We start from the raw sequence: 71,680 nt of genomic DNA on the forward strand, positions 1-71,680 counted from the left end.
GACACCAGGAAAATATTATCATGCAGGTTTAGATGATAGTTTGAAAAAATCTATTCGTAAGCATTATTGTCGAAATAATTTACCATCTCAGATAAATATTAATGTGAATATAGATGGTCTTCCTTTAACAAAATCTTCTGGGAGTCAATTTTGGCCTATTTTAGGTAGTATAGTTGCAGATATTTACACCGAACCGTTTATAATTGGTGTTTATCATGGTTTTGAAAAGCCAAAATGTTGCAATACTTTTTTGAAATATTTTAAGGATGATTGTTTAGAAATTTTCCGAACTGGCATTGTAGAATACGGCAAAAAAATAACTGTGAAATTGAACGTATTTATCTGCGATGCTCCTGCAAAATCGTTTATCAAGGGAACTAAAGGACATAATGCGTATTTTGGATGCGGTAATTGTATTCAAGAGGGAGATTACATAGAAAATCGAGTAACGTACCCAGAAATTAATGCAATGTTAAGATCAGATGAATCTTTTAAATTAAGAAAACAAGAAGAACACCATAAAATCACTTCAAATCTTGAAGATTTAAACATTGGAATGGTTACTCAATTTCCTTTAGACTACATGCATCTCGTACTATTAGGAGTAATGAAAAAATTGTTGCAGTTTTGGATTAAAGGTAAACATAATGTTTGTATGGTTGCAACTCAGATAACTCTTGCTTCAACTTCTTTATTATCTATGTCATTATTCCTACCTAAGGAATTTGCTAGAAAGCCAAGGAAATTAGATGAGGTTGATCGCTTTAAAGCCACCGAATTAAGACAATTATTATTATATACTGGGCCAATAATCTTTTTTAAAAAATTATCACGTGATAAATATGTTCATTTTTTGAGTCTGAGCATAGCAATTCGAATTTTATGTAGCAAAGAATATTGCGTACAACTGCTTGATTATGCACACAGTTTATTATTGTATTTTGTTGAAAATTATTGCACATTATATGGTCGTCAATATTTATCATATAACGTTCATAATTTAATTCATTTGTGTTATTATGTAAAATTATGGGGAGTGTTAGATAAATTTAGTGCGTTTAAGTTCGAAAATTACATGCAAAAAATTAAATCAAGAATTAGATCTTCGAGTCGGCCATTAGAACAATTAGTCAATCGTTGTAAAGAAGAAGATAATTTTAATATAACAAATGTAGAAAAGAATTATCCAATACCAAAAGTACGTATTATAAATGGCAAAAAGATAATAAAATCAGTTCAATGTAAAGGTTTCTATCTAAGTACAAGAACTGCTGATAATTGTTGTCTTTTGTTAGATGGTACAACGATTTCACTTACGACAATTTATTTTAAAAATAAACAGATTTACATTATTGGCAAAAAGTATTTAAATATTAAATCATTTTTTCGCATTCCATGCAACTCTTTAAATATCGGAATTAAAAAAATTAACGAGTCACAGTATGAGTTAATTACTATTCCATTGTCTGATATTAAATTAAAATGTGTAAAACTGCCTTTATGTGACGAAGAAGCTGTGATCTTGCCTTTACTGCACCAACAAGATATATGTTTATGGCGAGTACTCATATTGATAGAATATATAATTGAAAACAATATTAAATTAATTAACAAGTTTTACTTTTTTACAGATTATTAATAATGGTAAAAAATTTCGCTGTCGTAACTTTTCCAAGCGATGGGAATAATGAAGAAGAGATCGTATCAGAAGTTCCATCTTTATGGCTTTCTTCCAATTTAACAGAATGCTGGTGGCCATCGGTAAAAAATATAAACATGTTTATTGTGAAACAAACTCCACCTGTTACTAATAATCCTAAATGGACACTTTATCCTATCAAATTTCATGGATATTATGGTAATTTATATTTTACTTCAGAATTTATGTAATTATTTTTTTAATATTTTAAAAAAATAATGTAATTTGTAAATTACGGTTTTGTCCTAATCAAGATTCATTAGATGAGGCTAGACAAAGAGCAACGAATTATTCTTCAAGCGATGAAAATAATACAAATCAAATAAAGAAGTCATGCACAAAACGGTCACTAAATACAGTTTATGATAATGAATCTGAATCTGATTCTGATGACTCACGTTCAATTATACCAAATCCACCATCAATCCACAATGTCTCACAATCAGCCAAAAATATTCAATCAATCTCAAATATTTTGGATTCAACAATTATTAATAATATTGATATGGAAATTCTTGATGGAACTATAGTACCTCACAAAAGTAATTTTTATTTTAATTCTTTTATTCCATTTTTATTATCTCTATAATAAAACGGTTTTTTTTTAAATTATAGTTATTGTTTATTATGAGTAATCTAATACTTTTTTAATATTTCTAGATATGCAGGATGTATATACGTTAGTGTCAGAAATGTCAGATAAAATGGAAGGTTTTGTATTTACTTTTTATCTTATAATTTTATTAATATCTCTTTATGGCATTGTTTACTCAATATTATTAATTTTTTAGATAATTTTGAAAAAATATGTACAGCTATAACTACAATTTCATTAGACATACAAACTATAGATATTCGTTTAAAAAACATAGAAACACAACATAACCAACATAAGTCTAAAGACTCTGCCAGGGATACATCAAATATACAAAAATCTTTTCCGTTTAAGAGTATAAATGAAATAATAGCTTTTGAAAAGAATTTATCAGAAAATGCAGATGAGTACAACAAATTTGTAAGTTTAATTAAGTTATTTAAATGCAAATTTTATTTAAATAGAATAATGTAAATTATATTATTGGTATGTTTTATTTCTAAAGATGCTGTATATATCTCGCATAGGCGGAGGGTCCGCTAAAGAAAATTTAATTCGTATATATCGAACTTTATTTTCTAATGAAGTTGCCAAGGTATCATCCTGGAAAGGACTACGTAATCATTTTAAAATAAGTAGTTTAAAGTCTATATTGACGGGAATACAAGGTAAAATATATTTTTATATTTATAAATAAATTTATAAAATATGCAATTTAATTTAATGTAAAATTTTTTTAATAATTCAGCAACAATTTTGACTCAACATCAATTCACAAAGAGTTTGAAGACATCACGAAAGAATGGTTTCGCCAAGGTGGTCAAAGGCTTAGCAGACAACAAAAAGACTCTGAAGAAGCAAATCCGCAAGTTATTTAAATGTCTCAAAAGCTTATTATTTTTTCATTATAATCTTTTTTCTTATTAGTCTATGAGCTTTCGGCTTATGATCTTTTTTTTATTGGCCTAGAGTCTTAATTAACATAAGAAATATTTTTTTTAACTAATGTTTTTTTTATATTGAATGATTTTAACACTAAACCTACCACGACTGGTTAAACAATCGGTCAAAACGTTATCAAAGTTTAAAAATTTCTGCATTTGGTATAAATAAGTTGTCGGTAGATTTAGTGTTAAATACTTAAGTTTTTAAATTTTTATGTTCTAAAATCTAAAATCATAGTCTGCACTCTTTTCATTTTGAGTTCTCAACGTCATTATTTGAGTTAAATACTTCTTTTAGGAGAATTAGTAGAATTAAAGTATGCATTATGTTGATACATTTAATAGTTTATCTAACAATCTTTTTAATTACAAAAAGTATAATTGCTTTATTGTTTTTCTTTCAAATGAAAATCGAATTGCGTTTCCATTTTTGTTTAAATTAGATTTATTCTAACGGTACACACTTATATTATTAACAAATGTGTTATAATTAACGAATCATACATGAATCTCAAAGATTTTGACAAGTGTGTTTATGAAAAGTTTATGGATGTAAAAATTATAGTTTTCATGTGGGGAGAAGCCTAAAAAACTCATTTCTTATTGATGTATAGCGTTAAAACAAAAAATAATATCGCGAATACTCGAGTGTACCGTGAAGTTTAAATTTATCATATTAATTACTATTATAATAAATTTATAATTTATAATATTTCTAAATTTAATTAATTTATAATATTATTAATTGTTATTAGTGTACTATATTTTGCAACAAAATTAGGAAATTATTGTACTTCGGCGTAAAAAGGCGTAGAAAGGATGAAATTCAAATTGATATACTTTTCGAAAAAATTATCACAGAATGATATTTAAAACAGATTTTAAAGCTAGAAAACATAACTTTCCAATGCTCTAACGGAGATTTTTCTAACGATTTTTCTTATACAGATTTTATTACAAGTGGTGCTACTTTAAAATGAGCTTTGTAATTGTAGAAAAAAACTTCAACTTTAATAGGCGAGTACGTAGAGAACAATTTTTTCATCAATTCTATTAATTGTAATAAAACTTAACATTTTCTCTTTAAAATGCTTTTTTTAAACAGTTCTACGACCATATGACATTTTTTTTGCAAAAATACGTGAATTTGATTCTTTTTAATTTTGTGATTCTAATTGTTTGCAAAGTATATTAATTAATACAATATAAGTGCAATTTGTTATTTAAGGTTGAAATTATTATTAGCTATTAGTATATTTAAAGTTTTCTCTTAAAAAAAATATCTAAAATTATGTAATATAATTTAAATTATCATTATAATTGTAATTTGAAACAAAAATTAATTTTATAAATATTAATAATATTTGTTAAAAGATTTATTCATAAATTTGTTACAAGATTCATTTATTTAACAATTTAGCATATGTGGAAATAAAGAGTTGTTCAAGAAATCAAGTTTTTATTGTTATATATATCCATATCTTTATATATACACGATTTTCTAAACATAAATAATATAAGTTAATTCTCTTAATTTTAATAAAAAAACAACCATTAGTAATTTTATCCAATCAATAATTTTGCGCTGTATATTCAACTATAGCAGAATAGTTTCTTCATTTTAATCATTGATAAATATATATGTATTATTAATATATATATTTATCAATGATTAGACTGAAAAAAGACTATTCTATTATAGTTACTTAATTTCATGTCTAAATTTTAGATATTTGTTATTTGTTATTATCATTTTGTTACATATTATATACAGCATAGTGTTGCTGTATATAATACGTGACATTTTGATCTAAATGTTACCTGTAAATTACATAATGGTTACTAGAACAGATAATATGTGTTCTGTAAATAATATATAAATATTACAGAACAGTGTGTACTAAATTCTATTATAATGACGTAATTTTATATCTAAATTTTATGTATCTATTACGTATTATATACAGGCATAATGTTGCTGATATTTTCATCTAAACATCATTTAAAAGTTGACATAATCGTTACCATATCTGTTCTCTCAATGTTACAGAACAGTGTTTACTATGTTCTGTTACAGTTACGTAATTTATATATATAAATTTTATGTATCTATTACGTTTTAAAAGTTGACATAATGGTTACCATATCTGTTCTGTCAATGTTATGTAAATGTTACAGAACAGTGTTTACTATGTTCTGTTATAGTTATGTAATTTCATATATAAATTTTATGTATCTATTACATTTTAATTTCATGTATCTATTATGTTTGATATACAAGAATAATGTTGCTGACATTTCCATCTAAACGTTACTTAATCGTGGACATAACGGTTACCACAACAGCGAACAGCTGTTTTGTAAATGTTCTGTAAAAGTTACAAAACAGTGTTTATTGGGAAGTTTAGGTCGTTCGGAACGTCTTAGTTACGTGTCAGTAAGTGAGATTAGTCGAAATTTCTTGTACAACATCAAGGAAATTGAGGAGAAACACTTTTCTGCGCACAGAGTTGAGATTGCTATGTACGCAAGTTTCGGTCGTCCGGAACGTCTTAGTTACGTGTCAGTAAGTGAGATTTGTCGAAAATTCTTGTACAAGAACAACGAAATTGAGGAGAAACGTTTTGCTGCGCACAGAGTTGAGATAGCTATGTACGCAAATTTCGTTCGCTCGAGACGTCTTAGTTACGTGTCAGTAAGTGAGATTAGTCGAAATTTCTTATACAACATCAAGGAAATTGAGTAGAAACGCTTTTCTGCGCACAGAGTTGAGATAGCTATGTATGAAAGTTTCGGTCGTTCAAAACGTCTTAGTTACGTGTCAGTAAGTGAGATTAGTCGAAATTTCTTGTACAACATCAAGGAAATTGAGGAGAAACGCTTTTCTGCGCACAGAGTTGAGATATCTGAGTACGCAAGTTTCGGTCGTCCGGAACGTCTTAGTTACGTGTCAGTAAGTGAGATTTGTCGAAAATTCTTGCACAACATCAAGGAAATTGAGGAGAAACGCTTTTCTGCGCACAGAGTTGAGATAGCTGAGTACGCAAGTTTCGGTCGTCCGGAACGTCTTAGTTACGTGTCAGTAAGTGAGATTTGTCTAAAATTCTTGTACAACATCAAGGAAATTGAGGAGAAACGGTTTTCTGCGCACCGAGTTGAAATAACTATGTACGCAAGTTTAGGTCGTTCGGAACGTCTTAGTTACGTGTCAGTAAGTGAGATTAGTCGAAATTTCTTGTACAACATCAAGGAAATTGAGGAGAAACACTTTTCTGCGCACAGAGTTGAGATAGCTATGTACGCAAGTTTCGGTCGTCCGGAACGTCTTAGTTACGTGTCAGTAAGTGAGATTTGTCGAAAATTCTTGTACAAGAACAACGAAATTGAGGAGAAACGTTTTGCTGCGCACAGAGTTGAGATAGCTATGTACGCAAATTTCGTTCGTCCGGAACGTCTTAGTTACGTGTCAGTAAGTGAGATTAGTCGAAAATTCTTGTACAAGAACAACGAAATTGAGGAGAAACGTTTTTCTGCGCACAGAGTTGAGATAGCTATGTACGCAAATTTCGTTCGCTCGAGACGTCTTAGTTACGTGTCAGTAAGTGAGATTTGTCGAAAATTCTTGTACAACATCAAGGAAATTGAGGAGAAACGGTTTTCTGCGCACAGAGTTGAAGTAGCTATGTACGCAAGTTTAGGTCGTTCGGAACGTCTTAGTTACTTGTCAGTAAGTGAGATTTGCAGAAAATTCTGGTACAACATCAAGGAAATTGTGGAGAAACGCTTTTCTGCGCACAGAGTTGAGATAGCTATGTACGCAAGTTTCGGTCGTCCGGAACGTCTTAGTTACGTGTCAGTAAGTGAGATTTGTCGAAAATTCTTGTACAAGAACAACGAAATTGAGGACAAACGTTTTGCTGCGCACAGAGTTGAGATAGCTATGTACGCAAATTTCGTTCGCTCGAGAAGTCTTAGTTACGTGTCAGTAAGTGAGATTAGTCGAAATTTCTTGTACAACATCATGGAAATTGAGGAGAAACGGTTTTCTGCGCACCGAGTTGAAATAGCTATGTACGCAAGTTTAGGTCGTTCGGAACATCTTAGTTACGTGTCAGTAAGTGAGATTTGTCGAAAATTCTTGTACAACATCAAGTAAATTGAGGAGAAACGCTTTTCTGCGCACAGAGTTGAGATAGCTATGTACGCAAGTTTCGTTCGCTCGGAACGTCTTAGATACGTTTCAGTAAGTGAGATTAGTCGAAATTTCTTGTACAACATCAAGGAAATTGAGGAGAAACGGTTTTGTTCGCACCGAGTTGAGATAGCTGAGTACGCAAGTTTCGGTCGTCCGGAACGTCTTAGTTACGTGTCAGTAAGTGAGATTTGTCTAAAATTCTTGTACAACATCAAGGAAATTGAGGAGAAACGCTTTTCTGCGCACAGAGTTGAGATAGCTGAGTACGCAAGTTTCGGTCGTCCGGAACGTCTCAGTTACGTGTCAGTAAGTGAGATTTGTCGAAAATTCTTGTACAACATCAAGTAAGTTGAGGAGAAACGCTTTTCTGCGGACAGAGTTGAGATAGCTATGTACGCAAGTTTCGGTCGTCCGGAACGTCTTAGTTACGTTTCAGTAAGTGAGATTTGTCGAAAATTCTTGTACAACATCAAGGAAATTGAGGAGAAACGGTTTTCTGCGCACCGAGTTGAAATAGCTATGTACGCAAGTTTAGGTCGTTCGGAACGTCTTAGTTACGTGTCAGTAAGTGAGATTAGTCGAAATTTCTTGTACAACATCAAGGAAATTGAGGAGAAACACTTTTCTGCGCACAGAGTTGAGATAGCTATGTACGCAAGTTTCGGTCGTCCGGAACGTCTTAGTTACGTGTCAGTAAGTGAGATTTGTCGAAAATTCTTGTACAAGAACAACGAAATTGAGGAGAAACGTTTTGCTGCGCACAGAGTTGAGATAGCTATGTACGCAAATTTCGTTCGCTCGAGACGTCTTAGTTACGTGTCAGTAAGTGAGATTAGTCGAAATTTCTTGTACAACATCAAGGAAATTGAGGAGAAACGCTTTTCTGCGCACAGAGTTGAGATAGCTATGTACGCAAGTTTCGGTCGTCCGGAACGTCTTAGTTACGTGTCAGTAAGTGAGATTTGTCGAAAATTCTTGTACAACATCAAGGAAATTGAGGAGAAACGCTTTTCTGCGCACAGAGTTGAGATAGCTATGTACGCAAGTTTCGGTCGTCCGGAACGTCTTAGTTACGTGTCAGTAAGTGAGATTTGTCGAAAATTCTTGTACAACATCAAGGAAATTGAGGAGAAACGCTTTTCTGCGCACAGAGTTGAGATAGCTATGTACGCAAGTTTCGTTCGCTCGGAACGTCTTAGATACGTTTCAGTAAGTGAGATTAGTCGAAATTTCTTGTACAACATCAAGGAAATTGTGGAGAAACGCTTTTCTGCGCACAGAGTTGAGATAGCTATGTACGCAAGTTTCGGTCGTCCGGAACGTCTTAGTTACGTGTCAGTAAGTGAGATTTGTCGAAAATTCTTGTACAACATCAAGTAAATTGAGGAGAAACGCTTTTCTGCGCACAGAGTTGAGATAGCTATGTACGTAAGTTTCGGTCGTTCAAAACGTCTTAGTTACGTGTCAGTAAGTGAGATTAGTCGAAATTTCTTGTACAACATCAAGGAAATTGAGGAGAAACGCTTTTCTGCGCACAGAGTTGAGATAGCTGAGTACGCAAGTTTCGGTCGTCCGGAACGTCTCAGTTACGTGTCAGTAAGTGAGATTTGTCGAAAATTCTTGTACAACATCAAGTAAATTGAGGAGAAACGCTTTTCTGCGGACAGAGTTGAGATAGCTGAGTACGCAAGTTTCGTTCGCTCGAGACGTCTTAGTTACGTGTCAGTAAGTGAGATTTGTCGACAATTCTTGTACAACATCAAGGAAATTGAGGAGAAACGCTTTTCTACGCACAGAGTTGAGATAGCTATGTACGCAAGTTTCGTTCGCTCGGAACGTCTTAGATACGTTTCAGTAAGTGAGATTAGTCGAAATTTCTTGTACAACATCAAGGAAATTGAGGAGAAACGCTTTTCTGCGCACAGAGTTGAGATAGCTGAGTACGCAAGTTTCGGTCGTCCGGAACGTCCTAGTTACGTGTCAGTAAGTGAGATTTGTCGAAAATCCTTGTACAACATCAAGGAAATTGAGGAGAAACGCTTTTTTGCGCACAGAGTTGAGATAGCTATGTACGCAAGTTTCGTTCGCTCGGAACGTCTTAGATACGTTTCAGTAAGTGAGATTAGTCGAAATTTCTTGTACAACATCAAGGAAATTGAGGAGAAACGCTTTTCTGCGCACAGAGTTGAGATAGCTACGTACGCAAGTTTCGTTCGCTCGAGACGTCTTAGTTACGTGTCAGTAAGTGAGATTTGCAGAAAATTCTGGTACAACATCAAGGAAATTGAGAAGAAACGGTTTTCTGCGCACAGAGTTGAAATAGTTATGTACGCAAGTTTCGGTCGTTCGGAACTTCTTAGTTACGTGTCAGTAAGTGAGATTAGTCGAAATTTCTTGTACAACATCAAGGAAATTGTGGAGAAACGCTTTTCTGCGCACCGAGTTCAGATAGCTATGTACGCAAGTTTCGGTCGTCCGGAACGTCTTAGTTACGTGTCAGTAAGTGAGATTTGTCGAAAATTCTTGTACAACATCAAGGAAATTGAGGAGAAATGCTTTTCTGCGCACAGAGTTGAGATAGCTATGTACGCAAGTTTCGTTCGCTCGGAAAGTCTTAGATACGTTTCAGTAATTGAGATTAGTCGAAATTTCTTGTACAACATCAAGGAAATTGAGGAGAAACGCTTTTCTGCGCACCGAGTTGAAATAGCTATGTACGCAAGTTTCGTTCGTCCGGAACGTCTTAGTTACGTGTCAGTAAGTGAGATTTGTCGAAAATTCTTGTACAACATCAAGGAAATTGAGGAGAAACGCTTTTCTGCGCACAGAGTTGAGATAGCTATGTACGCAAGTTTCGTTCGCTCGGAACGTCTTAGATACGTTTCAGTAAGTGAGATTAGTCGAAATTTCTTGTACAACATCAAGGAATTTGAGGAGAAACGCTTTTCTGCGCACAGAGTTGAGATAGCTGAGTACGCAAGTTTCGGTCGTTCGGAACGTCTTAGTTACGTGTCAGTAAGTGAGATTTGTCGAAAATTCTTGAACAAGAACAACGAAATTGAGGAGAAACGTTTTGCTGCGCATAGAGTTGAGATAGCTATGTACGCAAATTTCGTTCGCTCGAGACGTCTTAGTTACGTGTCAGTAAGTGAGATTAGTCGAAATTTCTTATACAACATCAAGGAAATTGAGTAGAAAAGCTTTTCTGCGCACAGAGTTGAGATAGCTATGTACGAAAGTTTCGGTCGTTCAAAACGTCTTAGTTACGTGTCAGTAAGTGAGATTAGTCGAAATTTCTTGTACAACATCAAGGAAATTGAGGAGAAACGCTTTTCTGCGCACAGAGTTGAGATAGCTGAGTACGCAAGTTTCGGTCGTCCGGAACGTCTCAGTTACGTGTCAGTAAGTGAGATTTGTCGAAAATTCTTGTACAACATCAAGGAAATTGAGGAGAAACGCTTTTCTGCGCACAGAGTTGAGATAGCTATGTACGCAAGTTTCGTTCGCTCGGAACGTCTTAGATACGTTTCAGTAAGTGAGATTAGTCGAAATTTCTTGTACAACATCAAGGAATTTGAGGAGAAACGCTTTTCTGCGCACAGAGTTGAGATAGCTGAGTACGCAAGTTTCGGTCGTTCGGAACGTCTTAGTTACGTGTCAGTAAGTGAGATTTGTCGAAAATTCTTGTACAACATCAAGGAAATTGAGGAGAAACGCTTTTCTGCGCACCGAGTTGAGATAGCTATGTACGCAAGTTTCGTTCGCTCGGAATGTCTTAGATACGTTTCAGTAAGTGAGATTAGTCGAAATTTCTTGTACAACATCAAGGAAATTGAGGAGAAACGCTTTTCTGCGCACAGGGTTGAGATAGCTATGTACGCAAGTTTCGGTCGTCCGGAACGTCTTAGTTACGTGTCAGTAAGTGAGATTTGCAGAAAATTCTGGTACAACATCAAGGAAATTGTGAAGAAACGGTTTTCTGCGCACCGAGTTGAAATAGCAATGTACGCAAGTTTAGGTCGTTCGGAACGTCTTAGTTACGTGTCAGTAAGTGAGATTAGTCGAAATTTCTTGTACAACATCAAGGAAATTGAGGAGAAACGCTTTTCTGCGCACAGAGTTGAGATAGCTATGTACGCAAGTTTCGGTCGTCCGGAACGTCTTAGTTACGTGTCAGTAAGTGAGATTTGTCGAAAATTCTTGTACAAGAACAACGAAATTGAGGAGAAACGCTTTTCTGCGCACAGAGTTGAGATAGCTATGTACGCAAGTTTCGTTCGCTCGGAACGTCTTAGATACGTTTCAGTAAGTGAGATTAGTCGAAATTTCTTGTACAACATCAAGGAATTTGAGGAGAATCGCTTTTCTGCGGACAGAGTTGAGATAGCTATGTACGCAAGTTTCGTTCGCTCGGAACGTCTTAGATACGTTTCAGTAAGTGAGATTAGTCGAAATTTCTTGTACAACATCAAGGAAATTGAGGAGAAACGGTTTTCTGCGCACAGAGTTGAATTAGCTATGTACGCAAGTTTAGGTCGTTCGGAACGTCTTAGTTACTTGTCAGTAAGTGAGATTTGCAGAAAATTCTGGTACAACATCAAGGAAATTGAGAAGAAACGGTTTTCTGCGCACCGAGATGAAATAGCTATGTACGCAAGTTTAGGTCGTTCGGAACGTCTTAGTTACGTGTCAATAAGTGAGATTAGTCGAAATTTCTTGTACAACATCAAGGAAATTGAGGAGAAACGCTTTTCTGCGCACAGAGTTGAGATAGCTATGTACGCAAGTTTCGGTCGTCCGGAACGTCTTAGTTACGTGTCAGTAAGTGAGATTTGTCGAAAATTCTTGTACAACATCAAGTAAATTGAGGAGAAACGCTTTTCTGCGCACAGAGTTGAGATAGCTATGTACGTAAGTTTCGGTCGTTCAAAACGTCTTAGTTACGTTTCAGTAAGTGAGATTAGTCGAAATTTCTTGTACAACATCAAGGAAATTGAGGAGAAACGCTTTTCTGCGCACAGAGTTGAGATAGCTGAGTACGCAAGTTTCGGTCGTCCGGAACGTCCTAGTTACGTGTCAGTAAGTGAGATTTGTCGAAAATTCTTGTACAACTTCAAGGAAATTGAGGAGAAACGCTTTTCTGCGCACAGAGTTGAGATAGCTATGTACGCAAGTTTCGTTCGCTCGGAACGTCTTAGATACGTTTCAGTAAGTGAGATTAGTCGAAATTTCTTATACAACATCAAGGAAATTGAGTAGAAACGCTTTTCTGCGCACAGAGTTGAGATAGCTATGTACGAAAGTTTCGGTCGTTCAAAACGTCTTAGTTACGTGTCAGTAAGTGAGATTAGTCGAAATTTCTTGTACAACATCAAGGAAATTGAGGAGAAACGCTTTTCTGCGCACAGAGTTGAGATATCTGAGTACGCAAGTTTCGGTCGTCCGGAACGTCTTAGTTACGTGTCAGTAAGTGAGATTTGTCGAAAATTCTTGTACAAGAACAACGAAATTGAGGAGAAACGTTCTGCTGCGCACAGAGTTGAGATAGCTATGTACGCAAGTTTCGGTCGTCCGGAACGTCTTAGTTACGTGTCAGTAAGTGAGATTTGTCGAAAATTCTTGTACAAGAACAACGAAATTGAGGAGAAACGTTTTTCTGCGCACAGAGTTGAGATAGCTATGTACGCAAATTTCGTTCGCTCGAGACGTCTTAGTTACGTGTCAGTAAGTGAGATTTGTCGAAAATTCTTGTACAACATCAAGGAAATTGAGGAGAAACGCTTTTCTGCGCACAGAGTTGAGATAGCTATGTACGCAAGTTTCGTTCGCTCGGAATGTCTTAGATACGTTTCAGCAAGTGAGATTAGTCGAAATTTCTTGTACAACATCAAGGAAATTGAGGAGAAACGCTTTTCTGCGCACAGGGTTGAGATAGCTATGTACGCAAGTTTCGGTTGTCCGGAACGTCTTAGTTACGTGTCAGTAAGTGAGATTTGCAGAAAATTCTGGTACAACATCAAGGAAATTGAGGAGAAACGCTTTTCTGCGCACAGGGTTGAGATAGCTATGTACGCAAGTTTAGGTCGTTCGGAACGTCTTAGTTACGTGTCAGTAAGTGAGATTAGTCGAAATTTCTTGTACAACATCAAGGAAATTGAGGAGAAACGCTTTTCTGCGCACAGAGTTGAGATAGCTGAGTACGCAAGTTTCGGTCGTTCGGAACGTCTTAGTTACGTGTCAGTAAGTGAGATTAGTCGAAATTTCTTGTACAACATCAAGGAAATTAAGGAGAAACGCTTCTCTGCGCACAGAGTTGAGATAGCTATGTACGCAAGTTTCGGTCGTCCGGAACGTCTTAGTTACGTGTCAGTAAGTGAGATTTGTCGAAAATTCTTGTACAAGAACAACGAAATTGAGGAGAAACGTTTTTCTGCGCACAGAGTTGAGATAGCTATGTACGCAAATTTCGTTCGCTCGAGACGTCTTAGTTACGTGTCAGTAAGTGAGATTTGTCGAAAATTCTTGTACAACTTCAAGGAAATTGAGGAGAAACGCTTTTCTGCGCACAGAGTTGAGATAGCTATGTACGCAAGTTTCGTTCGCCCGGAACGTCTTAGATACGTTTCAGTAAGTGAGATTAGTCGAAATTTCTTGTACAACATCAAGGAAATTGAGGAGAAACGCTTTTCTGCGCACAGAGTTGAGATAGCTGAGTACGCAAGTTTCGGTCGTTCGGAACGTCTTAGTTACGTGTCAGTAAGTGAGATTAGTCGAAATTTCTTGTACAACATCAAGGAAATTAAGGAGAAACGCTTCTCTGCGCACAGAGTTGAGATAGCTATGTACGCAAGTTTCGGTCGTCCGGAACGTCTTAGTTACGTGTCAGTAAGTGAGATTTGTCGAAAATTCTTGTACAAGAACAACGAAATTGAGGAGAAACGTTTTTCTGCGCACAGAGTTGAGATAGCTATGTACGCAAATTTCGTTCGCTCGAGACGTCTTAGTTACGTGTCAGTAAGTGAGATTTGTCGAAAATTCTTGTACAACTTCAAGGAAATTGAGGAGAAACGCTTTTCTGCGCACAGAGTTGAGATAGCTATGTACGCAAGTTTCGTTCGCCCGGAACGTCTTAGATACGTTTCAGTAAGTGAGATTAGTCGAAATTTCTTGTACAACATCAAAGAAATTAAGGAGAAACGCTTCTCTGCGCACAGAGTTGAGATAGCTATGTACGCAAGTTTCGGTCGTCCGGAACGTCTTAGTTACGTGTCAGTAAGTGAGATTTGTCGAAAATTCTTGTACAAGAACAACGAAATTGAGGAGAAACGTTTTTCTGCGCACAGAGTTGAGATAGCTATGTACGCAAATTTCGTTCGCTCGAGACGTCTTAGTTACGTGTCAGTAAGTGAGATTTGTCGAAAATTCTTGTACAACTTCAAGGAAATTGAGGAGAAACGCTTTTCTGCGCACAGAGTTGAGATAGCTATGTACGCAAGTTTCGTTCGCTCGGAACGTCTTAGATACGTTTCAGTAAGTGAGATTAGTCGAAATTTCTTATACAACATCAAGGAAATTGAGGAGAAACGCTTTTCTGCGCACAGAGTTGAGATAGCTGAGTACGCAAGTTTCGGTCGTCCGGAACGTCTTAGTTACGTGTCAGTAAGTGAGATTTGTCTAAAATTCTTGTACAACATCAAGGAAATTGAGGAGAAACGCTTTTCTGCGCACAGAGTTGAGATAGCTGAGTACGCAAGTTTCGTTCGCTCGAGACGTCTTAGTTACGTGTCAGTAAGTGAGATTTGTCGAAAATTCTTGTACAACATCAAGGAAATTGAGGAGAAACGCTTTTCTGCGCACAGAGTTGAGATAGCTATGTACGCATGTTTCGGTAGTCCGGAACGTCTTAGTTACGTGTCAGTAAGTGAGATTTGTCGAAAATTCTTGTACAAGAACAACGAAATTGAGGAGAAACGTTTTGCTGCGCACAGAGTTGAGATAGCTATGAACGCAAGTTTCGTTTGCCCGGAACGTCTTAGATACGTTTCAGTAAGTGAGATTAGTCGAAATTTCTTGTACAACATCAAGGAAATTGAGGAGAAACGCTTTTCTGCGCACAGAGTTGAGATAGCTATGTACGCAAGTTTCGGTCGTTCAAAACGTCTTAGTTACGTGTCAGTAAGTGAGATTAGTCGAAATTTCTTGTACAACATCAAGGAAATTGAGGAGAAACGCTTTTCTGCGCACAGAGTTGAGATAGCTGAGTACGCAAGTTTCGTTCGCTCGAGACGTCTTAGTTACGTGTCAGTAAGTGAGATTTGTCGAAAATTCTTGTACAACATCAAGGAAATTGAGGAGAAACTCTTTTCTGCGCACAGAGTTGAGATAGCTATGTACGCAAGTTTCGGTAGTCCGGAACGTCTTAGTTACGTGTCAGTAAGTGAGATTTGTCGAAAATTCTTGTACAAGAACAACGAAATTGAGGAGAAACGTTTTGCTGCGCACAGAGTTGAGATAGCTATGTACGCAAATTTCGTTCGCTCGAGACGTCTTAGTTACGTGTCAGTAAGTGAGATTAGTCGAAATTTCTTATACAACATCAAGGAAATTGAGGAGAAACGCTTTTCTGCGCACCGAGTTGAAATAGCTATGTACGCAAGATTCGGTCGTCCGGAACGTCTTAGTTACGTGTCAGTAAGTGAGATTTGTCGAAAATTCTTGTACAACATCAAGGAAATTGAGGAGAAATGCTTTTCTGCGCACAGAGTTGAGATAGCTGAGTACGCAAGTTTCGGTCGTTCGGAACGTCTTAGTTACGTGTCAGTAAGTGAGATTAGTCGAAATTTCTTGTACAACATCAAGGAAATTAAGGAGAAACGCTTCTCTGCGCACAGAGTTGAGATAGCTATGTACGCAAGTTTCGGTCGTCCGGAACGTCTTAGTTACGTGTCAGTAAGTGAGATTTGTCGAAAATTCTTGTACAAGAACAACGAAATTGAGGAGAAACGTTTTTCTGCGCACAGAGTTGAGATAGCTATGTACGCAAATTTCGTTCGCTCGAGACGTCTTAGTTACGTGTCAGTAAGTGAGATTTGTCGAAAATTCTTGTACAACTTCAAGGAAATTGAGGAGAAACGCTTTTCTGCGCACAGAGTTGAGATAGCTATGTACGAAAGTTTCGGTCGTTCAAAACGTCTTAGTTAGGTGTCAGTAAGTGAGATTAGTCGAAATTTCTTGTACAACATCAAGGAAATTGAGGAGAAACGCTTTTCTGCGCACAGAGTTGAGATAGCTGAGTACGCAAGTTTCGGTCGTCCGGAACGTCTTAGTTACGTGTCAGTAAGTGAGATTAGTCGAAATTTCTTGTACAAGAACAACGAAATTGAGGAGAAACGTTTTTCTGCGCACAGAGTTGAGATAGCTATGTACGCAAATTTCGTTCGCTCGAGACGTCTTAGTTACGTGTCAGTAAGTGAGATTTGTCGAAAATTCTTGTACAACTTCAAGGAAATTGAGGAGAAACGCTTTTCTGCGCACAGAGTTGAGATAGCTATGTACGCAAGTTTCGTTCGCTCGGAACGTCTTAGATACGTTTCAGTAAGTGAGATTAGTCGAAATTTCTTATACAACATCAAGGAAATTGAGTAGAAACGCTTTTCTGCGCACAGAGTTGAGATAGCTATGTACGAAAGTTTCGGTCGTTCAAAACGTCTTAGTTACGTGTCAGTAAGTGAGATTAGTCGAAATTTCTTGTACAACATCAAGGAAATTGAGGAGAAACGCTTTTCTGCGCACAGAGTTGAGATATCTGAGTACGCAAGTTTCGGTCGTCCGGAACGTCTTAGTTACGTGTCAGTAAGTGAGATTTGTCGAAAATTCTTGTACAAGAACAACGAAATTGAGGAGAAACGTTCTGCTGCGCACAGAGTTGAAATAGCTATGTACGCAAATTTCGTTCGCTCGAGACGTCTTAGTTACGTGTCAGTAAGTGAGATTAGTCGAAATTTCTTATACAACATCAAGGAAATTGAGTAGAAACGCTTTTCTGCGCACAGAGTTGAGATAGCTATGTACGAAAGTTTCGGTCGTTCAAAACGTCTTAGTTACGTGTCAGTAAGTGAGATTAGTCGAAATTTCTTGTACAACATCAAGGAAATTGAGGAGAAACGCTTTTCTGCGCACAGAGTTGAGATATCTGAGTACGCAAGTTTCGGTCGTCCGGAATGTCTTAGTTACGTGTCAGTAAGTGAGATTTGTCTAAAATTCTTGTACAACATCAAGGAAATTGAGGAGAAACGCTTTTCTGCGCACAGAGTTGAGATAGCTGAGTACGCAAGTTTCGGTCGTCCGGAACGTCTTAGTTACGTGTCAGTAAGTGAGATTTGTCGAAAATTCTTGTACAACATCAAGTAAATTGAGGAGAAACGCTTTTCTGCGCACAGAGTTGAGATAGCTATGTACGCAAGTTTCGTTCGCTCGGAACGTCTTAGATACGTTTCAGTAAGTGAGATTAGTCGAAATTTCTTGTACAACATCAAGGAAATTGAGGAGAAACGGTTTTCTGCGCACAGAGTTGAAATAGCTATGTACGCAAGTTTAGTTCGTTCGGAACGTCTTAGTTACTTGTCAGTAAGTGAGATTTGCAGAAAATTCTGGTACAACATCAAGGAAATTGAGAAGAAACAGTTTTCTGCGCACCGAGTTGAAATAGCTATGTACGCAAGTTTAGGTCGTTCGGAACGTCTTAGTTACTTGTCAGTAAGTGAGATTTGCAAAAAATTCTGGTACAACATCAAGGAAAATGAGAAGAAACGGTTTTCTGCGCACCGAGTTGAAATAGCTATGTACGCAAGTTTAGGTCGTTCGGAGCGTCTTAGTTACGTGTCAGTAAGTGAGATTAGTCGAAATTTCTTGTACAACATCAAGGAAATTGAGGAGAAACGCTTTTCTGCGCACCGAGATGAAATAGCTATGTACGCAAGTTTCGGTCGTCCGGAACGTCTTAGTTACGTGTCAGTAAGTGAGATTTGTCGAAAATTCTGATACAACATCAAGGAAATTGAGAAGAAACGGTTTTCTGCGCACCGAGTTGAAATAGCTATGTACGCAAGTTTAGGTCGTTCGGAACGTCTTAGTTACGTGTCAGTAAGTGAGATTTGCAGAAAATTCTGGTACAACATCAAGGAAATTGAGAAGAAACGGTTTTCTGCGCACCGAGTTGAAATAGCTATGTACGCAAGTTTAGGTCGTTCGGAACGTCTTAGTTACGTGTCAGTAAGTGAGATTAGTCGAAATTTCTTGTACAACATCAAGGAAATTGAGGAGAAACGCTTTTCTGCGCACAGAGTTGAGATAGCTATGTACGCAAGTTTCGGTCGTCCGGAACGTCTTAGTTACGTGTCAGTAAGTGAGATTTGTCTAAAATTCTTGTACAACATCAAGGAAATTGAGGAGAAATGCTTTTCTGCGCACAGAGTTGAGATAGCTATGTACGCAAGTTTCGTTCGCTCGGAACGTCTTAGATACGTTTCAGTAAGTGAGATTAGTCGAAATTTCTTGTACAACATCAAGGAAATTGAGGAGAAACGCTTTTCTGCGCACCGAGTTGAAATAGCTATGTACGCAAGATTCGGTCGTCCGGAACGTCTTAGTTACGTGTCAGTAAGTGAGATTTGTCGAAAATTCTTGTACAACATCAAGGAAATTGAGGAGAAATGCTTTTCTGCGCACAGAGTTGAGATAGCTGAGTACGCAAGTTTCGGTCGTCCGGAACGTCTTAGTTACGTGTCAGTAAGTGAGATTTGTCGAAAATTCTTGTACAAGAACAACGAAATTGAGGAGAAACGTTTTTCTGCGCACAGAGTTGAGATAGCTATGTACGCAAATTTCGTTCGCTCGAGACGTCTTAGTTACGTGTCAGTAAGTGAGATTTGTCGAAAATTCTTGTACAACATCAAGGAAATTGAGGAGAAACGCTTTTCTGCGCACAGAGTTGAGATAGCCATGTACGAAAGTTTCGGTCGTTCAAAACGTCTTAGTTACGTGTCAGTAAGTGAGATTAGTCGAAATTTCTTGTACAACATCAAGGAAATTGAGGAGAAACGCTTTTCTGCGCACAGAGTTGAGATATCTGAGTACGCAAGTTTCGGTCGTCCGGAATGTCTTAGTTACGTGTCAGTAAGTGAGATTTGTCGAAATTTCTTGTACAACATCAAGGAAATTAAGGAGAAACGCTTCTCTGCGCACAGAGTTGAGATAGCTATGTACGCAAGTTTCGGTCGTCCGGAACGTCTTAGTTACGTGTCAGTAAGTGAGATTTGTCGAAAATTCTTGTACAAGAACAACGAAATTGAGGAGAAACGTTTTTCTGCGCACAGAGTTGAGATAGCTATGTACGCAAATTTCGTTCGCTCGAGACGTCTTAGTTACGTGTCAGTAAGTGAGATTTGTCGAAAATTCTTGTACAACTTCAAGGAAATTGAGGAGAAACGCTTTTCTGCGCACAGAGTTGAGATAGCTATGTACGCAAGTTTCGTTCGCCCGGAACGTCTTAGATACGTTTCAGTAAGTGAGATTAGTCGAAATTTCTTGTACAACATCAAAGAAATTGAGGAGAAACGCTTTTCTGCGCACAGAGTTGAGATAGCTATGTACGCAAGATTCGGTCGTCCGGAACGTCTTAGTTACGTGTCAGTAAGTGAGATTTGTCGAAATTTCTTGTACAACATCAAGGAAATTAAGGAGAAACGCTTCTCTGCGCACAGAGTTGAGATAGCTATGTACGCAAGTTTCGGTCGTCCGGAACGTCTTAGTTACGTGTCAGTAAGTGAGATTTGTCGAAAATTCTTGTACAAGAACAACGAAATTGAGGAGAAACGTTTTTCAGCGCACAGAGTTGAGATAGCTATGTACGCAAATTTCGTTCGCTCGAGACGTCTTAGTTACGTGTCAGTAAGTGAGATTTGTCGAAAATTCTTGTACAACTTCAAGGAAATTGAAGAGAAACGCTTTTCTGCGCACAGAGTTGAGATAGCTATGTACGCAAGTTTCGTTCGCTCGGAACGTCTTAGATACGTTTCAGTAAGTGAGATTAGTCGAAATTTCTTATACAACATCAAGGAAATTGAGTAGAAACGCTTTTCTGCGCACAGAGTTGAGATAGCTATGTACGAAAGTTTCGGTCGTTCAAAACGTCTTAGTTACGTGTCAGTAAGTGAGATTAGTCGAAATTTCTTGTACAACATCAAGGAAATTGAGGAGAAACGCTTTTCTGCGCACAGAGTTGAGATATCTGAGTACGCAAGTTTCGGTCGTCCGGAACGTCTTAGTTACGTGTCAGTAAGTGAGATTTGTCGAAAATTCTTGTACAAGAACAACGAAATTGAGGAGAAACGTTCTGCTGCGCACAGAGTTGAGATAGCTATGTACGCAAATTTCGTTCGCTCGAGACGTCTTAGTTACGTGTCAGTAAGTGAGATTAGTCGAAATTTCTTATACAACATCAAGGAAATTGAGTAGAAACGCTTTTCTGCGCACAGAGTTGAGATAGCTATGTACGAAAGTTTCGGTCGTTCAAAACGTCTTAGTTACGTGTCAGTAAGTGAGATTAGTCGAAATTTCTTGTACAACATCAAGGAAATTGAGGAGAAACGCTTTTCTGCGCACAGAGTTGAGATATCTGAGTACGCAAGTTTCGGTCGTCCGGAATGTCTTAGTTACGTGTCAGTAAGTGAGATTTGTCTAAAATTCTTGTACAACATCAAGGAAATTGAGGAGAAACGCTTTTCTGCGCACAGAGTTGAGATAGCTATGTACGCAAATTTCGTTCGCTCGAGACGTCTTAGTTACGTGTCAGTAAGTGAGATTTGTCGAAAATTCTTGTACAACATCAAGGAAATTGAGGAGAAACGCTTTTCTGCGCACAGAGTTGAGATAGCTATGTACGCAAGTTTCGTTCGCTCGGAACGTCTTAGATACGTTTCAGTAAGTGAGATTAGTCGAAATTTCTTGTACAACATCAAGGAAATTGAGGAGAAACGCTTTTCTGCGCACAGAGTTGAGATAGCTATGTACGCAAGTTTCGGTCTTTCGGAACGTCTTAGTTACGTGTCAGTAAGTGAGATTTGCAGAAAATTCTGGTACAACATCAAGGAAATTGAGAAGAAACGGTTTTCTGCGCACAGAGTTGAAATAGCTATGTACGCAAGTTTCGGCTTCCCGAACGTCTTAGTTACGTGTCAGTAAGTGAGATTAGTCGAAATTTCTTGTACAACATCAAACAAATTGAGGAGAAATGCTTTTCTGCGCACAGAGTTAAGATAGCTATGTTCGCAAGTTTCGGTCGTCTGGAACTTCTTAGTTACGTGTCAGTAAGTGAGATTAGTCGAAATTTCTTGTACAACATCAATGAAATTGAGGAGAAACGCTTCTCTGCGCACAGAGTTGAGATAGCTATGTACGCAAGTTTCGGTAGTTCGGAACGTCTTAGTTACGTGTCAGTAAGTGAGATTTGCAGACAATTCTGGTACAACATCAAGGAAATTGAGGAGAAACGCTTTTCTGCGCACAGAGTTGAAATAGCTATGTACGCAAATTTAGGTCGTCCGGAACGTCTTAGTTACGTGTCAGTAAGTGAGATTAGTCGAAATTTCTTGTACAACATCAAGGAAATTAAGGAGAAACGCTTCTCTGCGCACAGAGTTGAGATAGCTATGTACGCAAGTTTCGGTCGTCCGGAACGTCGTAGTTACGTGTCAGTAAGTGAGATTTGTCGAAAATTCTTGTACAAGAACAACGAAATTGAGGAGAAACGTTTTTCTGCGCACAGAGTTGAGATAGCTATGTACGCAAATTTCGTTCGCTCGAGACGTCTTAGTTACGTGTCAGTAAGTGAGATTTGTCGAAAATTCTTGTACAACATCAAGGAAATTGAGGAGAAACGCTTTTCTGCGCACAGAGTTGAGATAGCTATGTACGCAAGTTTCGTTCGCTCGGAACGTCTTAGATACGTTTCAGTAAGTGAGATTAGTCGAAATTTCTTGTACAACATCAAGGAAATTGAGGAGAAACGCTTTTCTGCGCACAGGGTTGAGATAGCTATGTACGCAAGTTTCGGTCGTCCGGAACGTCTTAGTTACGTGTCAGTAAGTGAGATTTGCAGAAAATTCTGGTACAACATCAAGGAAATTGAGAAGAAACGGTTTTCTGCTCACCGAGTTGAAATAGCTATGTACGCAAGTTTAGGTCGTTCGGAACGTCTTAGTTACGTGTCAGTAAGTGAGATTTGTCGAAAATTTTTGTACAAGATCAACGAAATTGAGGAGAAACGTTTTTCTGCGCACAGAGTTGAGATAGCTACGTACGCAAGTTTCGTTCGCTCGAGACGTCTTAGTTACGTGTCAGTAAGTGAGATTTGCAGAAAATTCTGGTACAACATCAAGGAAATTGAGAAGAAACGGTTTTCTGCGCACAGAGTTGAAATAGTTATGTACGCAAGTTTCGGTCGTTCGGAAAGTCTTAGATACGTTTCAGTAATTGAGATTAGTCGAAATTTCTTGTACAACATCAAGGAAATTGAGGAGAAACGCTCTTCTGCGCACCGAGTTGAAATAGCTATGTACGCAAGTTTCGGTCGTCCGGAACGTCTTAGTTACGTGTCAGTAAGTGAGATTTGTCGAAAATTCTTGTACAAGAACAACGAAATTGAGGAGAAACGTTTTTCTGCGCACAGAGTTGAGATAGCTATGTACGCAAATTTCGTTCGCTCGAGACGTCTTAGTTACGTGTCAGTAAGTGAAATTTGTCGAAAATTCTTGTACAACATCAAGGAAATTGAGGAGAAACGCTTTTCTGCGCACAAAGTTGAGATAGCTATGTACGCAAGTTTCGTTCGCTCGGAACGTCTTAGATACGTTTCAGTAAGTGAGATTAGTCGAAATTTCTTGTACAACATCAAGGAAATTGAGGAGAAACGCTTTTCTGCGCACAGGGTTGAGATAGCTATGTACGCAAGATTCGGTCGTCCGGAACGTCTTAGTTACGTGTCAGTAAGTGAGATTAGTCGAAATTTCTTGTACAACATCAAGGTAATTAAGGAGAAACGCTTCTTTGCGCACAGAGTTGAGATAGCTATGTACGCAAGTTTCGGTCGTCCGGAACGTCTTAGTTACGTGTCAGTAAGTGAGATTTGTCGAAAATTCTTGTACAAGAACAACGAAATTGAGGAGAAACGTTTTTCTGCGCACAGAGTTGAGATAGCTATGTACGCAAATTTCGTTCGCTCGAGACGTCTTAGTTACGTGTCAGTAAGTGAGATTTGTCGAAAATTCTTGTACAACATCAAGGAAATTGAGGAGAAACGCTTTTCTGCGCACAGAGTTGAGATATCTATGTACGCAAGTTTCGTTCGCTCGGAACGTCTTAGATACGTTTCAGTAAGTGAGATTAGTCGAAATTTCTTGTACAACATCAAGGAAATTGAGGAGAAACGCTTTTCTGCGCACAGGGTTGAGATAGCTATGTACGCAAGTTTCGGTCGTCCGGAACGTCTTAGTTACGTGTCAGTAACTGAGATTTGCAGAAAATTCTGGTACAACATCAAGGAAATTGAGAAGAAACGGTTTTCTGCTCACCGAGTTGAAATAGCTATGTACGCAAGTTTAGGTCGTTCGGAACGTCTTAGTTACGTGTCAGTAAGTGAGATTTGTAGAAAATTTTTGTACAAGATCAACGAAATTGAGGAGAAACGTTTTTCTGCGCACAGAGTTGAGATAGCTACGTACGCAAGTTTCGTTCGCTCGAGACGTCTTAGTTACGTGTCAGTAAGTGAGATTTGCAGAAAATTCTGGTACAACATCAAGGAAATTGAGAAGAAACGGTTTTCTGCGCACAGAGTTGAAATAGTTATGTACGCAAGTTTTGGTCGTTCGGAACTTCTTAGTTACGTGTCAGTAAGTGAGATTAGTCGAAATTTCTTGTACAACATCAAGGAAATTGAGGAGAAACGCTTTTATGCGCACCGAGTTGAGATAGCTATGTACGCAAGTTTCGGTCGTCCGGAACGTTTTAGTTACGTGTCAGTAAGTGAGATTTGTCGAAAATTCTTGTACAACATCAAGGAAATTGAGGAGAAGTGCTTTTCTGCGCACAGAGTTGAGATAGCTATGTACGCAAGTTTCGTTCGCTCGGAAAGTCTTAGATACGTTTCAGTAATTGAGATTAGTCGAAATTTCTTGTACAACATCAAGGAAATTGAGGAGAAACGCTCTTCTGCGCACCGAGTTGAAATAGCTATGTACGCAAGTTTCGGTCGTCCGGAACGTCTTAGTTACGTGTCAGTAAGTGAGATTTGTCGAAAATTCTTGTACAAGAACAACGAAATTGAGGAGAAACGTTTTTCTGCGCACAGAGTTGAGATAGCTATGTACGCAAATTTCGTTCGCTCGAGACGTCTTAGTTACGTGTCAGTAAGTGAGATTTGTCGAAAATTCTTGTACAACATCAAGGAAATTGAGGAGAAACGCTTTTCTGCGCACAAAGTTGAGATAGCTATGTACGCAAGTTTCGTTCGCTCGGAACGTCTTAGATACGTTTCAGTAAGTGAGATTAGTCGAAATTTCTTGTACAACATCAAGGAAATTGAGGAGAAACGCTTTTCTGCGCACAGGGTTGAGATAGCTATGTACGCAAGTTTCGGTCGTCCGGAACGTCTTAGTTACGTGTCAGTAAGTGAGATTTGCAGAAAATTCTGGTACAACATCAAGGAAATTGAGAAGAAACGGTTTTCTGCGCACCGAGTTGAAATAGCTATGTACGCAAGTTTAGGTCGTTCGGAACGTCTTAGTTACGTGTGAGTAAGTGAGATTAGTCGAAATTTCTTGTACAACATCAAGGAAATTGAGGAGAAACGCTTTTCTGCGCACAGAGTTGAGATAGCTATGTACGCAAGTTTCGGTCGTCCGGAACGTCTTAGTTACGTGTCAGTAAGTGAGATTTGTCTAAAATTCTTGTACAACATCAAGGAAATTGAGGAGAAATGCTTTTCTGCGCACAGAGTTGAGATAGCTATGTACGCAAGTTTTGTTCGCTCGGAACGTCTTAGATACGTTTCAGTAAGTGAGATTAGTCGAAATTTCTTGTACAACATCAAGGAAATTGAGGAGAAACGCTTTTCTGCGCACCGAGTTGAAATAGCTATGTACGCAAGATTCGGTCGTCCGGAACGTCTTAGTTACGTGTCAGTAAGTGAGATTTGTCTAAAATTCTTGTACAACATCAAGGAAATTGAGGAGAAATGCTTTTCTGCGCATAGAGTTGAGATAGCTATGTACGCAAGTTTTGTTCGCTCGGAACATCTTAGATACGTTTCAGTAAGTGAGATTAGTCGAAATTTCTTGTACAACATCAAGGAAATTGAGGAGAAACGCTTTTCTGCGCACAGGGTTGAGATAGCTATGTACGCAAGTTTCGGTCGTCCAGAACGTCTTAGTTACGTGTCAGTAAGTGAGATTTGCAGAAAATTCTGGTACAACATCAAGGAAATTGAGGAGAAACGCTTTTCTGCGCACAGAGTTGAGATAGCTATGTACGCAAGTTTCGGTCGTCCGGAACGTCTTAGTTACGTGTCAGTAAGTGAGATTTGTCTAAAATTCTTGTACAACATCAAGGAAATTGAGGAGAAATGCTTTTCTGCGCACAGAGTTGAGATAGCTATGTACGCAAGTTTTGTTCGCTCGGAACGTCTTAGATACGTTTCAGTAAGTGAGATTAGTCGAAATTTCTTGTACAACATCAAGGAAATTGAGGAGAAACGCTTTTCTGCGCACCGAGTTGAAATAGCTATGTACGCAAGATTCGGTCGTCCGGAACGTCTTAGTTACGTGTCAGTAAGTGAGATTTGTCGAAAATTCTTGTACAAGAACAACGAAATTGAGGAGAAACGTTTTTCTGCGCACAGAGTTGAGATAGCTATGTACGCAAATTTCGTTCGCTCGAGACGTCTTAGTTACGTGTCAGTAAGTGAAATTTGTCGAAAATTCTTGTACAACATCAAGGAAATTGAGGAGAAACGCTTTTCTGCGCACAAAGTTGAGATAGCTATGTACGCAAGTTTCGTTCGCTCGGAACGTCTTAGATACGTTTCAGTAAGTGAGATTAGTCGAAATTTCTTGTACAACATCAAGGAAATTGAGGAGAAACGCTTTTCTGCGCACAGGGTTGAGATAGCTATGTACGCAAGATTCGGTCGTCCGGAACGTCTTAGTTACGTGTCAGTAAGTGAGATTAGTCGAAATTTCTTGTACAACATCAAGGTAATTAAGGAGAAACGCTTCTTTGCGCACAGAGTTGAGATAGCTATGTACGCAAGTTTCGGTCGTCCGGAACGTCTTAGTTACGTGTCAGTAAGTGAGATTTGTCGAAAATTCTTGTACAAGAACAACGAAATTGAGGAGAAACGTTTTTCTGCGCACAGAGTTGAGATAGCTATGTACGCAAATTTCGTTCGCTCGAGACGTCTTAGTTACGTGTCAGTAAGTGAGATTTGTCGAAAATTCTTGTACAACATCAAGGAAATTGAGGAGAAACGCTTTTCTGCGCACAGAGTTGAGATATCTATGTACGCAAGTTTCGTTCGCTCGGAACGTCTTAGATACGTTTCAGTAAGTGAGATTAGTCGAAATTTCTTGTACAACATCAAGGAAATTGAGGAGAAACGCTTTTCTGCGCACAGGGTTGAGATAGCTATGTACGCAAGTTTCGGTCGTTCGGAACTTCTTAGTTACGTGTCAGTAAGTGAGATTAGTCGAAATTTCTTGTACAACATCAAGGAAATTGAGGAGAAACGCTTTTATGCGCACCGAGTTGAGATAGCTATGTACGCAAGTTTCGGTCGTCCGGAACGTTTTAGTTACGTGTCAGTAAGTGAGATTTGTCGAAAATTCTTGTACAACATCAAGGAAATTGAGGAGAAGTGCTTTTCTGCGCACAGAGTTGAGATAGCTATGTACGCAAGTTTCGTTCGCTCGGAAAGTCTTAGATACGTTTCAGTAATTGAGATTAGTCGAAATTTCTTGTACAACATCAAGGAAATTGAGGAGAAACGCTCTTCTGCGCACCGAGTTGAAATAGCTATGTACGCAAGTTTCGGTCGTCCGGAACGTCTTAGTTACGTGTCAGTAAGTGAGATTTGTCGAAAATTCTTGTACAAGAACAACGAAATTGAGGAGAAACGTTTTTCTGCGCACAGAGTTGAGATAGCTATGTACGCAAATTTCGTTCGCTCGAGACGTCTTAGTTACGTGTCAGTAAGTGAGATTTGTCGAAAATTCTTGTACAACATCAAGGAAATTGAGGAGAAACGCTTTTCTGCGCACAAAGTTGAGATAGCTATGTACGCAAGTTTCGTTCGCTCGGAACGTCTTAGATACGTTTCAGTAAGTGAGATTAGTCGAAATTTCTTGTACAACATCAAGGAAATTGAGGAGAAACGCTTTTCTGCGCACAGGGTTGAGATAGCTATGTACGCAAGTTTCGGTCGTCCGGAACGTCTTAGTTACGTGTCAGTAAGTGAGATTTGCAGAAAATTCTGGTACAACATCAAGGAAATTGAGAAGAAACGGTTTTCTGCGCACCGAGTTGAAATAGCTATGTACGCAAGTTTAGGTCGTTCGGAACGTCTTAGTTACGTGTGAGTAAGTGAGATTAGTCGAAATTTCTTGTACAACATCAAGGAAATTGAGGAGAAACGCTTTTCTGCGCACAGAGTTGAGATAGCTATGTACGCAAGTTTCGGTCGTCCGGAACGTCTTAGTTACGTGTCAGTAAGTGAGATTTGTCTAAAATTCTTGTACAACATCAAGGAAATTGAGGAGAAATGCTTTTCTGCGCACAGAGTTGAGATAGCTATGTACGCAAGTTTTGTTCGCTCGGAACGTCTTAGATACGTTTCAGTAAGTGAGATTAGTCGAAATTTCTTGTACAACATCAAGGAAATTGAGGAGAAACGCTTTTCTGCGCACCGAGTTGAAATAGCTATGTACGCAAGATTCGGTCGTCCGGAACGTCTTAGTTACGTGTCAGTAAGTGAGATTTGTCTAAAATTCTTGTACAACATCAAGGAAATTGAGGAGAAATGCTTTTCTGCGCATAGAGTTGAGATAGCTATGTACGCAAGTTTTGTTCGCTCGGAACATCTTAGATACGTTTCAGTAAGTGAGATTAGTCGAAATTTCTTGTACAACATCAAGGAAATTGAGGAGAAACGCTTTTCTGCGCACAGGGTTGAGATAGCTATGTACGCAAGTTTCGGTCGTCCAGAACGTCTTAGTTACGTGTCAGTAAGTGAGATTTGCAGAAAATTCTGGTACAACATCAAGGAAATTGAGGAGAAACGCTTTTCTGCGCACAGAGTTGAGATAGCTATGTACGCAAGTTTCGGTCGTCCGGAACGTCTTAGTTACGTGTCAGTAAGTGAGATTTGTCTAAAATTCTTGTACAACATCAAGGAAATTGAGGAGAAATGCTTTTCTGCGCACAGAGTTGAGATAGCTATGTACGCAAGTTTTGTTCGCTCGGAACGTCTTAGATACGTTTCAGTAAGTGAGATTAGTCGAAATTTCTTGTACAACATCAAGGAAATTGAGGAGAAACGCTTTTCTGCGCACAAAGTTGAGATAGCTATGTACGCAAGTTTCGTTCGCTCGGAACGTCTTAGATACGTTTCAGTAAGTGAGATTAGTCGAAATTTCTTGTACAACATCAAGGAAATTGAGGAGAAACGCTTTTCTGCGCACAGGGTTGAGATAGCTATGTACGCAAGTTTCGGTCGTCCGGAACGTCTTAGTTACGTGTCAGTAAGTGAGATTTGCAGAAAATTCTGGTACAACATCAAGGAAATTGAGAAGAAACGGTTTTCTGCGCACCGAGTTGAAATAGCTATGTACGCAAGTTTAGGTCGTTCGGAACGTCTTAGTTACGTGTCAGTAAGTGAAATTAGTCGAAATTTCTTGTACAACATCAAGGAAATTGAGGAGAAACGCTTTTCTGCGCACAGAGTTGAGATAGCTATGTACGCAAGTTTCGGTCGTCCGGAACGTCTTAGTTACGTGTCAGTAAGTGAGATTTGTCTAAAATTCTTGTACAACATCAAGGAAATTGAGGAGAAATGCTTTTCTGCGCACAGAGTTGAGATAGCTATGTACGCAAGTTTTGTTCGCTCGGAACGTCTTAGATACGTTTCAGTAAGTGAGATTAGTCGAAATTTCTTGTACAACATCAAGGAAATTGAGGAGAAACGCTTTTCTGCGCACCGAGTTGAAATAGCTATGTACGCAAGATTCGGTCGTCCGGAACGTCTTAGTTACGTGTCAGTAAGTGAGATTTGTCTAAAATTCTTGTACAACATCAAGGAAATTGAGGAGAAATGCTTTTCTGCGCACAGAGTTGAGATAGCTATGTACGCAAGTTTTGTTCGCTCGGAACGTCTTAGATACGTTTCAGTAAGTGAGATTAGTCGAAATTTCTTGTACAACATCAAGGAAATTGAGGAGAAACGCTTTTCTGCGCACCGAGTTGAAATAGCTATGTACGCAAGATTCGGTCGTCCGGAACGTCTTAGTTACGTGTCAGTAAGTGAGAATAGTCGAAATTTCTTGTACAACATCAAGGAAATTAAGGAGAAACGCTTCTCTGCGCACAGAGTTGTGATAGCTATGTACGCAAGTTTCGGTCGTCCGGAACGTCTTAGTTACGTGTCAGTAAGTGAGATTTGTCGAAAATTCTTGTACAAGAACAACGATATTGAGGAGAAACGTTTTTCTGCGCACAGAGTTGAGATAGCTATGTACGCAAATTTCGTTCGCTCGAGACGTCTTAGTTACGTGTCAGTAAGTGAGATTTGTCGAAAATTCTTGTACAACATCAAGGAAATTGAGGAGAAACGCTTTTCTGCGCACAGAGTTGAGATAGCTATGTACGCAAGTTTCGTTCGCTCGGAACGTCTTAGATACGTTTCAGTAAGTGAGATTAGTCGAAATTTCTTGTACAACATCAAGGAAATTGAGGAGAAACGCTTTTCTGCGCACAGAGTTGAGATAGCTATGTACGCAAGTTTCGGTCTTTCGGAACGTCTTAGTTACGTGTCAGTAAGTGAGATTTGCAGAAAATTCTGGTACAACATCAAGGAAATTGAGAAGAAACGGTTTTCTGCGCACAGAGTTGAAATAGCTATGTACGCAAGTTTCGGCTTCCCGAACGTCTTAGTTACGTGTCAGTAAGTGAGATTAGTCGAAATTTCTTGTACAACATCAAACAAATTGAGGAGAAATGCTTTTCTGCGAACAGAGTTGAGATAGCTATGTTCGCAAGTTTCGGTCGTCTGGAACTTCTTAGTTACGTGTCAGTAAGTGAGATTAGTCGAAATTTCTTGTACAACATCAATGAAATTGAGGAGAAACGCTTCTCTGCGCACAGAGTTGAGATAGCTATGTACGCAAGTTTCGGTAGTTCGGAACGTCTTAGTTACGTGTCAGTAAGTGAGATTTGCAGACAATTCTGGTACAACATCAAGGAAATTGAGGAGAAACGCTTTTGTGCGCACAGAGTTGAAATAGCTATGTACGCAAATTTAGGTCGTCCGGAACGTCTTAGTTACGTGTAAGTAAGTGAGATTAGTCGAAATTTCTTGTACAACATCAAGGAAATTGAGGAGAAACGCTTTTCTGCGCACAGAGTTGAGATAGCTATGTACGTAAGTTTCGGTCGTCTGGAACGTCTTAGTTACGTGTCAGTAAGTGAGATTAGACGTAATTTCTTGTTCAACATCAAGGAAATTGAGGAGAAACGCTTTTCTGCGCACAGAGTTGAGATAGCTATGTACGCATGTTTCGGTCTTTCGGAACGTCTTAGTTACGTGTCAGTAAGTGAGATTTGCAGAAAATTCTGGTACAACATCAAGGAAATTGAGAAGAAACGGTTTTCTGCGCACAGAGTTGAAATAGCTATGTACGCAAGTTTCGGCTTCCCGAACGTCTTAGTTACGTGTCAGTAAGTGAGATTAGTCGAAATTTCTTGTACAACATCAAACAAATTGAGGAGAAATGCTTTTCGGCGCACAGAGTTGAGATAGCTATGTTCGCAAGTTTCGGTCGTCTGGAACTTCTTAGTTACGTGTCAGTAAGTGAGATTAGTCGAAATTTCTTGTACAACATCAATGAAATTGAGGAGAAACGCTTCTCTGCGCACAGAGTTGAGATAGCTATGTACGCAAGTTTCGGTAGTTCGGAACGTCTTAGTTACGTGTCAGTAAGTGAGATTTGCAGACAATTCTGGTACAACATCAAGGAAATTGAGGAGAAACGCTTTTCTGCGCACAGAGTTGAGATAGCTGTGTACGCAAGTTTCGTTCGCTCGAGACGCCTTAGTTACGTGTCAGTAAGTGAGATTAGTCGAAATTTCTTGTACAACATCAAGGAAATTGAGGAGAAACGCTCTTCTGCGCACAGAGTTGAGATAGCTATGTACGCAAGTTTCGGTCGTCCGGAACGTCTTAGTTACGTGTCAGTAAGTGAGATTTGCAGAAAATTCTGGTACAACATCAAGGAAATTGAAAAAAAACGGTTTTCTGCGCACAGAGTTGAGATAGCTATGTACGCAAGTTTCGTTCGCTCAGAACGTCTTAGATACGTTTCAGTAAGTGAGATTAGTCGAAATTTCTTGTACAACATCAAGGAATTTGAGGAGAAACGCTTTTCTGCGCACAGAGTTGAGATAGCTGAGTACGCAAGTTTCGGTCGTTCGGAACGTCATAGTTACGTGTCAGTAAGTGAGATTAGTCGAAATTTCTTGTACAACATCAAGGAAATTAAGGAGAAACGCTTCTCTGCGCACAGAGTTGAGATAGCTATGTACGCAAGTTTCGGTCGTCCGGAACGTCTTAGTTACGTGTCAGTAAGTGAGATTTGTCGAAAATTCTTGTACAAGAACAACGAAATTGAGGAGAAACGTTTTTCTGCGCACAGAGTTGAGATAGGTATGTACGCAAATTTCGTTCGCTCGAGACGTCTTAGTTACGTGTCAGTAAGTGAGATTTGTCGAAAATTCTTGTACAACATCAAGGAAATTGAGGAGAAACGCTTTTCTGCGCACAGAGTTGAGATAGCTATGTACGCAAGTTTCGTTCGCTCGGAACGTCTTAGATACGTTTCAGTAAGTGAGATTAGTCGAAATTTCTTGTACAACATCAAGGAAATTGAGGAGAAACGTTTTTCTGCGCACAGGGTTGAGATAGCTATGTACGCAAATTTCGTTCGCTCGAGACGTCTTAGTTACGTGTCAGTAAGTGAGATTTGTCGAAAATTCTTGTACAACATCAAGGAAATTGAGGAGAAACGCTTTTCTGCGCACAAAGTTGAGATAGCTATGTACGCAAGTTTCGTTCGCTCGGAACGTCTTAGATACGTTTCAGTAAGTGAGATTAGTCGAAATTTCTTGTACAACATCAAGGAAATTGAGGAGAAACGCTTTTCTGCGCACAGGGTTGAGATAGCTATGTACGCAAGTTTCGGTCGTCCGGATCGTCTTAGTTACGTGTCAGTAAGTGAGATTTGCAGAAAATTCTGGTACAACATCAAGGAAATTGAGAAGAAACGGTTTTCTGCGCACCGAGTTGAAATAGCTATGTACGCAAGTTTAGGTCGTTCGGAACGTCTTAGTTACGTGTCAGTAAGTGAGATTAGTCGAAATTTCTTGTACAACATCAAGGAAATTGAGGAGAAACGCTTTTCTGCGCACAGAGTTGAGATAGCTATGTACGCAAGTTTCGGTCGTCCGGAACGTCTTAGTTACGTGTCAGTAAGTGAGATTTGTCTAAAATTCTTGTACAACATCAAGGAAATTGAGGAGAAATGCTTTTCTGCGCACAGAGTTGAGATAGCTATGTACGCAAGTTTTGTTCGCTCGGAACGTCTTAGATACGTTTCAGTAAGTGAGATTAGTCGAAATTTCTTGTACAACATCAAGGAAATTGAGGTGAAACGCTTTTCTGCGCACCGAGTTGAAATAGCTATGTACGCAAGATTCGGTCGTCCGGAACGTCTTAGTTACGTGTCAGTAAGTGAGATTAGTCGAAATTTCTTGTACAACATCAAGGAAATTAAGGAGAAACGCTTCTCTGCGCACAGAGTTGAGATAGCTATGTACGCAAGTTTCGGTCGTCCGGAACGTCTTAGTTACGTGTCAGTAAGTGAGATTTGTCGAAAATTCTTGTACAAGAACAACGAAATTGAGGAGAAACGTTTTTCTGCGCACAGAGTTGAGATAGCTATGTACGCAAATTTCGTTCGCTCGAGACGTCTTAGTTACGTGTCAGTAAGTGAGATTTGTCGAAAATTCTTGTACAACATCAAGGAAATTGAGGAGAAACGCTTTTCTGCGCACAGAGTTGAGATAGCTATGTACGCAAGTTTCGTTCGCTCGGAACGTCTTAGATACGTTTCAGTAAGTGAGATTAGTCGAAATTTCTTGTACAACATCAAGGAAATTGAGGAGAAACGCTTTTCTGCGCACAGGGTTGAGATAGCTATGTACGCAAGTTTCGGTCGTCCGGAACGTCTTAGTTACGTGTCAGTAAGTGAGATTTGCAGAAAATTCTGGTACAACATCAAGGAAATTGAGAAGAAACGGTTTTCTGCTCACCGAGTTGAAATAGCTATGTACGCAAGTTTAGGTCGTTCGGAACGTCTTAGTTACGTGTCAGTAAGTGAGATTTGTCGAAAATTTTTGTACAAGATCAACGAAATTGAGGAGAAACGTTTTTCTGCGCACAGAATTGAGATAGCTACGTACGCAAGTTTCGTTCGCTCGAGACGTCTTAGTTACGTGTCAGTAAGTGAGATTTGCAGAAAATTCTGGTACAACATCAAGGAAATTGAGAAGAAACGGTTTTCTGCGCACAGAGTTGAAATAGTTATGTACGCAAGTTTCGGTCGTTCGGAACTTCTTAGTTACGTGTCAGTAAGTGAGATTAGTCGAAATTTCTTGTACAACATCAAGGAAATTGAGGAGAAACGCTTTTATGCGCACCGAGTTGAGATAGCTATGTACGCAAGTTTCGGTCGTCCGGAACGTCTTAGTTACGTGTCAGTAAGTGAGATTTGCAGAAAATTCTGGTACAACATCAAGGAAATTGAGAAGAAACGGTTTTCTGCGCACAGAGTTGAAATAGTTATGTACGCAAGTTTCGGTCGTTCGGAACTTCTTAGTTACGTGTCAGTAAGTGAGATTAGTCGAAATTTCTTGTACAACATCAAGGAAATTGAGGAGAAACGCTTTTATGCGCACCGAGTTGAGATAGCTATGTACGCAAGTTTCGGTCGTCCGGAACGTCTTAGTTACGTGTCAGTAAGTGAGATTTGTCGAAAATTCTTGTACAACATCAAGGAAATTGAGGAGAAATGCTTTTCTGCGCACAGAGTTGAGATAGCTATGTACGCAAGTTTCGTTCGCTCGGAAAGTCTTAGATACGTTTCAGTAATTGAGATTAGTCGAAATTTCTTGTACAACATCAAGGAAATTGAGGAGAAACGCTCTTCTGCGCACCGAGTTGAAATAGCTATGTACGCAAGTTTCGATCGTCCGGAACGTCTTAGTTACGTTTCAGTAAGTGAGATTAGTCGAAATTTCTTGTACAACATCAAGGAAATTGAGGAGAAACGCTTTTCTGCGCACAGGGTTGAGATAGCTATGTACGCAAGATTCGGTCGTCCGGAACGTCTTAGTTACGTGTCAGTAAGTGAGATTAGTCGAAATTTCTTGTACAACATCAAGGAAATTAAGGAGAAACGCTTCTCTGCGCACAGAGTTGAGATAGCTATGTACGCAAGTTTCGGTCGTCCGGAACATCTTAGTTACGTGTCAGTAAGTGAGATTTGTCGAAAATTCTTGTACAAGATCAACGAAATTGAGGAGAAACGTTTTTCTGCGCACAGAGTTGAGATAGCTATGTACGCAAGTTTCGTTCGCTCGAGACGTCTTAGTTACATGTCAGTAAGGGAGATTAGTCGAAATTTCTTGTACAACATCAAGGAAATTGTGGAGAAACGCTTTTCTGCGCACAGAGTTGAGATAGCTATGTACGCAAATCTCGGTCGTCCGGAACGTCTTAGTTACGTGTCAGTAAGTGAGATTTGCAGAAAATTCTGGTACAACATCAAGGAAATTGAGAAGAAACGCTTTTCTGCGCACAGAGATGAGATAGCTATGTACGCAAGTTTCGTTCGCTCGGAACGCCTTAGATACGTGTCAGTAAGTGAGATTTGCAGAAAATTCTGGTACAACATCAAGGAAATTGAGAAGAAACGGTTTTCTGCGCACAGAGTTGAGATAGCTATGTACGCAAGTTTCGGTAGTTCGGAACGTCTTAGTTACGTGTCAGTAAGTCAGATTTGCAGACAATTCTGGTACAACATCAAGGAAATTGAGGAGAAACGCTTTTCTGCGCACAGAATTGAGATAGCTATGTACGCAAGTTTCGGTCGCTCGGAACGCCTTAGATACGTGTCAGTAAGTGAGATTTGCAGAAAATTCTTGTACAAGATCAAGGAAATTGAGGAGAAACGTTTTTTGCGCACAGAGTTGAGATAGCTATGTTCGCAAGTTTCGTTCGCTCGGAACGTCTTAGTTACGTGTCAGTAAGTGAGATTAGTCGAAATTTCTTGTACAACATCAAGGAAATTGAGGAGAAACGCTTTTCTGCGCACAGAGTTGAGATAGCTATGTACGCAAGTTTCGTTTGCTCGGAACGTCTTAGATACGTTTCAGTAAGTGAGATTAGTCGAAATTTCTTGTACAACATCAAGGAAATTGAGGAGAAACGCTTTTCTGCGCACAGAGTTGAGAAAGCTATGTACGCAAGTTTCGTTTGCTCGGAACGTCTTAGATACGTTTCAGTAAGTGAGAATAGTCGAAATTTCTTGTACAACATCAAGGAAATTGAGGAGAAACGCTTTTCTGCGCACAGAGTTGAGATAGCTATGTACGCAAGTTTCGTTCGCTCGAGACGTCTTAGTTACGTGTCAGTAAGTGAGATTAGTCGAAATTTCTTGTACAACATCAAGGAAATTGAGTAGAAACGCTTTTCTGCGCACAGAGTTGAGATAGCTATGTACGCAAGTTTCGGTCGTCCGGAACATCTTAGTTACGTGTCAGTAAGTGAGATTTGTCGAAAATTCTTGTACAAGATCAACGAAATTGAGGAGAAACGTTTTTCTGCGCACAGAGTTGAGATAGCTATGTACGCAAGTTTCGTTCGCTCCAGACGTCTTAGTTACGTGTCGGTAAGTGAGATTAGTCGAAATTTCTTGTACAACATCAAGGAAATTGTGGAGAAACGCTTTTCTGCGCACAGAGTTGAGATAGCTATGTACGCAAGTTTCGGTCGTCCGGAACGTCTTAGTTACGTGTCAGTAAGTGAGATTTGCAGAAAATTCTGGTACAACATCAAGGAAATTGAGAAGAAACGCTTTTCTGCGCACAGAGATGAGATAGCTATGTACGCAAGTTTCGTTCGCTCGGAACGCCTTAGATACGTGTCAGTAAGTGAGATTTGCAGGAAATTCTGGTACAACATCAAGGAAATTGAGAAGAAACGGTTTTCTGCGCACAGAGTTGAGATAGCTATGTACGCAAGTTTCGTTCGCTCGGAACGTCTTAGTTACGTGTCAGTAAGTCAAATTTGCAGACAATTCTGGTACAACATCAAGGAAATTGAGGAGAAACGCTTTTCTGCGCACAGAGTTGAGATAGCTATGTACGCAAGTTTCGGTCGTCCGGAACGTCTTAGTTACGTGTCAGTAAGTGAAATTAGTCGAAATTTCTTGTACAACATCAAGGAAATTGAGGAGAAACGCTCTTCTGCGCACCGAGTTGAAATAGCTATGTACGCAAGTTTCGATCGTCCGGAACGTCTTAGTTACGTTTCAGTAAGTGAGATTAGTCGAAATTTCTTGTACAACATCAAGGAAATTGAGGAGAAACGCTTTTCTGCGCACAGGGTTGAGATAGCTATGTACGCAAGATTCGGTCGTCCGGAACGTCTTAGTTACGTGTCAGTAAGTGAGATTAGTCGAAATTTCTTGTACAACATCAAGGAAATTAAGGAGAAACGCTTCTCTGCGCACAGAGTTGAGATAGCTATGTACGCAAGTTTCGGTCGTCCGGAACATCTTAGTTACGTGTCAGTAAGTGAGATTTGTCGAAAATTCTTGTACAAGATCAACGAAATTGAGGAGAAACGTTTTTCTGCGCACAGAGTTGAGATAGCTATGTACGCAAGTTTCGTTCGCTCGAGACGTCTTAGTTACATGTCAGTAAGGGAGATTAGTCGAAATTTCTTGTACAACATCAAGGAAATTGTGGAGAAACGCTTTTCTGCGCACAGAGTTGAGATAGCTATGTACGCAAATCTCGGTCGTCCGGAACGTCTTAGTTACGTGTCAGTAAGTGAGATTTGCAGAAAATTCTGGTACAACATCAAGGAAATTGAGAAGAAACGCTTTTCTGCGCACAGAGATGAGATAGCTATGTACGCAAGTTTCGTTCGCTCGGAACGCCTTAGATACGTGTCAGTAAGTGAGATTTGCAGAAAATTCTGGTACAACATCAAGGAAATTGAGAAGAAACGGTTTTCTGCGCACAGAGTTGAGATAGCTATGTACGCAAGTTTCGGTAGTTCGGAACGTCTTAGTTACGTGTCAGTAAGTCAGATTTGCAGACAATTCTGGTACAACATCAAGGAAATTGAGGAGAAACGCTTTTCTGCGCACAGAGTTGAGATAGCTATGTACGCAAGTTTCGGTCGCTCGGAACGCCTTAGATACGTGTCAGTAAGTGAGATTTGCAGAAAATTCTTGTACAAGATCAAGGAAATTGAGGAGAAACGTTTTTTGCGCACAGAGTTGAGATAGCTATGTTCGCAAGTTTCGTTCGCTCGGAACGTCTTAGTTACGTGTCAGTAAGTGAGATTAGTCGAAATTTCTTGTACAACATCAAGGAAATTGAGGAGAAACGCTTTTCTGCGCACAGAGTTGAGATAGCTATGTACGCAAGTTTCGTTTGCTCGGAACGTCTTAGATACGTTTCAGTAAGTGAGATTAGTCGAAATTTCTTGTACAACATCAAGGAAATTGAGGAGAAACGCTTTTCTGCGCACAGAGTTGAGAAAGCTATGTACGCAAGTTTCGTTTGCTCGGAACGTCTTAGATACGTTTCAGTAAGTGAGAATAGTCGAAATTTCTTGTACAACATCAAGGAAATTGAGGAGAAACGCTTTTCTGCGCACAGAGTTGAGATAGCTATGTACGCAAGTTTCGTTCGCTCGAGACGTCTTAGTTACGTGTCAGTAAGTGAGATTAGTCGAAATTTCTTGTACAACATCAAGGAAATTGAGTAGAAACGCTTTTCTGCGCACAGAGTTGAGATAGCTATGTACGCAAGTTTCGGTCGTCCGGAACATCTTAGTTACGTGTCAGTAAGTGAGATTTGTCGAAAATTCTTGTACAAGATCAACGAAATTGAGGAGAAACGTTTTTCTGCGCACAGAGTTGAGATAGCTATGTACGCAAGTTTCGTTCGCTCCAGACGTCTTAGTTACGTGTCGGTAAGTGAGATTAGTCGAAATTTCTTGTACAACATCAAGGAAATTGTGGAGAAACGCTTTTCTGCGCACAGAGTTGAGATAGCTATGTACGCAAGTTTCGGTCGTCCGGAACGTCTTAGTTACGTGTCAGTAAGTGAGATTTGCAGAAAATTCTGGTACAACATCAAGGAAATTGAGAAGAAACGCTTTTCTGCGCACAGAGATGAGATAGCTATGTACGCAAGTTTCGTTCGCTCGGAACGCCTTAGATACGTGTCAGTAAGTGAGATTTGCAGGAAATTCTGGTACAACATCAAGGAAATTGAGAAGAAACGGTTTTCTGCGCACAGAGTTGAGATAGCTATGTACGCAAGTTTCGTTCGCTCGGAACGTCTTAGTTACGTGTCTGTAAGTCAAATTTGCAGACAATTCTGGTACAACATCAAGGAAATTGAGGAGAAACGCTTTTCTGCGCACAGAGTTGAGATAGCTATGTACGCAAGTTTCGGTCGTCCGGAACGTCTTAGTTACGTGTCAGTAAGTGAAATTAGTCGAAATTTCTTGTACAACATCAATGAAATTGAGGAGAAACGCTTTTCTGCGCACAAAGTTGAGATAGCTATGTACGCAAGTTTCGTTCGCTCGGAACGTCTTAGATACGTTTCAGTATGTGAGATTAGTCGAAATTTCTTGTACAACATCAAGGAAATTGAGGAGAAACGCTTTCCTGCGCACAGAGTTGAGATAGCTGTGTACGCAAGTTTCGTTCGCTCGAGACGTCTTAGTTACGTGTCAGTAAGTGAGATTTGCAGAAAATTCTGGTACAACATCAAGGAAATTGAGAAGAAACGCTTTTCTGCGCACAGAGGTGAGATAGCTATGTACGCAAGTTTCGTTCGCTCGGAACGCCTTAGATACGTTTCAGTAAGTGAGATTTGCAGAAAATTCTGGTACAACATCAAGGAAATTGAGAAGAAACGGTTTTCTGCGCACAGAGTTGAGATAGCTATGTACGCAAGTTTCGGTAGTTCGGAACGTCTTAGTTACGTGTCAGTAAGTGAGATTTGCAGACAATTCTGGTACAACATCAAGGAAATTGAGGAGAAACGCTTTTCTGCGCACAGAGTTGAAATAGCTATGTACGCAAATTTAGGTCGTCCGGAACGTCTTAGTTACGTGTAAGTAAGTGAGATTAGTCGAAATTTCTTGTACAACATCAAGGAAATTGAGGAGAAACGCTTTTCTGCGCACAGAGTTGAGATAGCTATGTACGTAAGTTTCGGTCGTCTGGAACGTCTTAGTTACGTGTCAGTAAGTGAGATTAGACGTAATTTCTTGTTCAACATCAAGGAAATTGAGGAGAAACGCTTTTCTGCGCACAGAGTTGAGATAGCTATGTACGCATGTTTCGGTCTTTCGGAACGTCTTAGTTACGTGTCAGTAAGTGAGATTTGCAGAAAATTCTGGTACAACATCAAGGAAATTGAGAAGAAACGGTTTTCTGCGCACAGAGTTGAAATAGCTATGTACGCAAGTTTCGGCTTCCCGAACGTCTTAGTTACGTGTCAGTAAGTGAGATTAGTCGAAATTTCTTGTACAACATCAAACAAATTGAGGAGAAATGCTTTTCGGCGCACAGAGTTGAGATAGCTATGTTCGCAAGTTTCGGTCGTCTGGAACTTCTTAGTTACGTGTCAGTAAGTGAGATTAGTCGAAATTTCTTGTACAACATCAATGAAATTGAGGAGAAACGCTTCTCTGCGCACAGAGTTGAGATAGCTATGTACGCAAGTTTCGGTAGTTCGGAACGTATTAGTTACGTGTCAGTAAGTGAGATTTGCAGACAATTCTGGTACAACATCAAGGAAATTGAGGAGAAACGCTTTTCTGCGCACAGAGTTGAGATAGCTATGTACGCAAGTTTCGGTCGTCCGGAACGTCTTATTTACGTGTCAGTAAGTGAGATTAGTCGAAATTTCTTGTGCAACATCAAGGAAATTGAGGAGAAACGCTCTTCTGCGCACCGAGTTGAAATAGCTATGTACGCAAGTTTAGGTCGTTCGGAACGTCTTAGTTACGTGTCAGTAAGTGAGATTAGTCGAAATTTCTTGTACAACATCAAGGAAATTGAGGAGAAACGCTTTTCTGCGCACCGAGTTGAAATAGCTATGTACGCAAGTTTCGGTCGTCCGGAACGTCTTAGTTACGTGTCAGTAAGTGAGATTTGTCGAAAATTCTGATACAACATCAAGGAAATTGAGAAGAAACGGTTTTCTGCGCACAAAGTTGAAATGGCTACGTACGCAAGTTTCGGTCGTCCGGAACTTCTTAGTTACGTGTCAGTAAGTGAGATTAGTCGAAATTTCTTGTACAACATCAAGGAAATTGAGGAGAAACGCTTTTCTGCGCACAGAGTTGAGATAGCTGTGTACGCAAGTTTCGTTCGCTCGAGACGCCTTAGTTACGTGTCAGTAAGTGAGATTAGTCGAAATTTCTTGTACAACATCAAGGAAATTGAGGAGAAACGCTCTTCTGCGCACAGAGTTGAGATAGCTATGTACGCAAGTTTCGGTCGTCCGGAACGTCTTAGTTACGTGTCAGTAAGTGAGATTTGCAGAAAATTCTGGTACAACATCAAGGAAATTGAGAAAAAACGGTTTTCTGCGCACAGAGTTGAGATAGCTATGTACGCAAGTTTCGTTCGCTCAGAACGTCTTAGATACGTTTCAGTAAGTGAGATTAGTCGAAATTTCTTGTACAACATCAAGGAATTTGAGGAGAAACGCTTTTCTGCGCACAGAGTTGAGATAGCTGAGTACGCAAGTTTCGGTCGTTCGGAACGTCATAGTTACGTGTCAGTAAGTGAGATTAGTCGAAATTTCTTGTACAACATCAAGGAAATTAAGGAGAAACGCTTCTCTGCGCACAGAGTTGAGATAGCTATGTACGCAAGTTTCGGTCGTCCGGAACGTCTTAGTTACGTGTCAGTAAGTGAGATTTGTCGAAAATTCTTGTACAAGAACAACGAAATTGAGGAGAAACGTTTTTCTGCGCACAGAGTTGAGATAGCTATGTACGCAAATTTCGTTCGCTCGAGACGTCTTAGTTACGTGTCAGTAAGTGAGATTTGTCGAAAATTCTTGTACAACATCAAGGAAATTGAGGAGAAACGCTTTTCTGCGCACAGAGTTGAGATAGCTATGTACGCAAGTTTCGTTCGCTCGGAACGTCTTAGATACGTTTCAGTAAGTGAGATTAGTCGAAATTTCTTGTACAACATCAAGGAAATTGAGGAGAAACGCTTTTCTGCGCACAGGGTTGAGATAGCTACCCAGTAAACACGCAGGGCTCATTTCCGTAACAATTATATAATATTCTATATGTATATATTACAGATCATTAAAATGAAACTATAACGTATCAGTTATATCAATAACATAATAAATCTATAATTGTTGCATAGAATTGTTATGTAATTTTGTCGTTACTTTGTTATGTAACATTTTTACAGTTTTGTGAACGTTAATGTGCATACTCTAAAAGTTTCGTAAATGCTACGTAACTCTAACGACGTAAATGTAACGTTATAATAAATACGTAACATTTATACAGTTTTGTGAACGTTAATGTGCATACTCTAAAAGTTTCGTAAATGCTACGTAACTCTAACGACGTAATTGTAACGTTATAATAAATACGTAACATTTATGTATTTTTGTGAACGTAAATGTGCATACTCTAAAAGTTTCGTAAATGCTACGTAACTCTAACGACGTAATTGTAACGTTATAATAAATACGTAACATTTATGTATTTTGGTGAAATGTAAATGTGTATACTCTAAAAGTTTTATAAATGCTACGTAACTCTAATGACATAATTGAAACGTTATGTTAAATACGTACCAATTATGTATTTTGGTGAATGTAAATGTGTACACTCTAAAAACTTCATAAATGCTACATAACTCTAACGACATAAGTGTATCGTTATGTTAAACATGTAACATTAACATTATTTTATTGATGTCAATGTATACATTTTTGTTAAAACCTTGTAAAAAGAATTCGTAAAAGGAAGAGAATTATGCAGAAACAAGAAAATGAAAGATTTTGAGAGAGGAAAGTTGCGATATATTTATTTATAATTTAAAAGCGGTAACAATATATCAATCATGCCTTTTTTAGAGAAGAACTACAACATCACAAACGCGTGCTCCGTGCACACCATATACATTTATTGTGTGTGTACCACATTTGATTTTTTTTTGTGTGTATACAGGGTGATTCAAAACAACTTTTAGTTCTTAAAATGTCGTATTCTTGAATTAATTCTAAAACGATTTTTCCTTTATCAAAATTTTATCCGAAGCTTAGTTGTTAAATTATAATATATGTACACACACACACACACACACACATATGTAATACACAGACACACACGCACACGATAAATGCGTGTGGCGCACGCAAAGCGCACACTTGTAATGTCTAGTAATAACAAAATTTCCATATCGTATTACACATAAAAAAATATATACCATTGTTGACATTTTTGAGTGTTCTGAAAAGATGATAAATGCATATAATATCATTGAGAAAAACGTATTTGAAACATATTTTCTTAATATAGAGTTATAAATGTGGAAAATAAAATTATATATTAAAAAAAAAATTTTTAAATATGCACCAGATATCTTTTTTTGAATGATATATGTATACTATTTTTCTGTTATGTAACATTTATGAAATTTTTATAGTATACACATTTACATTTATCAAAATACATAATTGTTACGTATTTAACATAACATTTCAATTATATCATTAGAGTTACGTAACATGTATGAAACTTTTAGAGTATATACATTTACATTCACCAAAATACATAAATGTTATGTATATTTAACATAACGTGTCAATTATGTCGTTAAAATTACGTGGCATTCACGAAACTTTTAGAGTATACACATTTATGTTCACCAAATTGCATAAATGTTACATAATAGAGTAACGACAAAATGACATAACATTTCTATGTAACAATTATAGATTCATTACGTTATTGACATAACTGATACGTCATAGTTTTGTTTTGTTCATTTATAACATATAGAATATTATGTAATTATTAAGTAAATATACGTTTACTGAAATTTTTTACTTATGTTCTTTGTGCAAGACGCATAATTAGTAAATTTTTCTCTACATTATGCATCTGTGTAAGTTATGTGAACATGCCCTAGGGGGTAAGTCTGTGATTGGCTTATTGTTAGTCGTATTAAGTATACGTGCAAGCATAGACATAGTCGCTGCTACTTGCGAGCGAGAGAGAACGCAAGGAGCACGGAACAGAGTATGTCCTTTTCTACGTGTATCTTTACCCCCACTCCTTAAATAAAGGCAAACGCTCGGTCTAGATATACTATGTCTATGCGTGCAAGGCTGCGTTCGGAAACATCACTCGTGTGCACACGAGTGTCGTTCTATCTTTGTTATGTACCAAAAGTTAAACAAAGATAGAACGTCGCTCGTGTGCACACGGGTAATGTTTCCGAACGCAGCTCTAGTGCGCAATCATCGTACAAAGCATCCCAAGCTTCTGCGCGCTAGGCTTTACTTTTCAATATGGCCAAATCTACGAAAACAGTAGTTGTGCGTGTGAAAAAATTGTGTTGAAAGTGTGAACAGTATCGAGATATTGGTAAGTATGAAATAAATATTAACTTAATAATTAATGCCAACAAATGATAATTGTTGTCTTGTGGTAAAAAAGCTATGCTAAAGATTGAATTCCTCTTGTGCAGTGAACAAAAGATACATCGCGTACCACGTGAAAACTGAAAACCACGTGCGCCTAACAAAGGACAAAGGACCTCGTGCCGGCGAAAGATACACCTAGTTTTGCCTCATTATTTTTATATTTTGGCATTTTTATAGTAAGTACGATTTATTTTATGCAACATTATTTTTCCCATGTTTTTTTTACAATATTTGTTGCACGGTCATATAATGAGAAAAACAAGAAATCTCTTATTTGCACTACTTTTTGAATCAGAAGCTTGAATATTTCGAGTGTAAAGTTACATCATTTCTTAATTATAGATTTTTTATTTTTTATTGCATTGCGGCATACTAAATTCCGGTTTATAATTTTTTTATAATGATCGTAATGGTAATTCCAATGATAAATGATATCAATTATGAAATATAGCTTTTATATTGTTGAACAAGATATCTGCATTAGAAAAAACTGTAGATATATTTTTTCGAATACTTCATATATTTTGAAAGTTTATTATTGACTGTTTTCATAATAATTTTTTGCAAATGAAATAGAATCTTATAATTAATAAATATTTTCTATGCATGAGTCTTAATTTTTCAATTTGGTATTTGATCGTGAATTAATTTGATGTAAACTGATTTTTATTCAAGTATAAAATATTTAAACATGATAGCATTAATTATTACAAGTCATTACATAATGAAGTTATAGGTCTTAAAAAATTGTAAATATTATGCGTGCAATATGCTTATATAATTACTTTAATTTATAATTTATAGTTTATAATAACATGCAACGTAACAAAAAAAATTATTCGTGTTTAATTAATTACAACACTAAAATACATTACAAAAATATTTCCGTTAAAAGACATTAAAAAATTATGTAGGTTGTTTCACCATAATTGTGAGAAATCAAATTTTTCATATATAAATGAAATACTATTTAAGAAACATAGATTGCATTTTTTCTGAAATTTTCTATTAGCGTCCTTAAAATATTACATAAATTATATTTTAATTATTGAATTAGTTTGTTTCGATAAAAAACTGCAAATGTCTTAAAACATTTTTTATTTGTCAAAATATTTTTAATTCTCCATATAAGCTTCCTATATATTGTTTCAGTGAAAAAGGAAAATATAATATAAACAATAATATCAGGCAAACCCAAACCTATATTCGTATACATAATCGCAATTCATCTATTTCCTATTGCTTTATAAAATTATATTATGTCCAAATCAAAATTAAGACTAGACATTAATTCTTTAACGCCAAGGCAGCGGCGACGTATTTTCTTAAAAAAATTTCGTAATATCTGCCAAATGACTATTAATTCAAATTTGGAAATTCAAAATAATATCGTAAGTTTATCGAATGGGCCAGGTAACATCGAACAATTACCTCAGCAGCAAAATGTACTAAAAGAAATTGATATCGATTATTCCAATGTAATGAACACTCATAAGTGTACAGAAAATAATCATGATTTAGTTTCTGAACATTCGGAAATTAGTATTGATAAAAATAGTCTTCAGTTAAGTATTTCAAGTGATAAATTTTCTAAAACAGAATTTTGTAAAACAGAACTTATTAACGACATCCGATTATGGGCTATTGAAAATCGTGTCAGTCATTCTGCTATTAGTAGTTTACTGAAAATTCTAGTAAAATACGGCCATAATGTTCCGATTGATGCTCGAACTCTATTTCAAACGCCCAAACAAGTAGACATTATTGAAATGACACCAGGAAAATATTATCATGCAGGTTTAGATGATAGTTTGAAAAAATCTATTCGTAAGCATTATTGTCGAAATAATTTACCATCTCAGATAAATATTAATGTGAATATAGATGGTCTTCCTTTAACAAAATCTTCTGGGAGTCAATTTTGGCCTATTTTAGGTAGTATAGTTGCAGATATTTACACCGAACCGTTTATAATTGGTGTTTATCATGGTTTTGAAAAGCCAAAATGTTGCAATACTTTTTTGAAATATTTTAAGGATGATTGTTTAGAAATTTTCCGAACTGGCATTGTAGAATACGGCAAAAAAATAACTGTGAAATTGAACGTATTTATCTGCGATGCTCCTGCAAAATCGTTTATCAAGGGAACTAAAGGACATAATGCGTATTTTGGATGCGGTAATTGTATTCAAGAGGGAGATTACATAGAAAATCGAGTAACGTACCCAGAAATTAATGCAATGTTAAGATCAGATGAATCTTTTAAATTAAGAAAACAAGAAGAACACCATAAAATCACTTCAAATCTTGAAGATTTAAACATTGGAATGGTTACTCAATTTCCTTTAGACTACATGCATCTCGTACTATTAGGAGTAATGAAAAAATTGTTGCAGTTTTGGATTAAAGGTAAACATAATGTTCGTATGGTTGCAACTCAGATAACTCTTGCTTCAACTTCTTTATTATCTATGTCATTATTCCTACCTAAGGAATTTGCTAGAAAGCCAAGGAAATTAGATGAGGTTGATCGCTTTAAAGCCACCGAATTAAGACAATTATTATTATATACTGGGCCAATAATCTTTTTTAAAAAATTATCACGTGATAAATATGTTCATTTTTTGAGTCTGAGCATAGCAATTCGAATTTTATGTAGCAAAGAATATTGCGTACAACTGCTTGATTATGCACACAGTTTATTATTGTATTTTGTTGAAAATTATTGCACATTATATGGTCGTCAATATTTATCATATAACGTTCATAATTTAATTCATTTGTGTTATTATGTAAAATTATTGGGAGTGTTAAATAAATTTAGTGCGTTTAAGTTCGAAAATTACATGCAAAAAATTAAATCAAGAATTAGATCTTCGAGTCGGCCATTAGAACAATTAGTCAATCGTTGTAAAGAAGAAGATAATTTTAATATAACAAATGTAGAAAAGAATTATCCAATACCAAAAGTACGTATTATAAATGGCAAAAAGATAATAAAATCAGTTCAATGTAAAGGTTTCTATCTAAGTACAAGAACTGCTGATAATTGTTGTCTTTTGTTAGATGGTACAACGATTTCACTTACGACAATTTATTTTAAAAATAAACAGATTTACATTATTGGCAAAAAGTATTTAAATATTAAATCATTTTTTCGCATTCCATGCAACTCTTTAAATATCGGAATTAAAAAAATTAACGAGTCACAGTATGAGTTAATTACTATTCCATTGTCTGATATTAAATTAAAATGTGTAAAACTGCCTTTATGTGACGAAGAAGCTGTGATCTTGCCTTTACTGCACCAACAAGATATATGTTTATGGCGAGTACTCATATTGATAGAATATATAATTGAAAACAATATTAAATTAATTAACAAGTTTTACTTTTTTACAGATTATTAATAATGGTAAAAAATTTCGCTGTCGTAACTTTTCCAAGCGATGGGAATAATGAAGAAGAGATCGTATCAGAAGTTCCATCTTTATGGCTTTCTTCCAATTTAACAGAATGCTGATGGCCATCGGTAAAAAATATAAACATGTTTATTGTGAAACAAACTCCACCTGTTACTAATAATCCTAAATGGACACTTTATCCTATCAAATTTCATGGATATTATGGTAATTTATATTTTACTTCAGAATTTATGTAATTATTTTTTTAATATTTTAAAAAAATAATGTAATTTGTAAATTACGGTTTTGTCCTAATCAAGATTCATTAGATGAGGCTAGACAAAGAGCAACGAATTATTCTTCAAGCGATGAAAATAATACAAATCAAATAAAGAAGTCATGCACAAAACGGTCACTAAATACAGTTTATGATAATGAATCTGAATCTGATTCTGATGACTCACGTTCAATTATACCAAATCCACCATCAATCCACAATGTCTCACAATCAGCCAAAAATATTCAATCAATCTCAAATATTTTGGATTCAACAATTATTAATAATATTGATATGGAAATTCTTGATGGAACTATAGTACCTCACAAAAGTAATTTTTATTTTAATTCTTTTATTCCATTTTTATTATCTCTATAATAAAACGGTTTTTTTTTAAATTATAGTTATTGTTTATTATGAGTAATCTAATACTTTTTTAATATTTCTAGATATGCAGGATGTATATACGTTAGTGTCAGAAATGTCAGATAAAATGGAAGGTTTTGTATTTACTTTTTATCTTATAATTTTATTAATATCTCTTTATGGCATTGTTTACTCAATATTATTAATTTTTTAGATAATTTTGAAAAAATATGTACAGCTATAACTACAATTTCATTAGACATACAAACTATAGATATTCGTTTAAAAAACATAGAAACACAACATAACCAACATAAGTCTAAAGACTCTGCCAGGGATACATCAAATATACAAAAATCTTTTCCGTTTAAGAGTATAAATGAAATAATAGCTTTTGAAAAGAATTTATCAGAAAATGCAGATGAGTACAACAAATTTGTAAGTTTAATTAAGTTATTTAAATGCAAATTTTATTTAAATAGAATAATGTAAATTATATTATTGGTATGTTTTATTTCTAAAGATGCTGTATATATCTCGCATAGGCGGAGGGTCCGCTAAAAAAAATTTAATTCGTATATATCGAACTTTATTTTCTAATGAAGTTGCCAAGGTATCATCCTGGAAAGGACTACGTAATCATTTTAAAATAAGTAGTTTAAAGTTTATATTGACGGGAATACAAGGTAAAATATATTTTTATATTTATAAATAAATTTATAAAATATGCAATTTAATTTAATGTAAAATTTTTTTAATAATTCAGCAACAATTTTGGCTCAACATCAATTCACAAACAAAGAGTTTGAAGACATCACGAAAGAATGGTTTCGCCAAGGTGGTCAAAGGCTTAGCAGACAACAAAAAGACTCTGAAGAAGCAAATCCGCAAGTTATTTAAATGTCTCAAAAGCTTATTATTTTTTCATTATAATCTTTTTTCTTATTAGTCTATGAGCTTTCGGCTTATGATCTTTTTTTTATTGGCCTAGAGTCTTAATTAACATAAGAAATATTTTTTTTAACTAATGTTTTTTTTATATTGAATGATTTTAACACTAAACCTACCACGACTGGTTAAACAATCGGTCAAAACGTTATCAAAGTTTAAAAATTTCTGCATTTGGTATAAATAAGTTGTCGGTAGATTTAGTGTTAAATACTTAAGTTTTTAAATTTTTATGTTCTAAAATCTAAAATCATAGTCTGCACTCTTTTCATTTTGAGTTCTCAACGTCATTATTTGAGTTAAATACTTCTTTTAGGAGAATTAGTAGAATTAAAGTATGCATTATGTTGATACATTTAATAGTTTATCTAACAATCTTTTTAATTACAAAAAGTATAATTGCTTTATTGTTTTTCTTTCAAATGAAAATCGAATTGCGTTTCCATTTTTGTTTAAATTAGATTTATTCTAACGGTACACACTTATATTATTAACAAATGTGTTATAATTAACGAATCATACATGAATCTCAAAGATTTTGACAAGTGTGTTTATGAAAAGTTTATGGATGTAAAAATTATAGTTTTCATGTGGGGAGAAGCCTAAAAAACTCATTTCTTATTGATGTATAGCGTTAAAACAAAAAATAATATCGCGAATACTCGAGTGTACCGTGAAGTTTAAATTTATCATATTAATTACTATTATAATAAATTTATAATTTATAATATTTCTAAATTTAATTAATTTATAATATTATTAATTGTTATTAGTGTACTATATTTTGCAACAAAATTAGGAAATTATTGTACTTCGGCGTAAAAAGGCGTAGAAAGGATGAAATTCAAATTGATATACTTTTCGAAAAAATTATCACAGAATGATATTTAAAACAGATTTTAAAGCTAGAAAACATAACTTTCCAATGCTCTAACGGAGATTTTTCTAACGATTTTTCTTATACAGATTTTATTACAAGTGGTGCTACTTTAAAATGAGCTTTGTAATTGTAGAAAAAAACTTCAACTTTAATAGGCGAGTACGTAGAGAACAATTTTTTCATCAATTCTATTAATTGTAATAAAACTTAACATTTTCTCTTTAAAATGCTTTTTTTAAACAGTTCTACGACCATATGACATTTTTTTTGCAAAAATACGTGAATTTGATTCTTTTTAATTTTGTGATTCTAATTGTTTGCAAAGTATATTAATTAATACAATATAAGTGCAATTTGTTATTTAAGGTTGAAATTATTATTAGCTATTAGTATATTTAAAGTTTTCTCTTAAAAAAAATATCTAAAATTATGTAATATAATTTAAATTATCATTATAATTGTAATTTGAAACAAAAATTAATTTTATAAATATTAATAATATTTGTTAAAAGATTTATTCATAAATTTGTTACAAGATTCATTTATTTAACAATTTAGCATATGTGGAAATAAAGAGTTGTTCAAGAAATCAAGTTTTTATTGTTATATATATCCATATCTTTATATATACACGATTTTCTAAACATAAATAATATAAGTTAATTCTCTTAATTTTAATAAAAAAACAACCATTAGTAATTTTATCCAATCAATAATTTTGCGCTGTATATTCAACTATAGCAGAATAGTTTCTTCATTTTAATCATTGATAAATATATATGTATTATTAATATATATATTTATCAATGATTAGACTGAAAAAAGACTATTCTATTATAGTTACTTAATTTCATGTCTAAATTTTAGATATTTGTTATTTGTTATTATCATTTTGTTACATATTATATACAGCATAGTGTTGCTGTATATAATACGTGACATTTTGATCTAAATGTTACCTGTAAATTACATAATGGTTACTAGAACAGATAATATGTGTTCTGTAAATAATATATAAATATTACAGAACAGTGTGTACTAAATTCTATTATAATGACGTAATTTTATATCTAAATTTTATGTATCTATTACGTATTATATACAGGCATAATGTTGCTGATATTTTCATCTAAACATCATTTAAAAGTTGACATAATCGTTACCATATCTGTTCTCTCAATGTTACAGAACAGTGTTTACTATGTTCTGTTACAGTTACGTAATTTATATATATAAATTTTATGTATCTATTACGTTTTAAAAGTTGACATAATGGTTACCATATCTGTTCTGTCAATGTTATGTAAATGTTACAGAACAGTGTTTACTATGTTCTGTTATAGTTATGTAATTTCATATATAAATTTTATGTATCTATTACATTTTAATTTCATGTATCTATTATGTTTGATATACAAGAATAATGTTGCTGACATTTCCATCTAAACGTTACTTAATCGTGGACATAACGGTTACCACAACAGCGAACAGCTGTTTTGTAAATGTTCTGTAAAAGTTACAAAACAGTGTTTATTGGGTATGTACGCAAGTTTCGGTCGTCCGGAACGTCTTAGTTACGTGTCAGTAAGTGAGATTTGCAGAAAATTCTGGTACAACATCAAGGAAATTGAGAAGAAACGGTTTTCTGCTCACCGAGTTGAAATAGCTATGTACGCAAGTTTAGGTCGTTCGGAACGTCTTAGTTACGTGTCAGTAAGTGAGATTTGTCGAAAATTTTTGTACAAGATCAACGAAATTGAGGAGAAACGTTTTTCTGCGCACAGAGTTGAGATAGCTACGTACGCAAGTTTCGTTCGCTCGAGACGTCTTAGTTACGTGTCAGTAAGTGAGATTTGCAGAAAATTCTGGTACAACATCAAGGAAATTGAGAAGAAACGGTTTTCTGCGCACAGAGTTGAAATAGTTATGTACGCAAGTTTCGGTCGTTCGGAATTTCTTAGTTACGTGTCAGTAAGTGAGATTAGTCGAAATTTCTTGTACAACATCAAGGAAATTGAGGAGAAACGCTTTTATGCGCACCGAGTTGAGATAGCTATGTACGCAAGTTTCGGTCGTCCGGAACGTCTTAGTTACGTGTCAGTAAGTGAGATTTGTCGAAAATTCTTGTACAACATCAAGGAAATTGAGGAGAAATGCTTTTCTGCGCACAGAGTTGAGATAGCGATGTACGCAAGTTTCGTTCGCTCGGAAAGTCTTAGATACGTTTCAGTAATTGAGATTAGTCGAAATTTCTTGTACAACATCAAGGAAATTGAGGAGAAACGCTCTTCTGCGCACCGAGTTGAAATAGCTATGTACGCAAGTTTCGGTCGTCCGGAACGTCTTAGTTACGTGTCAGTAAGTGAGATTTGTCGAAAATTCTTGTACAAGAACAACGAAATTGAGGAGAAACGTTTTTCTGCGCACAGAGTTGAGATAGCTATGTACGCAAATTTCGTTTGCTCGAGACGTCTTAGTTACGTGTCAGTAAGTGAGATTTGTCGAAAATTCTTGTACAACATCAAGGAAATTGAGGAGAAACGCTTTTCTGCGCACAAAGTTGAGATAGCTATGTACGCAAGTTTCGTTCGCTCGGAACGTCTTAGATACGTTTCAGTAAGTGAGATTAGTCGAAATTTCTTGTACAACATCAAGGAAATTGAGGAGAAACGCTTTTCTGCGCACAGGGTTGAGATAGCTATGTACGCAAGTTTCGGTCGTCCGGATCGTCTTAGTTACGTGTCAGTAAGTGAGATTTGCAGAAAATTCTGGTACAACATCAAGGAAATTGAGAAGAAACGGTTTTCTGCGCACCGAGTTGAAATAGCTATGTACGCAAGTTTAGGTCGTTCGGAACGTCTTAGGTACGTGTCAGTAAGTGAGATTAGTCGAAATTTCTTGTACAACATCAAGGAAATTGAGGAGAAACGCTTTTCTGCGCACAGAGTTGAGATAGCTATGTACGCAAGTTTCGGTCGTCCGGAACGTCTTAGTTACGTGTCAGCAAGTGAGATTTGTCTAAAATTCTTGTACAACATCAAGGAAATTGAGGAGAAATGCTTTTCTGCGCACAGAGTTGAGATAGCTATGTACGCAAGTTTTGTTCGCTCGGAACGTCTTAGATACGTTTCAGTAAGTGAGATTAGTCGAAATTTCTTGTACAACATCAAGGAAATTGAGGTGAAACGCTTTTCTGCGCACCGAGTTGAAATAGCTATGTACGCAAGATTCGGTCGTCCGGAACGTCTTAGTTACGTGTCAGTAAGTGAGATTAGTCGAAATTTCTTGTACAACATCAAGGAAATTAAGGAGAAACGCTTCTCTGCGCACAGAGTTGAGATAGCTATGTACGCAAGTTTCGGTCGTCCGGAACGTCTTAGTTACGTGTCAGTAAGTGAGATTTGTCGAAAATTCTTGTACAAGAACAACGAAATTGAGGAGAAACGTTTTTCTGCGCACAGAGTTGAGATAGCTATGTACGCAAATTTCGTTCGCTCGAGACGTCTTAGTTACGTGTCAGTAAGTGAGATTTGTCGAAAATTCTTGTACAACATCAAGGAAATTGAGGAGAAACGCTTTTCTGCGCACAGAGTTGAGATAGCTATGTACGCAAGTTTCGTTCGCTCGGAACGTCTTAGATACGTTTCAGTAAGTGAGATTAGTCGAAATTTCTTGTACAACATCAAGGAAATTGAGGAGAAACGCTTTTCTGCGCACAGGGTTGAGATAGCTATGTACGCAAGTTTCTGTCGTCCGGAACGTCTTAGTTACGTGTCAGTAAGTGAGATTTGCAGAAAATTCTGGTACAACATCAAGGAAATTGAGAAGAAACGGTTTTCTGCTCACCGAGTTGAAATAGCTATGTACGCAAGTTTAGGTCGTTCGGAACGTCTTAGTTACGTGTCAGTAAGTGAGATTTGTCGAAAATTTTTGTACAAGATCAACGAAATTGAGGAGAAACGTTTTTCTGCGCACAGAGTTGAGATAGCTACGTACGCAAGTTTCGTTCGCTCGAGACGTCTTAGTTACGTGTCAGTAAGTGAGATTTGCAGAAAATTCTGGTACAACATCAAGGAAATTGAGAAGAAACGGTTTTCTGCGCACAGAGTTGAAATAGTTATGTACGCAAGTTTCGGTCGTTCGGAACTTCTTAGTTACGTGTCAGTAAGTGAGATTAGTCGAAATTTCTTGTACAACATCAAGGAAATTGAGGAGAAACGCTTTTATGCGCACCGAGTTGAGATAGCTATGTACGCAAGTTTCGGTCGTCCGGAACGTCTTAGTTACGTGTCAGTAAGTGAGATTTGTCGAAAATTCTTGTACAACATCAAGGAAATTGAGGAGAAATGCTTTTCTGCGCACAGAGTTGAGATAGCTATGTACGCAAGTTTCGTTCGCTCGGAAAGTCTTAGATACGTTTCAGTAATTGAGATTAGTCGAAATTTCTTGTACAACATCAAGGAAATTGAGGAGAAACGCTCTTCTGCGCACCGAGTTGAAATAGCTATGTACGCAAGTTTCGATCGTCCGGAACGTCTTAGTTACGTGTCAGTAAGTGAGATTTGTCGAAAATTCTTGTACAAGAACAACGAAATTGAGGAGAAACGTTTTTCTGCGCACAGAGTTGAGATAGCTATGTACGCAAATTTCGTTCGCTCGAGACGTCTTAGTTACGTGTCAGTAAGTGAGATTTGTCGAAAATTCTTGTACAACATCAAGGAAATTGAGGAGAAACGCTTTTCTGCGCACAGAGTTGAGATAGCTATGTACGCAAGTTTCGTTCGCTCGGAACGTCTTAGATACGTTTCAGTAAGTGAGATTAGTCGAAATTTTTTGTACAACATCAAGGAAATTGAGGAGAAACGCTTTTCTGCGCACAGGGTTGAGATAGCTATGTACGCAAGATTCGGTCGTCCGGAACGTCTTAGTTACGTGTCAGTAAGTGAGATTAGTCGAAATTTCTTGTACAACATCAAGGAAATTAAGGAGAAACGCTTCTCTGCGCACAGAGTTGAGATAGCTATGTACGCAAGTTTCGGTCGTCCGGAACATCTTAGTTACGTGTCAGTAAGTGAGATTTGTCGAAAATTCTTGTACAAGATCAACGAAATTGAGGAGAAACGTTTTTCTGCGCACAGAGTTGAGATAGCTATGTACGCAAGTTTCGTTCGCTCGAGACGTCTTAGTTACATGTCAGTAAGGGAGATTAGTCGAAATTTCTTGTACAACATCAAGGAAATTGTGGAGAAACGCTTTTCTGCGCACAGAGTTGAGATAGCTATGTACGCAAATCTCGGTCGTCCGGAACGTCTTAGTTACGTGTCAGTAAGTGAGATTTGCAGAAAATTCTGGTACAACATCGAGGAAATTGAGAAGAAACGCTTTTCTGCGCACAGAGATGAGATAGCTATGTACGCAAGTTTCGTTCGCTCGGAACGCCTTAGATACGTGTCAGTAAGTGAGATTTGCAGAAAATTCTGGTACAACATCAAGGAAATTGAGAAGAAACGGTTTTCTGCGCACAGAGTTGAGATAGCTATGTACGCAAGTTTCGGTAGTTCGGAACGTCTTAGTTACGTGTTAGTAAGTCAGATTTGCAGACAATTCTGGTACAACATCAAGGAAATTGAGGAGAAACGGTTTTCTGCGCACAGAGTTGAGATAGCTATGTACGCAAGTTTCGTTCGCTCGGAACGTCTTAGTTACGTGTCAGTAAGTCAAATTTGCAGACAATTCTGGTACAACATCAAGGAAATTGAGGAGAAACGCTTTTCTGCGCACAGAGTTGAGATAGCTATGTACGCAAGTTTCGGTCGTCCGGAACGTCTTAGTTACGTGTCAGTAAGTGAAATTAGTCGAAATTTCTTGTACAACATCAATGAAATTGAGGAGAAACGCTTTTCTGCGCACAGAGTTGAGATAGCTATGTACGCAAGTTTCGTTCGCTCAGAACGTCTTAGATACGTTTCAGTATGTGAGATTAGTCGAAATTTCTTTTACAACATCAAGGAAATTGAGGAGAAACGCTTTCCTGCGCACAGAGTTGAGATAGCTGTGTACGCAAGTTTCGTTCGCTCGAGACGTCTTAGTTACGTGTCAGTAAGTGAGATTTGCAGAAAATTCTGGTACAACATCAAGGAAATTGAGAAGAAACGCTTTTCTGCGCACAGAGGTGAGATAGCTATGTACGCAAGTTTCGTTCGCTCGGAACGCCTTAGATACGTTTCAGTAAGTGAGATTTGCAGAAAATTCTGGTACAACATCAAGGAAATTGAGAAGAAACGGTTTTCTGCGCACAGAGTTGAGATAGCTATGTACGCAAGTTTCGGTAGTTCGGAACGTCTTAGTTACGTGTCAGTAAGTGAGATTAGTCGAAATTTCTTGTACAGCATCAATGAAATTGAGGAGAAACGCTTTTCTGCGCACAGAGTTGAGATAGCTGTGTACGCAAGTTTCGTTCGTCCGGAACGTCTTAGTTACGTGTCAGTAAGTGAGATTAGTCGAAATTTCTTGTACAACATCAATGAAATTGAGGAGAAACGCTTTTCTGCGCACAGAGTTGAGATAGCTATGTACGCAAGTTTCGGTAGTTCGGAACTTCTTAGTTACGTGTCAGTAAGTGAGATTTGCATACAATTCTGGTACAACATCAAGGAAATTGAGGAGAAACGCTTTTATGCGCACCGAGTTGAGATAGCTATGTACGCAAGTTTCGGTCGTCCGGAACGTCTTAGTTACGTGTCAGTAAGTGAGATTTGTCGAAAATTCTTGTACAACATCAAGGAAATTGAGGAGAAATGCTTTTCTGCGCACAGAGTTGAGATAGCTATGTACGCAAGTTTCGTTCGCTCGGAAAGTCTTAGATACGTTTCAGTAATTGAGATTAGTCGAAATTTCTTGTACAACATCAAGGAAATTGAGGAGAAACGCTCTTCTGCGCACCGAGTTGAAATAGCTATGTACGCAAGTTTCGATCGTCCGGAACGTCTTAGTTACGTTTCAGTAAGTGAGATTAGTCGAAATTTCTTGTACAACATCAAGGAAATTAAGGAGAAACGCTTCTCTGCGCACAGAGTTGAGATAGCTATGTACGCAAGTTTCGGTCGTCCGGAACATCTTAGTTACGTGTCAGTAAGTGAGATTTGTCGAAAATTCTTGTACAAGATCAACGAAATTGAGGAGAAACGTTTTTCTGCGCACAGAGTTGAGATAGCTATGTACGCAAGTTTCGTTCGCTCGAGACGTCTTAGTTACATGTCAGTAAGGGAGATTAGTCGAAATTTCTTGTACAACATCAAGGAAATTGTGGAGAAACGCTTTTCTGCGCACAGAGTTGAGATAGCTATGTACGCAAATCTCGGTCGTCCGGAACGTCTTAGTTACGTGTCAGTAAGTGAGATTTGCAGAAAATTCTGGTACAACATCAAGGAAATTGAGAAGAAACGCTTTTCTGCGCACAGAGATGAGATAGCTATGTACGCAAGTTTCGTTCGCTCGGAACGCCTTAGATACGTGTCAGTAAGTGAGATTTGCAGAAAATTCTGGTACAACATCAAGGAAATTGAGAAGAAACGGTTTTCTGCGCACAGAGTTGAGATAGCTATGTACGCAAGTTTCGGTAGTTCGGAACGTCTTAGTTGCGTGTCAGTAAGTCAGATTTGCAGACAATTCTGGTACAACATCAAGGAAATTGAGGAGAAACGCTTTTCTGCGCACAGAGTTGAGATAGCTATGTACGCAAGTTTCGGTCGCTCGGAACGCCTTAGATACGTGTCAGTAAGTGAGATTTGCAGAAAATTCTTGTACAAGATCAAGGAAATTGAGGAGAAACGTTTTTTGCGCACAGAGTTGAGATAGCTATGTTCGCAAGTTTCGTTCGCTCGGAACGTCTTAGTTACGTGTCAGTAAGTGAGATTAGTCGAAATTTCTTGTACAACATCAAGGAAATTGAGGAGAAACGCTTTTCTGCGCACAGAGTTGAGATAGCTATGTACGCAAGTTTCGTTTGCTCGGAACGTCTTAGATACGTTTCAGTAAGTGAGATTAGTCGAAATTTCTTGTACAACATCAAGGAAATTGAGGAGAAACGCTTTTCTGCGCACAGAGTTGAGAAAGCTATGTACGCAAGTTTCGTTTGCTCGGAACGTCTTAGATACGTTTCAGTAAGTGAGAATAGTCGAAATTTCTTGTACAACATCAAGGAAATTGAGGAGAAACGCTTTTCTGCGCACAGAGTTGAGATAGCTATGTACGCAAGTTTCGTTCGCTCGAGACGTCTTAGTTACGTGTCAGTAAGTGAGATTAGTCGAAATTTCTTGTACAACATCAAGGAAATTGAGTAGAAACGCTTTTCTGCGCACAGAGTTGAGATAGCTATGTACGCAAGTTTCGGTCGTCCGGAACATCTTAGTTACGTGTCAGTAAGTGAGATTTGTCGAAAATTCTTGTACAAGATCAACGAAATTGAGGAGAAACGTTTTTCTGCGCACAGAGTTGAGATAGCTATGTACGCAAGTTTCGTTCGCTCCAGACGTCTCAGTTACGTGTCGGTAAGTGAGATTAGTCGAAATTTCTTGTACAACATCAAGGAAATTGTGGAGAAACGCTTTTCTGCGCACAGAGTTGAGATAGCTATGTACGCAAGTTTCGGTCGTCCGGAACGTCTTAGTTACGTGTCAGTAAGTGAGATTTGCAGAAAATTCTGGTACAACATCAAGGAAATTGAGAAGAAACGCTTTTCTGCGCACAGAGATGAGATAGCTATGTACGCAAGTTTCGTTCGCTCGGAACGCCTTAGATACGTGTCAGTAAGTGAGATTTGCAGGAAATTCTGGTACAACATCAAGGAAATTGAGAAGAAACGGTTTTCTGCGCACAGAGTTGAGATAGCTATGTACGCAAGTTTCGTTCGCTCGGAACGTCTTAGTTACGTGTCAGTAAGTGAGATTTGTCGAAAATTTTTGTACAAGATCAACGAAATTGAGGAGAAACGTTTTTCTGCGCACAGAGTTGAGATAGCTACGTACGCAAGTTTCGTTCGCTCGAGACGTCTTAGTTACGTGTCAGTAAGTGAGATTTGCAGAAAATTCTGGTACAACATCAAGGAAATTGAGAAGAAACGGTTTTCTGCGCACAGAGTTGAAATAGTTATGTACGCAAGTTTCGGTCGTTCGGAATTTCTTAGTTACGTGTCAGTAAGTGAGATTAGTCGAAATTTCTTGTACAACATCAAGGAAATTGAGGAGAAACGCTTTTATGCGCACCGAGTTGAGATAGCTATGTACGCAAGTTTCGGTCGTCCGGAACGTCTTAGTTACGTGTCAGTAAGTGAGATTTGTCGAAAATTCTTGTACAACATCAAGGAAATTGAGGAGAAATGCTTTTCTGCGCACAGAGTTGAGATAGCTATGTACGCAAGTTTCGTTCGCTCGGAAAGTCTTAGATACGTTTCAGTAATTGAGATTAGTCGAAATTTCTTGTACAACATCAAGGAAATTGAGGAGAAACGCTCTTCTGCGCACCGAGTTGAAATAGCTATGTACGCAAGTTTCGGTCGTCCGGAACGTCTTAGTTACGTGTCAGTAAGTGAGATTTGTCGAAAATTCATGTACAAGAACAACGAAATTGAGGAGAAACGTTTTTCTGCGCACAGAGTTGAGATAGCTATGTACGCAAATTTCGTTCGCTCGAGACGTCTTAGTTACGTGTCAGTAAGTGAGATTTGTCGAAAATTCTTGTACAACATCAAGGAAATTGAGGAGAAACGCTTTTCTGCGCACAAAGTTGAGATAGCTATGTACGCAAGTTTCGTTCGCTCGGAACGTCTTAGATACGTTTCAGTAAGTGAGATTAGTCGAAATTTCTTGTACAACATCAAGGAAATTGAGGAGAAACGCTTTTCTGCGCACAGGGTTGAGATAGCTATGTACGCAAGTTTCGGTCGTCCGGATCGTCTTAGTTACGTGTCAGTAAGTGAGATTTGCAGAAAATTCTGGTACAACATCAAGGAAATTGAGAAGAAACGGTTTTCTGCGCACCGAGTTGAAATAGCTATGTACGCAAGTTTAGGTCGTTCGGAACGTCTTAGTTACGTGTCAGTAAATGAGATTAGTCGAAATTTCTTGTACAACATCAAGGAAATTGAGGAGAAACGCTTTTCTGCGCACAGAGTTGAGATAGCTATGTACGCAAGTTTCGGTCGTCCGGAACGTCTTAGTTACGTGTCAGTAAGTGAGATTTGTCTAAAATTCTTGTACAACATCAAGGAAATTGAGGAGAAATGCTTTTCTGCGCACAGAGTTGAGATAGCTATGTACGCAAGTTTTGTTCGCTTGGAACGTCTTAGATACGTTTCAGTAAGTGAGATTAGTCGAAATTTCTTGTACAACATCAAGGAAATTGAGGTGAAACGCTTTTCTGCGCACCGAGTTGAAATAGCTATGTACGCAAGATTCGGTCGTCCGGAACGTCTTAGTTACGTGTCAGTAAGTGAGATTAGTCGAAATTTCTTGTACAACATCAAGGAAATTAAGGAGAAACGCTTCTCTGCGCACAGAGTTGAGATAGCTATGTACGCAAGTTTCGGTCGTCCGGAACGTCTTAGTTACGTGTCAGTAAGTGAGATTTGTCGAAAATTCTTGTACAAGAACAACGAAATTGAGGAGAAACGTTTTTCTGCGCACAGAGTTGAGATAGCTATGTACGCAAATTTCGTTCGCTCGAGACGTCTTAGTTACGTGTCAGTAAGTGAGATTTGTCGAAAATTCTTGTACAACATCAAGGAAATTGAGGAGAAACGCTTTTCTGCGCACAGAGTTGAGATAGCTATGTACGCAAGTTTCGTTCGCTCGGAACGTCTTAGATACGTTTCAGTAAGTGAGATTAGTCGAAATTTCTTGTACAACATCAAGGAAATTGTGGAGAAACGCTTTTCTGCGCACAGAGTTGAGATAGCTATGTACGCAAATCTCGGTCGTCCGGAACGTCTTAGTTACGTGTCAGTAAGTGAGATTTGCAGAAAATTCTGGTACAACATCAAGGAAATTGAGAAGAAACGCTTTTCTGCGCACAGAGATGAGATAGCTATGTACGCAAGTTTCGTTCGCTCGGAACGCCTTAGATACGTGTCAGTAAGTGAGATTTGCAGAAAATTCTGGTACAACATCAAGGAAATTGAGAAGAAACGGTTTTCTGCGCACAGAGTTGAGATAGCTATGTACGCAAGTTTCGGTAGTTCGGAACGTCTTAGTTGCGTGTCAGTAAGTCAGATTTGCAGACAATTCTGGTACAACATCAAGGAAATTGAGGAGAAACGCTTTTCTGCGCACAGAGTTGAGATAGCTATGTACGCAAGTTTCGGTCGCTCGGAACGCCTTAGATACGTGTCAGTAAGTGAGATTTGCAGAAAATTCTTGTACAAGATCAAGGAAATTGAGGAGAAACGTTTTTTGCGCACAGAGTTGAGATAGCTATGTTCGCAAGTTTCGTTCGCTCGGAACGTCTTAGTTACGTGTCAGTAAGTGAGATTAGTCGAAATTTCTTGTACAACATCAAGGAAATTGAGGAGAAACGCTTTTCTGCGCACAGAGTTGAGATAGCTATGTACGCAAGTTTCGTTTGCTCGGAACGTCTTAGATACGTTTCAGTAAGTGAGATTAGTCGAAATTTCTTGTACAACATCAAGGAAATTGAGGAGAAACGCTTTTCTGCGCACAGAGTTGAGAAAGCTATGTACGCAAGTTTCGTTTGCTCGGAACGTCTTAGATACGTTTCAGTAAGTGAGAATAGTCGAAATTTCTTGTACAACATCAAGGAAATTGAGGAGAAACGCTTTTCTGCGCACAGAGTTGAGATAGCTATGTACGCAAGTTTCGTTCGCTCGAGACGTCTTAGTTACGTGTCAGTAAGTGAGATTAGTCGAAATTTCTTGTACAACATCAAGGAAATTGAGTAGAAACGCTTTTCTGCGCACAGAGTTGAGATAGCTATGTACGCAAGTTTCGGTCGTCCGGAACATCTTAGTTACGTGTCAGTAAGTGAGATTTGTCGAAAATTCTTGTACAAGATCAACGAAATTGAGGAGAAACGTTTTTCTGCGCACAGAGTTGAGATAGCTATGTACGCAAGTTTCGTTCGCTCCAGACGTCTTAGTTACGTGTCGGTAAGTGAGATTAGTCGAAATTTCTTGTACAACATCAAGGAAATTGTGGAGAAACGCTTTTCTGCGCACAGAGTTGAGATAGCTATGTACGCAAGTTTCGGTCGTCCGGAACGTCTTAGTTACGTGTCAGTAAGTGAGATTTGCAGAAAATTCTGGTACAACATCAAGGAAATTGAGAAGAAACGCTTTTCTGCGCACAGAGATGAGATAGCTATGTACGCAAGTTTCGTTCGCTCGGAACGCCTTAGATACGTGTCAGTAAGTGAGATTTGCAGGAAATTCTGGTACAACATCAAGGAAATTGAGAAGAAACGGTTTTCTGCGCACAGAGTTGAGATAGCTATGTACGCAAGTTTCGTTCGCTCGGAACGTCTTAGTTACGTGTCAGTAAGTGAGATTTGTCGAAAATTTTTGTACAAGATCAACGAAATTGAGGAGAAACGTTTTTCTGCGCACAGAGTTGAGATAGCTACGTACGCAAGTTTCGTTCGCTCGAGACGTCTTAGTTACGTGTCAGTAAGTGAGATTTGCAGAAAATTCTGGTACAACATCAAGGAAATTGAGAAGAAACGGTTTTCTGCGCACAGAGTTGAAATAGTTATGTACGCAAGTTTCGGTCGTTCGGAATTTCTTAGTTACGTGTCAGTAAGTGAGATTAGTCGAAATTTCTTGTACAACATCAAGGAAATTGAGGAGAAACGCTTTTATGCGCACCGAGTTGAGATAGCTATGTACGCAAGTTTCGGTCGTCCGGAACGTCTTAGTTACGTGTCAGTAAGTGAGATTTGTCGAAAATTCTTGTACAACATCAAGGAAATTGAGGAGAAATGCTTTTCTGCGCACAGAGTTGAGATAGCGATGTACGCAAGTTTCGTTCGCTCGGAAAGTCTTAGATACGTTTCAGTAATTGAGATTAGTCGAAATTTCTTGTACAACATCAAGGAAATTGAGGAGAAACGCTCTTCTGCGCACCGAGTTGAAATAGCTATGTACGCAAGTTTCGGTCGTCCGGAACGTCTTAGTTACGTGTCAGTAAGTGAGATTTGTCGAAAATTCTTGTACAAGAACAACGAAATTGAGGAGAAACGTTTTTCTGCGCACAGAGTTGAGATAGCTATGTACGCAAATTTCGTTCGCTCGAGACGTCTTAGTTACGTGTCAGTAAGTGAGATTTGTCGAAAATTCTTGTACAACATCAAGGAAATTGAGGAGAAACGCTTTTCTGCGCACAGAGTTGAGATAGCTATGTACGCAAGTTTCGTTCGCTCGGAACGTCTTAGATACGTTTCAGTAAGTGAGATTAGTCGAAATTTCTTGTACAACATCAAGGAAATTGAGGAGAAACGCTTTTCTGCGCACAGGGTTGAGATAGCTATGTACGCAAGTTTCTGTCGTCCGGAACGTCTTAGTTACGTGTCAGTAAGTGAGATTTGCAGAAAATTCTGGTACAACATCAAGGAAATTGAGAAGAAACGGTTTTCTGCTCACCGAGTTGAAATAGCTATGTACGCAAGTTTAGGTCGTTCGGAACGTCTTAGTTACGTGTCAGTAAGTGAGATTTGTCGAAAATTTTTGTACAAGATCAACGAAATTGAGGAGAAACGCTTTTCTGCGCACAGAGTTGAGATAGCTATGTACGCAAGTTTCGGTCGTCCGGAACGTCTTAGTTACGTGTCAGCAAGTGAGATTTGTCTAAAATTCTTGTACAACATCAAGGAAATTGAGGAGAAATGCTTTTCTGCGCACAGAGTTGAGATAGCTATGTACGCAAGTTTTGTTCGCTCGGAACGTCTTAGATACGTTTCAGTAAGTGAGATTAGTCGAAATTTCTTGTACAACATCAAGGAAATTGAGGTGAAACGCTTTTCTGCGCACCGAGTTGAAATAGCTATGTACGCAAGATTCGGTCGTCCGGAACGTCTTAGTTACGTGTCAGTAAGTGAGATTAGTCGAAATTTCTTGTACAACATCAAGGAAATTAAGGAGAAACGCTTCTCTGCGCACAGAGTTGAGATAGCTATGTACGCAAGTTTCGGTCGTCCGGAACGTCTTAGTTACGTGTCAGTAAGTGAGATTTGTCGAAAATTCTTGTACAAGAACAACGAAATTGAGGAGAAACGTTTTTCTGCGCACAGAGTTGAGATAGCTATGTACGCAAATTTCGTTCGCTCAAGACGTCTTAGTTACGTGTCAGTAAGTGAGATTTGTCGAAAATTCTTGTACAACATCAAGGAAATTGAGGAGAAACGCTTTTCTGCGCACAGAGTTGAGATAGCTATGTACGCAAGTTTCGTTCGCTCGGAACGTCTTAGATACGTTTCAGTAAGTGAGATTAGTCGAAATTTCTTGTACAACATCAAGGAAATTGAGGAGAAACGCTTTTCTGCGCACAGGGTTGAGATAGCTATGTACGCAAGTTTCTGTCGTCCGGAACGTCTTAGTTACGTGTCAGTAAGTGAGATTTGCAGAAAATTCTGGTACAACATCAAGGAAATTGAGAAGAAACGGTTTTCTGCTCACCGAGTTGAAATAGCTATGTACGCAAGTTTAGGTCGTTCGGAACGTCTTAGTTACGTGTCAGTAAGTGAGATTTGTCGAAAATTTTTGTACAAGATCAACGAAATTGAGGAGAAACGTTTTTCTGCGCACAGAGTTGAGATAGCTACGTACGCAAGTTTCGTTCGCTCGAGACGTCTTAGCTACGTGTCAGTAAGTGAGATTTGCAGAAAATTCTGGTACAACATCAAGGAAATTGAGAAGAAACGGTTTTCTGCGCACAGAGTTGAAATAGTTATGTACGCAAGTTTCGGTCGTTCGGAACTTCTTAGTTACGTGTCAGTAAGTGAGATTAGTCGAAATTTCTTGTACAACATCAAGGAAATTGAGGAGAAACGCTTTTATGCGCACCGAGTTGAGATAGCTATGTACGCAAGTTTCGGTCGTCCGGAACGTCTTAGTTACGTGTCAGTAAGTGAGATTTGTCGAAAATTCTTGTACAAGAACAACGAAATTGAGGAGAAACGTTTTTCTGCGCACAGAGTTGAGATAGCTATGTACGCAAATTTCGTTCGCTCGAGACGTCTTAGTTACGTGTCAGTAAGTGAGATTTGTCGAAAATTCTTGTACAACATCAAGGAAATTGAGGAGAAACGCTTTTCTGCGCACAGAGTTGAGATAGCTATGTACGCAAGTTTCGTTCGCTCGGAACGTCTTAGATACGTTTCAGTAAGTGAGATTAGTCGAAATTTCTTGTACAACATCAAGGAAATTGAGGAGAAACGCTTTTCTGCGCACAGGGTTGAGATAGCTATGTACGCAAGTTTCGGTCGTCCGGAACGTCTTAGTTACGTGTCAGTAAGTGAGATTTGCAGAAAATTCTGGTACAACATCAAGGAAATTGAGAAGAAACGGTTTTCTGCTCACCGAGTTGAAATAGCTATGTACGCAAGTTTAGGTCGTTCGGAACGTCTTAGTTACGTGTCAGTAAGTGAGATTTGTCGAAAATTTTTGTACAAGATCAACGAAATTGAGGAGAAACGTTTTTCTGCGCACAGAGTTGAGATAGCTACGTACGCAAGTTTCGTTCGCTCGAGACGTCTTAGTTACGTGTCAGTAAGTGAGATTTGCAGAAAATTCTGGTACAACATCAAGGAAATTGAGAAGAAACGGTTTTCTGCGCACAGAGTTGAAATAGTTATGTACGCAAGTTTCGGTCGTTCGGAATTTCTTAGTTACGTGTCAGTAAGTGAGATTAGTCGAAATTTCTTGTACAACATCAAGGAAATTGAGGAGAAACGCTTTTATGCGCACCGAGTTGAGATAGCTATGTACGCAAGTTTCGGTCGTCCGGAACGTCTTAGTTACGTGTCAGTAAGTGAGATTTGTCGAAAATTCTTGTACAACATCAAGGAAATTGAGGAGAAATGCTTTTCTGCGCACAGAGTTGAGATAGCTATGTACGCAAGTTTCGTTCGCTCGGAAAGTCTTAGATACGTTTCAGTAATTGAGATTAGTCGAAATTTCTTGTACAACATCAAGGAAATTGAGGAGAAACGCTCTTCTGCGCACCGAGTTGAAATAGCTATGTACGCAAGTTTCGGTCGTCCGGAACGTCTTAGTTACGTGTCAGTAAGTGAGATTTGTCGAAAATTCATGTACAAGAACAACGAAATTGAGGAGAAACGTTTTTCTGCGCACAGAGTTGAGATAGCTATGTACGCAAATTTCGTTCGCTCGAGACGTCTTAGTTACGTGTCAGTAAGTGAGATTTGTCGAAAATTCTTGTACAACATCAAGGAAATTGAGGAGAAACGCTTTTCTGCGCACAAAGTTGAGATAGCTATGTACGCAAGTTTCGTTCGCTCGGAACGTCTTAGATACGTTTCAGTAAGTGAGATTAGTCGAAATTTCTTGTACAACATCAAGGAAATTGAGGAGAAACGCTTTTCTGCGCACAGGGTTGAGATAGCTATGTACGCAAGTTTCGGTCGTCCGGATCGTCTTAGTTACGTGTCAGTAAGTGAGATTTGCAGAAAATTCTGGTACAACATCAAGGAAATTGAGAAGAAACGGTTTTCTGCGCACCGAGTTGAAATAGCTATGTACGCAAGTTTAGGTCGTTCGGAACGTCTTAGTTACGTGTCAGTAAGTGAGATTAGTCGAAATTTCTTGTACAACATCAAGGAAATTGAGGAGAAACGCTTTTCTGCGCACAGAGTTGAGATAGCTATGTACGCAAGTTTCGGTCGTCCGGAACGTCTTAGTTACGTGTCAGTAAGTGAGATTTGTCTAAAATTCTTGTACAACATCAAGGAAATTGAGGAGAAATGCTTTTCTGCGCACAGAGTTGAGATAGCTATGTACGCAAGTTTTGTTCGCTCGGAACGTCTTAGATACGTTTCAGTAAGTGAGATTAGTCGAAATTTCTTGTACAACATCAAGGAAATTGAGGTGAAACGCTTTTCTGCGCACCGAGTTGAAATAGCTATGTACGCAAGATTCGGTCGTCCGGAACGTCTTAGTTACGTGTCAGTAAGTGAGATTAGTCGAAATTTCTTGTACAACATCAAGGAAATTAAGGAGAAACGCTTCTCTGCGCACAGAGTTGAGATAGCTATGTACGCAAGTTTCGGTCGTCCGGAACGTCTTAGTTACGTGTCAGTAAGTGAGATTTGTCGAAAATTCTTGTACAAGAACAACGAAATTGAGGAGAAACGTTTTTCTGCGCACAGAGTTGAGATAGCTATGTACGCAAATTTCGTTCGCTCGAGACGTCTTAGTTACGTGTCAGTAAGTGAGATTTGTCGAAAATTCTTGTACAACATCAAGGAAATTGAGGAGAAACGCTTTTCTGCGCACAGAGTTGAGATAGCTATGTACGCAAGTTTCGTTCGCTCGGAACGTCTTAGATACGTTTCAGTAAGTGAGATTAGTCGAAATTTCTTGTACAACATCAAGGAAATTGAGGAGAAACGCTTTTCTGCGCACAGGGTTGAGATAGCTATGTACGCAAGTTTCTGTCGTCCGGAACGTCTTAGTTACGTGTCAGTAAGTGAGATTTGCAGAAAATTCTGGTACAACATCAAGGAAATTGAGAAGAAACGGTTTTCTGCTCACCGAGTTGAAATAGCTATGTACGCAAGTTTAGGTCGTTCGGAACGTCTTAGTTACGTGTCAGTAAGTGAGATTTGTCGAAAATTTTTGTACAAGATCAACGAAATTGAGGAGAAACGTTTTTCTGCGCACAGAGTTGAGATAGCTACGTACGCAAGTTTCGTTCGCTCGAGACGTCTTAGTTACGTGTCAGTAAGTGAGATTTGCAGAAAATTCTGGTACAACATCAAGGAAATTGAGAAGAAACGGTTTTCTGCGCACAGAGTTGAAATAGTTATGTACGCAAGTTTCGGTCGTTCGGAACTTCTTAGTTACGTGTCAGTAAGTGAGATTAGTCGAAATTTCTTGTACAACATCAAGGAAATTGAGGAGAAACGCTTTTATGCGCACCGAGTTGAGATAGCTATGTACGCAAGTTTCGGTCGTCCGGAACGTCTTAGTTACGTGTCAGTAAGTGAGATTTGTCGAAAATTCTTGTACAACATCAAGGAAATTGAGGAGAAATGCTTTTCTGCGCACAGAGTTGAGATAGCTATGTACGCAAGTTTCGTTCGCTCGGAAAGTCTTAGATACGTTTCAGTAATTGAGATTAGTCGAAATTTCTTGTACAACATCAAGGAAATTGAGGAGAAACGCTCTTCTGCGCACCGAGTTGAAATAGCTATGTACGCAAGTTTCGATCGTCCGGAACGTCTTAGTTACGTGTCAGTAAGTGAGATTTGTCGAAAATTCTTGTACAAGAACAACGAAATTGAGGAGAAACGTTTTTCTGCGCACAGAGTTGAGATAGCTATGTACGCAAATTTCGTTCGCTCGAGACGTCTTAGTTACGTGTCAGTAAGTGAGATTTGTCGAAAATTCTTGTACAACATCAAGGAAATTGAGGAGAAACGCTTTTCTGCGCACAGAGTTGAGATAGCTATGTACGCAAGTTTCGTTCGCTCGGAACGTCTTAGATACGTTTCAGTAAGTGAGATTAGTCGAAATTTTTTGTACAACATCAAGGAAATTGAGGAGAAACGCTTTTCTGCGCACAGGGTTGAGATAGCTATGTACGCAAGATTCGGTCGTCCGGAACGTCTTAGTTACGTGTCAGTAAGTGAGATTAGTCGAAATTTCTTGTACAACATCAAGGAAATTAAGGAGAAACGCTTCTCTGCGCACAGAGTTGAGATAGCTATGTACGCAAGTTTCGGTCGTCCGGAACATCTTAGTTACGTGTCAGTAAGTGAGATTTGTCGAAAATTCTTGTACAAGATCAACGAAATTGAGGAGAAACGTTTTTCTGCGCACAGAGTTGAGATAGCTATGTACGCAAGTTTCGTTCGCTCGAGACGTCTTAGTTACATGTCAGTAAGGGAGATTAGTCGAAATTTCTTGTACAACATCAAGGAAATTGTGGAGAAACGCTTTTCTGCGCACAGAGTTGAGATAGCTATGTACGCAAATCTCGGTCGTCCGGAACGTCTTAGTTACGTGTCAGTAAGTGAGATTTGCAGAAAATTCTGGTACAACATCAAGGAAATTGAGAAGAAACGCTTTTCTGCGCACAGAGATGAGATAGCTATGTACGCAAGTTTCGTTCGCTCGGAACGCCTTAGATACGTGTCAGTAAGTGAGATTTGCAGAAAATTCTGGTACAACATCAAGGAAATTGAGAAGAAACGGTTTTCTGCGCACAGAGTTGAGATAGCTATGTACGCAAGTTTCGGTAGTTCGGAACGTCTTAGTTACGTGTTAGTAAGTCAGATTTGCAGACAATTCTGGTACAACATCAAGGAAATTGAGGAGAAACGGTTTTCTGCGCACAGAGTTGAGATAGCTATGTACGCAAGTTTCGTTCGCTCGGAACGTCTTAGTTACGTGTCAGTAAGTCAAATTTGCAGACAATTCTGGTACAACATCAAGGAAATTGAGGAGAAACGCTTTTCTGCGCACAGAGTTGAGATAGCTATGTACGCAAGTTTCGGTCGTCCGGAACGTCTTAGTTACGTGTCAGTAAGTGAAATTAGTCGAAATTTCTTGTACAACATCAATGAAATTGAGGAGAAACGCTTTTCTGCGCACAGAGTTGAGATAGCTATGTACGCAAGTTTCGTTCGCTCAGAACGTCTTAGATACGTTTCAGTATGTGAGATTAGTCGAAATTTCTTGTACAACATCAAGGAAATTGAGGAGAAACGCTTTCCTGCGCACAGAGTTGAGATAGCTGTGTACGCAAGTTTCGTTCGCTCGAGACGTCTTAGTTACGTGTCAGTAAGTGAGATTTGCAGAAAATTCTGGTACAACATCAAGGAAATTGAGAAGAAACGCTTTTCTGCGCACAGAGGTGAGATAGCTATGTACGCAAGTTTCGTTCGCTCGGAACGCCTTAGATACGTTTCAGTAAGTGAGATTTGCAGAAAATTCTGGTACAACATCAAGGAAATTGAGAAGAAACGGTTTTCTGCGCACAGAGTTGAGATAGCTATGTACGCAAGTTTCGGTAGTTCGGAACGTCTTAGTTACGTGTCAGTAAGTGAGATTAGTCGAAATTTCTTGTACAGCATCAATGAAATTGAGGAGAAACGCTTTTCTGCGCACAGAGTTGAGATAGCTGTGTACGCAAGTTTCGTTCGTCCGGAACGTCTTAGTTACGTGTCAGTAAGTGAGATTAGTCGAAATTTCTTGTACAACATCAATGAAATTGAGGAGAAACGCTTTTCTGCGCACAGAGTTGAGATAGCTATGTACGCAAGTTTCGGTAGTTCGGAACGTCTTAGTTACGTGTCAGTAAGTGAGATTTGCATACAATTCTGGTACAACATCAAGGAAATTGAGGAGAAACGCTTTTCTGCGCACAGAGTTGAGATAGCTATGTACGCAAGTTTCGGTCGTCCGGAACGTCTTAGTTACGTGTCAGTAAGTGAGATTTGCAGACAATTCTGGTACAACATCAAGGAAATTGAGGAGAAACGCTTTTCTGCGCACAGAGTTGAGATAGCTATGTACGCAAGTTTCGTTCGCTCGGAACGCCTTAGATACGTGTCAGTAAGTGAGATTTGCAGAAAATTCTGGTACAACATCAAGGAAATTGAGAAGAAACAGTTTTCTGCGCACAGAGTTGAGATAGCTATGTACGCAAGTTTCGGTAGTTCGGAACGTCTTAGTTACGTGTCAGTAAGTGAGATTAATCGAAATTTCTTGTACAGCATCAATGAAATTGAGGAG

The 71,680-nt window shown here is 38.1% G+C and overlaps 2 protein-coding genes across 4 annotated transcripts; both read left to right on the top strand.

Moving 5' to 3' along the window:
• The first annotated feature begins 669 nt into the window (after positions 1-669).
• Positions 670-47,229, top strand: LOC138942851 (uncharacterized). The gene is made up of 10 exons (XM_070313314.1): positions 670-1,557; positions 1,632-1,858; positions 1,954-2,241; positions 2,360-2,410; positions 2,491-2,714; positions 2,800-2,962; positions 3,043-3,159; positions 46,236-46,649; positions 46,758-47,000; positions 47,219-47,229. The coding sequence occupies exons 2-10, from the start codon at positions 1,642-1,644 to the stop codon at positions 47,227-47,229; spliced, it is 1,728 nt and encodes a 575-aa protein (XP_070169415.1). The 5' UTR covers positions 670-1,557; positions 1,632-1,641.
• On the top strand, positions 44,153-51,039 carry LOC138942996 (uncharacterized). Of its 3 annotated transcripts, none has more exons than XM_070313497.1 (8): positions 44,153-44,763; positions 44,867-44,998; positions 48,225-48,451; positions 48,547-48,834; positions 48,953-49,003; positions 49,084-49,307; positions 49,393-49,555; positions 49,636-51,039. In XM_070313497.1, the coding sequence occupies exons 3-8, from the start codon at positions 48,370-48,372 to the stop codon at positions 49,767-49,769; spliced, it is 942 nt and encodes a 313-aa protein (XP_070169598.1). In that variant the 5' UTR covers positions 44,153-44,763; positions 44,867-44,998; positions 48,225-48,369; the 3' UTR covers positions 49,770-51,039. The 3 variants fall into 3 exon arrangements, with proteins under 3 accessions (XP_070169598.1, XP_070169600.1, XP_070169599.1); XM_070313499.1 differs by having other exon boundaries at positions 48,225-48,354; positions 48,556-48,834; XM_070313498.1 differs by lacking the exons at positions 44,153-44,763; positions 44,867-44,998 and adding an exon at positions 47,665-48,150.
• Positions 51,040-71,680: the final 20,641 nt, after the last annotated feature.

Source organism: Polyergus mexicanus, unplaced genomic scaffold (genome assembly GCF_030449975.1).
Source record: "Polyergus mexicanus isolate NDT 795.1 unplaced genomic scaffold, iyPolMexi1.0 SCAF_24, whole genome shotgun sequence".
Lineage (NCBI taxonomy): Eukaryota > Metazoa > Arthropoda > Insecta > Hymenoptera > Formicidae > Polyergus > Polyergus mexicanus.

What these genes read in the sequence shown, in the direction of transcription:
- LOC138942996 (XM_070313497.1), top strand. Translation starts at nt 48,370, where the DNA reads ATGTTTATTGTGAAACAAACTCCACCTGTTACTAATAATCCTAAATGG. An exon ending in AACTATAGTACCTCACAAAA is followed by an intron (nt 48,835 to 48,952) that starts GTAATTTTTATT and finishes TAATATTTCTAG; the next exon opens with ATATGCAGGATGTATATACG. An exon ending in AATGTCAGATAAAATGGAAG is followed by an intron (nt 49,004 to 49,083) that starts GTTTTGTATTTA and finishes TTAATTTTTTAG; the next exon opens with ATAATTTTGAAAAAATATGT.
- LOC138942851 (XM_070313314.1), top strand. Translation starts at nt 1,642, where the DNA reads ATGGTAAAAAATTTCGCTGTCGTAACTTTTCCAAGCGATGGGAATAAT. An exon ending in AATGTCAGATAAAATGGAAG is followed by an intron (nt 2,411 to 2,490) that starts GTTTTGTATTTA and finishes TTAATTTTTTAG; the next exon opens with ATAATTTTGAAAAAATATGT. An exon ending in TAGTTTGAAAAAATCTATTC is followed by an intron (nt 46,650 to 46,757) that starts GTAAGCATTATT and finishes GGCCTATTTTAG; the next exon opens with GTAGTATAGTTGCAGATATT.